Source organism: Leptodactylus fuscus, chromosome 4 (assembly GCF_031893055.1).
Source record: "Leptodactylus fuscus isolate aLepFus1 chromosome 4, aLepFus1.hap2, whole genome shotgun sequence".
Lineage (NCBI taxonomy): Eukaryota > Metazoa > Chordata > Amphibia > Anura > Leptodactylidae > Leptodactylus > Leptodactylus fuscus.
In genome coordinates, this window is record NC_134268.1 from 7,573,818 (window position 1) to 7,645,906 (window position 72,089).

Here is a 72,089-nt window from a genome sequence, read left to right on the forward strand (position 1 = left end):
ACAAGAATATAACTACTATAATACTGCTTCTATGTACAAGAATATAACTACTATAATACTGCTCCTATGTACAAGAATATAACTACTATAATACTGCTCCTATGTACAAGAATAGAACTACTATAATACTACCTCCTATGTACAAGAATATAACTACTATAATACTACTCCTATGTACAAGAATATAACTACTATAATACTGCTCCTATGTACAAGAATATAACTACTATAATACTACCTCCTATGTACAAGAAAATAACTACTATAATACTGCTCCAATGTACAAGAATATAACTACTATAATACTACTATGTACAAGAATATAACTACTATAATACTACTATGTACAAGAATATAACTACTATAATACTACTCCTATGTACAAGAATATAACTACTATAATACTACTCCTATGTACAAGAATAGAACTACTATAATACTACCTCCTATGTACAAGAATATAACTACTATAATACTGCTCCTATGTACAAGAATATAACTACTATAATACTGCTCCTATGTACAAGAATATAACTACTATAATACTGCTCCTATGTACAAGAATATAACTACTATAATACTGCTCCTATGTACAAGAATATAACTACTATAATACTACTGCTATGTACAAGAATATAACTACTATAATACTACTCCTATGTACAAGAATATAACTACTATAATACTACTCCTATGTACAAGAATATAACTACTATAATACTGCTCCTATGTACAAGAATAGAACTACTATAATACTACTCCTATGTACAAGAATATAACTACTATAATACAGCTCCTATGTACAAGAATATAACTACTATAATACTACTGCTATGTACAAGAATATAACTACTATAATACTGCTATGTACAAGAATATAACTACTATAATACTACTGCTATGTACAAGAATATAACTACTATAATACTGCTCCTATGTACAAGAATATAACTACTATAATACTACTGCTATGTACAAGAATATAACTACTATAATACTGCTATGTACAAGAATATAACTACTATAATACTACTGCTATGTACAAGAATATAACTACTATAATACTGCTCCTATGTACAAGAATATAACTACTATAATACTACTCCTATGTACAAGAATATAACTACTATAATACTGCTCCTATGTACAAGAATATAACTACTATAATACTACTGCTATGTACAAGAATATAACTACTATAATACTACTCCTATGTACAAGAATATAACTACTATAATACTACTGCTATGTACAAGAATATAACTACTATAATACTGCTATGTACAAGAATATAACTACTATAATACTACTGCTATGTACAAGAATATAACTACTATAATACTGCTCCTATGTACAAGAATATAACTACTATAATACTACTCCTATGTACAAGAATATAACTACTATAATACTGCTCCTATGTACAAGAATATAACTACCGTATTTTACGGACTATAAGGCGCACTGGACTATAAGCCGCATTGCCCATGAGCGCCTTATAGTCCGTCTCGTTTCATATATAAGGCGCACCGGACTATAAGCCGCAGTCCGGTGCGCATTATATCTTATTGAAAGCGGCGGCAGGCAGACTTTGACAGCGGCCGCTTAACCCCCCGCGTGCCAGCCGCTTCTATTGGAAGTGCTCGGCAGGCGAGGAGGGGCTCTATCAGCAAAATCATGCTGATAGAGCCCAACCGTAAACGTTAGGTTAAACTACCCCCCCCCCCCTTTTAAAATAAAAGCCTGAAACAGAATGTGAAACTTACCGAGCGGTGTAGGGTGGGCGGGCATTCTGGCCTCCTCTTCCTCCGATGTTCCGTCCTCCTCCGGCGCTCGCAAGCTGATAATGGCCAGGGCACATGCGCAGTAGAAGCATTATGATATTGCGCATGCGCCCCGGCCATTATCAGCGAGCGCCGGAGGAGAAGGACAGAACATCGGAGGCAGAGGAGGCCTGAATGCCCGCCCGCCCGCCCTGCACCGCTGGGTAAGTTTCACGTTCTGTTTCAGGCCGGCGTGACAGCAGGGCTGCCGGACACTTCCCATTCATTTCTATGGGAGCCGACATGCGAGCGCTCCCCATAGAAATGAATGGACTGCTTTTTTCCATTCATTTCTATAGGGAGCGCTCGCATGCCGGCTCCCATAGAAATGAATGGGAAGTGTCTGTCCATTCATTTCTATGGGGAGCGCTCGCATGCCTGCTCCCATAGAAATGAATAGGAAGTGTCCGGCAGCTCTGCTGTAACGCCGGCGTGTACGGCTGTGATACACGCCGGCGTTCGGTAGTGTGAATGCACCCTTACGGTGCCTTTTATGTATGTATGGAAGCGGCACGCAGTCTTTGCCGCCGCTTCCATCCATATATAAGCCGCACCGGACTATAAGCCGCACTTACGATTTCTGAGGAAATCGTAGGTTTTTATGTGCGCCTTATAGTCCGGAAAATACGGTACTATAATACTACTGCTCCTATGTACAAGAATATAACTACTATAATACTACTGCTATGTAAAAGAATATAACTACTATAATACTGCTCCTATGTACAAGAATATAACTACTATAATACTGCCCCCTATGTACAAGAATATAACCACTATAATACTACCTCCTATGTACAAGAATATAACTACTATAATACTGCCCCCTATGTACAAGAATATAACCACTATAATACTACTTCGATGTACAAGAATATAACTACTATAATACTACTGCTATGTAAAAGAATATAACTACTATAATACTGCTCCTATGTACAAGAATATAACTACTATAATACTACTCCTATGTACAAGAATATAACTACTATAATACTGCCCCCTATGTACAAGAATATAACCACTATAATACTACCTCCTATGTACAAGAATATAACTACTATAATACTGCCCCCTATGTACAAGAATATAACCACTATAATACTACTTCGATGTACAAGAATATAACTACTATAATACTGCTCCTATGTACAAGAATATAACTACTATAATACTGCTCCTATGTACAAGAATATAACTACTATAATACTGCCCCCTATGTACAAGAATATAACCACTATAATACTACTTCGATGTACAAGAATATAACTACTATAATACTACTGCTATGTACAAGAATATAACTACTATAATACTACTCCTATGTACAAGAATATAACTACTATAATACTACTGCTATGTACAAGAATATAACTACTATAATACTACTCCTATATACAAGAATATAACTACTATAATACTGCTCCTATGTACAAGAATATAACTACTATAATACTACTCCTATATACAAGAATATAACTACTATAATACTACTCCTATGTACAAGAATATAACTACTATAATACTACTCCTATGTACAAGAATATAACTACTATAATACTACTCCTATGTACAAGAATAGAACTACTATAATACTACCTCCTATGTACAAGAATATAACTACTATAATACTACTCCTATGTACAAGAATATAACTACTATAATACTACTCCTATGTACAAGAATATAACTACTATAATACTACTCCTATGTACAAGAATATAACTACTATAATACTACTCCTATGTACAAGAATAGAACTACTATAATACTACCTCCTATGTACAAGAATATAACTACTATAATACTACTCCTATGTACAAGAATATAACTACTATAATACTACTCCTATGTACAAGAATATAACTACTATAATACTACTCCTATGTACAAGAATATAACTACTATAATACTACTCCTATGTACAAGAATATAACTACTATAATACTACTCCTATGTACAAGAATACAACTACTATAATACTACTCCTATGTACAAGAATAGAACGACTATAATACTACTCCTATGTACAAGAATATAACTACTATAATACTGCTCCTATGTACAAGAATATAACTACTATAATACTGCTCCTATATACAAGAATATAACTACTATAATACTACCTCCTATGTACAAGAATATAACTACTATAATACTACTCCTATGTACAAGAATATAACTACTATAATACTGCTCCTATGTACAAGAATATAACTACTATAATACTACTCCTATGTACAAGAATATAACTACTATAATACTACTCCTATGTACAAGAATATAACTACTATAATACTACTCCTATGTACAAGAATATAACTACTATAATACTCCTCCTATGTACAAGAATATAACTACTATAATACTACTATGTCTCAAAAACATTGAGAAAGCAGAAAACTAAGAGCACTCCACAGTACAGGGTGTTTGGGCGTTGCGGTGAGCGCTTTGTGTTTGATCATGTCCCAGGCCCGTTCTTTCATTGTTCTCCGGCCCAGCAGTTCCCCAGAATGTAGTAAACTATAAATGTGATAGTGGAAAATGTTCCAGACTCCTAACAATGACTTTTATGCTGCGACTGTAGTCAGTGGCCCCCAGCTGGGAATACTGAATCAAAAATATCTCCCTGTATCTGACGTCAGGGGTTTGTCAGGAACAGGAAGCTGTTAATCTATACTTCCTGTGTGTGCCGTAAACACATATGAACAACAAAAGGCGCGTGTCCCCTCTGCCTCCCCGGGAATTAGAACTGTCATTAATACTGGTGCGGATCCAAAAATTGTCCAGATTTTCTCCTTTATTGTAGATATAATAAACAACAGGCACAGAGTCAGTTTAATGCTACACATCTGATCTTTTGCCCAATTTGCTACTCAGTCCTTTCCTATTCAACAGAACATGCCAATGCCGAGCACATCCTCTATGCTATGTATGGCACCGATGTTTGTGTGCAGTCCAGAGGCTGCAGCGATCACCTGAATACCTGAACTTGAATGTCCAAGTGTCAGGCCCACGCCGCACCTCTAATGAGGCGAGGTGAGGCGAACGCCTTGGGCGGCATTGTGGAGGGGGTAGCAGCACGGGCTATGGGGTTTTTTTACTCTTTTTTTTTTTTCTCTATACTAACGCAGGAGAAGGGCTGCTGTTAAAACGACCCGAATGGCCCCTCTCCTGCACTGACCTCTGCGTCTCAGCACAGATGGCGTCATCACATCACCTACGCTGAGACGCAGACGTCTTAGTGCCGGGAGAAGAGGAGGCGGTAGCGAGAGCAGTGGCGGGATCAGTAAGTAACTTTTTTTTTGTTTCATGATAGGCTGCTACCTGCTGGAGTATTCCCAACAACTCGCGGCCTATTTACCAACCTCCCCGAACCTGCTCACTGCCGCCCCCACTTCCCCTTGTAATATAGGCTGTGGCAGGTGGTAGTGAATAGGCCCGGGCCCAGGCTGCGAACCACTACCGCTATTATTATACTCTGAAGTCTTTTCACACCCCCGAGTATAATAATGGGAGCCCCAAGGGAGGTGAGGGAACATAATAAGTAGTGCTACTCACCTCTCCGGGATCTGATGTTACTCCTAGCAGGCCTCGGGCCTATATGGTAATGTGTCAGACATCACGTGGTCAGGGATATTACCATTTAGGCCCGAAGCCTGTGCTAGTAGTAATAGCCTGTTACCGCTAGCACAGGCTTTTATGCCCCACAGTCTATTGTGCCACTGTGGGGCATAATATAGGCTGCAGGGGCCGCTGTGGGATACATATATAGGGGTCGGGTGCATGGAGAAGTGAGGAGTCAAAGATGTCTGTGTTGCAAATTTTACAGAGTCAAGTCACAGCTGGAAGACGTGGTCATGGCGGCCCAAAGGGAAGAGACGGGAAATGTGGGAAGACGTCTCCTGTGAGTACAAAATATTACTGCATTGTATTTATTGTAATATTACCGCTAGCAACCCAAACCCCCCTGCTGTCTGAGGCGGACAATCAAAAGATGTATAACACCCTCCCACCCTCGCCCCGGACTCAATACTGAGAGCGCATCTATATTACCATCTTGGGAAAACTCCTCTACTGACGGCCGAGCCCACTGACTCCATCTTGGGGAGATAATAAACCGGTGGCTGCGGCCTACTCCCTGGTGTCAGGCGGTGGAAGGCAAAGCTGACGGCTGATTGATCTGAGTATGTGTTCGGCTTGGGACCTGTGCACACAACCGTGCGGTTATTCATGGACCTAATATCCGTGTCATGTCTAGAAGTGTCTGTACAAGGACATCGGTGATTCTCATGGCGGTGACTTATAGCCGTCGTTTGGCCATTATAGAGCCCATGACTTTCTATGGGTCTATTCACACGCCGCTCTCTGTTTCCACACACAGTATCTGAAAGTTTTTACGACAGCCGTGAAAAATGGACATTTAAGAAAGAACCCAGATGTGTGAATAGACGCATTACATATGATGTGTGGTCAAAACAGGTGTCTGCTTTCTGCAGTTGTGTGAATAAGCCCCTTAGACTTGTGGGGTTTACACCGTCAGGTATTTTTGGAGATAATTGGGGACATTTTGGGCAGTTTTTTTTAATATGTGGACTTTTGTGGCAAAAAATATCCAAAACATCCATGTGCCTAAGTGGTGCGAGGAAGAGGATCAGGACTTGTAGTCAGCGCCTTCTCCATACCGCCATCTCCATACTGCCATCTCCATACTGCCATCTCCATACCGCCATCTCCATACTGCCATCTCCATACCGCCATCCGTCATGTCAGAGTCCAGTGCGAGGACAGAAGGAGACAGAGGAATTACTTTCCTTACAGAGAAGTTTTCCGCTGAGTGGACTCAAGTCTGCTGTGAATAGAAATATCGGAAAGAGAAGTCAGATGTCACCATGGAGAGGAGATCTTAGGAAGGGCGGAAAGACGCCTGGAAGAAGATGTCCCATCCAAGATCCCTCATATTCCATCATCATCCTTGTGGAGAGGTTTAGTGTTATCCCAGGATATCTGTTGTCTGTACACGGAACTGAACTACCAACCTATATACACATCACTATATACACACAGCTGTACATCACTATATACACACAGCTGTACATCACTATATACACACAGCTATACATCACTATATACACACAGCTGTACATCATTATATACACACAGCTATACATCACTATATACACACAGCTGTACATCACTATATACACACAGCTGTACATCATTATATACACACAGCTGTACATCATTATATACACACAGCTATACATCACTATATACACACAGCTGTACATCACTATATACACACAGCTATACATCATTATATACACACAGCTGTACATCATTATATACACACAGCTGTACATCACTATATACACACAGCTATACATCATTATATACACACAGCTATACATCACTATATACACACAGCTATACATCACTATATACACACAGCTGTACATCACTATATACACACAGCTATACATCATTATATACACACAGCTATACATCACTATATACACACAGCTGTACATCACTATATACACACAGCTATACATCATTATATACACACAGCTGTACATCATTATATACACACAGCTATACATCACTATATACACACAGCTACACATCACTATATACACACAGCTATACATCACTATATACACACAGCTGTACATCATTATATACACACAGCTATACATCACTATATACACACAGCTATACATCATTATATACACACAGCTATACATCACTATATACACACAGCTATACATCACTATATACACACAGCTATACATCACTATATACACACAGCTGTACATCACTATATACACACAGCTGTACATCACTATATACACACAGCTGTACATCACTATATACACACAGCTGTACATCACTATATACACACAGCTATACATCATTATATACACACAGCTATACATCACTATATACACACAGCTATACATCACTATATACACACAGCTATACATCACTATATACACACAGCTATACATCATTATATACACACAGCTATACATCACTATATACACACAGCTGTACATCATTATATACACACAGCTGTACATCATTATATACACACAGCTGTACATCACTATATACACACAGCTATACATCACTATATACACACAGCTATACATCACTATATACACACAGCTATACATCACTATATACACACAGCTATACATCACTATATACACACAGCTATACATCACTATATACACACAGCTATACATCACTATATACACACAGCTATACATCACTATATACACACAGCTATACATCACTATATACACACAGCTATACATCACTATATACACACAGCTATACATCATTATATACACACAGCTATACATCACTATATACACACAGCTATACATCACTATATACACACAGCTATACATCACTATATACACACAGCTATACATCATATCACTATATACACACAGCTACACATCACTATATACACACAGCTATACATCATTATATACACACAGCTATACATCATATCACTATATACACACAGCTATACATCACTATATACACACAGCTATACATCACTATATACACAGCTATACATCACTATATACACACAGCTATACATCTCTATATACACACAGCTATACATCTCTATATACACACAGCTATACATCACTATATACACACAGCTACACATCACTATATACACACAGCTATACATCACTATATACACACAGCTATACATCTCTATATACACACAGCTATACATCACTATATACACACAGCTATACATCTCTATATACACACAGCTATACATCTCTATATACACACAGCTATACATCACTATATACACACAGCTACACATCACTATATACACACAGCTACACATCACTATATACACACAGCTATACATCACTATATACACACAGCTATACATCATTATATACACACAGCCATACATCATATCACTATATACACACAGCTACACATCACTATATACACACAGCTATACATCATTATATACACACAGCTGTACATCACTATATACACACAGCTATACATCACTATATACACACAGCTACACATCACTATATACACACAGCTATACATCACTATATACACACAGCTATACATCATTATATACACACAGCTATACATCATATCACTATATACACACAGCTATACATCACTATATACACACAGCTACACATCACTATATACACACAGCTATACATCACTATATACACACAGCTGTACATCATTATATACACACAGCTATACATCACTATATACACACAGCTATACATCACTATATACACACAGCTATACATCTCTATATACACACAGATATACATCACTATATACACACAGCTATACATCATTATATACACACAGCTATACATCACTATATACACACAGCTATACATCACTATATACACACAGCTATACATCACTATATACACACAGCTATACATCACTATATACACACAGCTATACATCACTATATACACACAGCTATACATCACTATATACACACAGCTATACATCACTATATACACACAGCTATACATCACTATATACACACAGCTATACATCACTATATACACACAGCTACACATCACTATATACACACAGCTATACATCACTATATACACACAGCTATACATCACTATATACACACAGCTATACATCACTATATACACACAGCTATACATCACTATATACACACAGCTATACATCACTATATACACACAGCTATACATCACTATATACACACAGCTATACATCACTATATACACACAGCTATACATCACTATATACACACAGCTATACATCATTATATACACACAGCTATACATCACTATATACACACAGCTATACATCACTATATACACACAGCTATACATCATTATATACACACAGCTATACATCACTATATACACACAGCTACACATCACTATATACACACAGCTATACATCATATCACTATATACACACAGCTACACATCACTATATACACACAGCTATACATCATTATATACACACAGCTATACATCACTATATACACACAGCTATACATCACTATATACACACAGCTATACATCACTATATACACACAGCTATACATCATTATATACACACAGCTATACATCACTATATACACACAGCTATACATCACTATATACACACAGCTATACATCACTATATACACAGCTATACATCACTATATACACACAGCTATACATCACTATATACACACAGCTATACATCATTATATACACACAGCTACACATCACTATATACACACAGCTATACATCACTATATACACACAGCTACACATCACTATATACACACAGCTATACATCACTATATACACACAGCTATACATCACTATATACACACAGCTATACATCACTATATACACACAGCTACACATCACTATATACACACAGCTACACATCTCTATATACACACAGCTACACATCACTATATACACACAGCTACACATCACTATATACACACAGCTACACATCACTATATACACACAGCTACACATCACTATATACACACAGCTATACATCACTATATACACACAGCTACACATCACTATATACACACAGCTATACATCACTATATACACACAGCTACACATCACTATATACGCACAGCTATACATCACTATATACGCACAGCTATACATCACTATATACGCACAGCTATACATCACTATATACGCACAGCTATACATCACTATATACGCACAGCTATACATCACTATATACACACAGCTATACATCACTATATACACACAGCTACACATCACTATATACACACAGCTACACATCACTATATACACACAGCTATACATCACTATATACACACAGCTATACACACAGCTATACATCACTATATACACACAGCTATACATCACTATATACACAGCTATACATCACTATATACACACAGCTATACATCACTATATACACACAGCTATACATCACTATATACACACAGCTATACATCATTATATACACACAGCTGTACATCACTATATACACACAGCTATACATCACTATATACACACAGCTATACATCACTATATACACACAGCTATACATCACTATATACACACAGCTGTACATCACTATATACACACAGCTATGCATCATTATATACACACAGCTATACACACAGCTACACATCACTATATACACACAGCTATACATCATTATATACACACAGCTATACATCACTATATACACACAGCTATACATCACTATATACACACAGCTATACATCACTATATACACACAGCTATACATCATTATATACACACACAGCTATACATCATTATATACACACAGCTGTACATCATTATATACACACAGCTATACATCATATCACTATATACACACAGCTATACATCTCTATATACACACAGCTATACATCACTATATACACACAGCTATACATCATTATATACACACAGCTATACATCATATCACTATATACACACAGCTATACATCACTATATACACACAGCTATACATCATATCACTATATACACACAGCTATACATCACTATATACACACAGCTATACATCACTATATACACACAGCTATACATCACTATATACACACAGCTATACATCACTATATACACAGCTATACATCACTATATACACACAGCTATACATCACTATATACACACAGCTACACATCACTATATACACAGCTATACATCATATCACTATATACACACAGCTATACATCACTATATACACACAGCTATACATCACTATATACACACAGCTATACATCACTATATACACACAGCTATACATCACTATATACACACAGCTATACATCACTATATACACACAGCTATACATCACTATATACACACAGCTATACATCATATCACTATATACACACAGCTATACATCACTATATACACACAGCTATACATCACTATATACACACAGCTACACATCACTATATACACAGCTATACATCACTATATACACAGCTATACATCACTATATACACAGCTATACATCACTATATACACACAGCTATACATCACTATATACACACAGCTATACATCACTATATACACACAGCTATACATCACTATATACACACAGCTGTACATCACTATATACACACAGCTATGCATCATTATATACACACAGCTATACACACAGCTATACATCTCTATATACACACAGCTATACATCACTATATACACACAGCTATACATCATTATATACACACAGCTGTACATCACTATATACACACAGCTATACATCATTATATACACACAGCTATACATCATTATATACACACAGCTATACATCACTATATACACACAGCTATACATCACTATATACACACAGCTGTACATCATTATATACGCACAGCTATACATCACTATATACACACAGCTACACATCACTATATACACACAGCTACACATCACTATATACACACAGCTATACATCATTATATACACACAGCTATACATCACTATATACACACAGCTATACATCACTATATACACACAGCTATACATCACTATATACACACAGCTATACATCACTATATACACACAGCTATACATCACTATATACACACAGCTATACATCACTATATACACACAGCTACACATCACTATATACACACAGCTATACATCATTATATACACACAGCTGTACATCACTATATACACACAGCTATACATCATTATATACACACAGCTGTACATCATTATATACACACAGCTATACATCATATCACTATATACACACAGCTATACATCTCTATATACACACAGCTATACATCACTATATACACACAGCTATACATCATTATATACACACAGCTATACATCATATCACTATATACACACAGCTATACATCACTATATACACACAGCTATACATCATATCACTATATACACACAGCTATACATCACTATATACACACAGCTATACATCACTATATACACACAGCTATACATCACTATATACACACAGCTATACATCACTATATACACAGCTATACATCACTATATACACACAGCTATACATCACTATATACACACAGCTACACATCACTATATACACAGCTATACATCATATCACTATATACACACAGCTATACATCACTATATACACACAGCTATACATCACTATATACACACAGCTATACATCACTATATACACACAGCTATACATCATTATATACACACAGCTATACATCACTATATACACACAGCTATACATCACTATATACACACAGCTATACATCACTATATACACACAGCTATACATCATATCACTATATACACACAGCTATACATCACTATATACACACAGCTATACATCACTATATACACACAGCTACACATCACTATATACACAGCTATACATCACTATATACACAGCTATACATCACTATATACACAGCTATACATCACTATATACACAGCTATACATCACTATATACACACAGCTATACATCACTATATACACACAGCTATACATCACTATATACACACAGCTATACATCACTATATACACACAGCTGTACATCACTATATACACACAGCTATGCATCATTATATACACACAGCTATACACACAGCTATACATCTCTATATACACACAGCTATACATCACTATATACACACAGCTATACATCATTATATACACACAGCTGTACATCACTATATACACACAGCTGTACATCACTATATACACACAGCTGTACATCACTATATACACACAGCTATACATCATTATATACACACAGCTATACATCATTATATACACACAGCTATACATCACTATATACACACAGCTATACATCATTATATACACACAGCTGTACATCATTATATACACACAGCTATACATCATATCACTATATACACACAGCTATACATCACTATATACACACAGCTGTACATCACTATATACACACAGCTATACATCACTATATACACAGCTATACATCACTATATACACACAGCTATACATCACTATATACACACAGCTATACATCATTATATACACACAGCTATACATCACTATATACACACAGCTATACATCATATCACTATATACACACAGCTATACATCACTATATACACACAGCTGTACATCACTATATACACACAGCTATACATCACTATATACACACAGCTGTACATCATTATATACGCACAGCTATACATCACTATATACACACAGCTACACATCACTATATACACACAGCTACACATCACTATATACACACAGCTATACATCATTATATACACACAGCTATACATCACTATATACACACAGCTATACATCACTATATACACACAGCTATACATCACTATATACACACAGCTATACATCACTATATACACACAGCTATACATCACTATATACACACAGCTATACATCACTATATACACACAGCTACACATCACTATATACACACAGCTATACATCATTATATACACACAGCTGTACATCACTATATACACACAGCTATACATCATTATATACACACAGCTGTACATCATTATATACACACAGCTATACATCATATCACTATATACACACAGCTATACATCTCTATATACACACAGCTATACATCACTATATACACACAGCTATACATCATTATATACACACAGCTATACATCATATCACTATATACACACAGCTATACATCACTATATACACACAGCTATACATCATATCACTATATACACACAGCTATACATCACTATATACACACAGCTATACATCACTATATACACACAGCTATACATCACTATATACACACAGCTATACATCACTATATACACAGCTATACATCACTATATACACACAGCTATACATCACTATATACACACAGCTACACATCACTATATACACAGCTATACATCATATCACTATATACACACAGCTATACATCACTATATACACACAGCTATACATCACTATATACACACAGCTATACATCACTATATACACACAGCTATACATCATTATATACACACAGCTATACATCACTATATACACACAGCTATACATCACTATATACACACAGCTATACATCACTATATACACACAGCTATACATCATATCACTATATACACACAGCTATACATCACTATATACACACAGCTATACATCACTATATACACACAGCTACACATCACTATATACACAGCTATACATCACTATATACACAGCTATACATCACTATATACACAGCTATACATCACTATATACACAGCTATACATCACTATATACACACAGCTATACATCACTATATACACACAGCTATACATCACTATATACACACAGCTATACATCACTATATACACACAGCTGTACATCACTATATACACACAGCTATGCATCATTATATACACACAGCTATACACACAGCTATACATCTCTATATACACACAGCTATACATCACTATATACACACAGCTATACATCATTATATACACACAGCTGTACATCACTATATACACACAGCTGTACATCACTATATACACACAGCTGTACATCACTATATACACACAGCTATACATCATTATATACACACAGCTATACATCATTATATACACACAGCTATACATCACTATATACACACAGCTATACATCATTATATACACACAGCTGTACATCATTATATACACACAGCTATACATCATATCACTATATACACACAGCTATACATCACTATATACACACAGCTGTACATCACTATATACACACAGCTATACATCACTATATACACAGCTATACATCACTATATACACACAGCTATACATCACTATATACACACAGCTATACATCATTATATACACACAGCTATACATCACTATATACACACAGCTATACATCATATCACTATATACACACAGCTATACATCACTATATACACACAGCTGTACATCACTATATACACACAGCTATACATCACTATATACACAGCTATACATCACTATATACACACAGCTATACATCACTATATACACACAGCTATACATCACTATATACACACAGCTGTACATCACTATATACACACAGCTATACATCACTATATACACACAGCTATACATCACTATATACACACAGCTATACATCACTATATACACACAGCTATACATCACTATATACACACAGCTATACATCATTATATACACACAGCTATATATCACTATATACACAGCTATACATCACTATATACACACAGCTATACATCACTATATACACAGCTATACATCACTATATACACACAGCTATACATCACTATATACACACAGCTATACATCACTATATACACACAGCTATACATCATTATATACACACAGCTATACATCACTATATACACACAGCTATACATCACTATATACACTCACCGGCCACTTTATTAGGTACACCTGTCCAACTGCTCGTTAACACTTAATTTCTAATCAGCCAATCACATGGCGGCAACTCAGTGCATTTCGGCATGTAGACATGGTCAAGACAATCTCCTGCAGTTCAAACCGAGCATCAGTATGGGGGGGAAGAAAGGTGATTTGAGTGCCTTTGAACGTGGCATGGTTGTTGGTGCCAGAAGGGCTGGTCTGAGTATTTCAGAAACTGCTGATCTACTGGGATTTTCACGCACAACCATCTCTAGGGTTTACAGAGAATGGTCCGAAAAAGAAAAAACATCCAGTGAGCGGCAGTTCTGTGGGGGGGCGGAAATGCGTTGTTGATGCCAGAGGTCAGAGGAGAATGGCCAGACTGGTTCCAGCTGATAGAAAGGCAACAGTGACTCAAATAGCCACCCGTTACAACCAAGGTAGCCAGAAGAGCATCTCTGAACGCCGCACAGTACGTCCAACTTTGAGGCTACAGATGGGCTACAGCAGCAGAAGACCACACCGGCTGCCACTCCTTTCAGCTAAGAACAGGAAACTGAGGCTACAATTTGCACAAGCTCATCGAAATTGGACAACTGAAGATTGGAAAAACGTTGCCTGGTCTGATGAGTCTCGATTTCTGCTGCGACATTCGGATGGTAGGGTCAGAATTTGGCGTCAACAACATGAAAGCATGGATCCATCCTGCCTTGTATCGGTAACGGTTCAGGCTGGTGGTGGTGGTGTCATGGTGTGGGGAATATTTTCTTGGCACTCTTTGGGCCCCTTGGTACCAATTGAGCATCGTTGCAACGCCAAAGCCTACCTGAGTATTGTTGCTGACCATGTCCATCCCTTTATGACCACAATGTCCCCAACATCTGATGGCTACTTTCAGCAGGATAATGCAATGCCATGTCATAAAGCTGGAATCATCTCAGACTGGTTTCTTGAACATGACAATGAGTTCACTGTACTCCAATGGCCTCCACAGTCACCAGATCTCAATCCAATAGAGGAGCATCTTTGGGATGTGGTGGAACGGGAGATTCGCATCATGGATGTGCAGCCGACAAATCTGCGACTGCAACTGTGTGATGCCATCATGTCAATATGGACCAACATCTCTGAGGAATGCTTCCAGCACCTTGTTGTATCTATGCCACGAAGAATTGAGGCAGTTCTGAAGGCAAAAGGGGGTCCAACCCGTTACTAGCATGGTGTACCTAATAAAGTGGCCGGTGAGTGTACACAGCTATACATCACTATATACACACAGCTACACATCACTATATACACACAGCTATACATCACTATATACACAGCTATACATCACTATATACACACAGCTGTACATCACTATATACACAGCTATACATCACTACCTACACCTAGTTGCATAGTGATACGTATACAGCACTATCTGTACATCCTATACTGTATATATACTCCAGTATCAATCACTCAGTATGGGCGGGGGAGGACTCACAGGTTTCACTCTCTGGGCAGCAGGGAAAGATATAGATTTATCAGGAAAATAGACCAACACATAACATGCAGTGATCTGTAGAGGGCGCTATAATGTATGCAAACAATAAATATGGGTAAAAAAATATGCAAATCTATTCTCCAGGATGTAATTAGGAAACAGTGCACTCTGTATGCCGCCCTCTAGAGGGCAGCATCCTTAACATCACGCATGACTGAGTTAATAAGTCTAATATCATGATGCGGATTTAATTGCCAAATTTGTATTTCTATTCCAAAAGGAACAGATTCCACATCATGATATTAGACATTAACTGAGTCATGCGTGATGTTAAGGATGCTGCCCTCTAGAGGGCGGCATACAGAGTGCACTGTTCTCCTAATTACATACTGGAGAATAGATTTGCATATTTTTTACCCAGAATCCCTAGCGGAGCGGGAATGACTTGTAAGTCTCCGTACTGCCTATGTGGGCACATACTCTCCCTAATGTGTACGATTATCCCCTGACAACAAAACTGCTGTAGTCACTGTCTATATAGATGTGAGGTTCTTAGTGCACTCATTGATCAGATTGTGAGAGCCCATCTATCCCGACAGAGCAACCTTATGCAGATGGGACCCTACACTATCCAATCACACCGCGTGTGGGTCATAGTCCTACAATGTGAACACAGGGCAAGTTTTATCCAGAGCTATGCTGCGTTCTAGGTGAGATGGGCAGAGTGTCAGTCAGGACAGATGGGCAGAGTGTCAGTCAGGACAGATGGGCAGAGTGTCAGTCAGGGCAGATGGGCAGAGTGTCAGTCAGGGCAGATGGGCAGAGTGTCAGTCAGGACAGATGGGCAGAGTGTCAGTCAGGACAGATGGGCAGAGTGTCAGTCAGGACAGATGGGCAGAGTGTCAGTCAGGACAGATGGGCAGAGTGCCAGTCAGGACAGATGGGTAGAGTGTCAGTCAGGACAGATGGGCAGAGTGCCAGTCAGGACAGATGGGCAGAGTGTCAGTCAGGACAGATGGGCAGAGTGCCAGTCAGGACAGATGGGCAGAGTGTCAGTCAGGACAGATGGGCAGAGTGCCAGTCAGGACAGATGGGCAGAGTGCCAGTCAGGACAGATGGGCAGAGTGTCAGTCAGGACAGATGGGCAGAGTGCCAGTCAGGACAGATGGGCAGAGTGCCAGTCAGGACAGATGGGCAGAGTGTCAGTCAGGACAGATGGGCAGAGTGTCAGTCAGGACAGATGGGCAGAGTGTCAGTCAGGGCAGATGGGCAGAGTGCCAGTCAGGGCAGATGGGCAGAGTGTCAGTCAGGACAGATGGGCAGAGTGCCAGTCAGGGCAGATGGGCAGAGTGTCAGTCAGGACAGATGGGCAGAGTGTCAGTCAGGGCAGATGAGCAGAGTGCTAGTCAGGACAGATGGGCAGTTTGGCAGTCAGGGCAGCTATGCAGAGTACCAGTCAGAGCAGATGGGCTACATTGGTTTGTGCTATGAACCTAACCTGTATATATTTTCCGTTTGCTGTAGTTTACTTGTCAGCTTTGCTGTGCAGACTGAGTCTTCTCCACATCGAGGGCCACATTTTAGTGAACAGAGTGGAAGCCCCATTAGTTCGTCCTCATAATTCTTTGCATCCTTCCATAGGTACTATGGAGTCCAGTGCAGTTGGAATATTTTCCCTAATCCCCACCATTCCTGAGTAATCGGCGCTGTCATTTCCATCCCTAATATGCTAAATAGGGCTCTTTACTGGTGGGCAGTCCTAGACTATCATGTCCGGAGCCGCCCACCTGACAGCTTGGAACCTATTTAGAATATCGGGGCTGAAACTAACAGCATTGATTGCTCAGGAATGGTGGGGACTAGAGAAAAAATTCCAACTGTGCCGGAATCAATGCAGGGACTACTATTGAAGGATGGAAGGAGCTGGAGATGCCTGAGAGGATGAAGCTTAAAAGAAAGCACTAAAAGGTGAATCCCCCGACCCCGCACCAGGCGTAACACAGACTAGTTATGTCAGGAATGTTTCCTCAAGATCCTTGTGAGTAAAAGCAAATCTCAATGATTGTGTAAGACTCTCAGATGAGGTTTTATACGATCTCTAAGTTTATAGAACTCCTTGAAAAAAACAAATAAAATGTAATAATAGGATGTCCCTGGATGGGTCCCTACAGGGGGGGGCTCTGCGGTCTCCGTCCTCTCCCCTCTCTCCATCCTGTCCTCCACTTCAGCCTCTTCCTTCAGATTCTCCCAGTTGTTTCCTCTCTCCCCGCACATCTGTGTCAGCCATTGTTTGTCAGGACTCCACACTCCGGGATCTTACGAGGCGGCAGGCCATTGTCTCCTCTCATTTGGCCCAAATTCTGATTTTCTGCCAAACTTCGTCTTATTTTTTTCTTGAGGAAAAGGGAGGAGAAGAAGCGTCGGTGATATTGTGACTGAAGACAAGTATGAGAAGGACTCGGAGAGGATTCCGAGCTGCGTATCTAAGCCCAGGAGATGGTTGTACGGCAGGTAAGTCCACCTTGATGTAGGGACCTCCAGTAATGTCACTGCTGGACCCCAACCATGACCATGCGGTGCGGAGGGTCAGATAGATGTGATGAGTGTCCCGGACATCACTCAGCTGATCAGCCAGGTTTGGTTTCCCAGTTTGTCCATCTGAAATTTTTTCACCAAATTATCGATAGTGGATTGTGCTGAGATTATGGAGAGAACTTTCCTCCTCTCTCTCTCTCTCTCTCTCTCTCTCTCTCTCTCTATCTCTTTATTCCTGACTGTTCTCTCCTCTTTTTCTCCTTTCCTTTCTCCCTTCTCTCTCATCCTCTCGCCCTTCACTGTACTGTATTGTAGAGTTTTCTCTCTTCCACTTTTTCATTTTGTGTCTTACTCCTTAAAACCTTCAGTTTGTTTTTCTGTTTTCTTCTTTCTTTTTTTCTCTTTCTTTCTCTCCCTATGTCTATCCCTGACACTTTCTTACTCTTTCTTTTTTCCTGCCTTCCTTTCCTTCTCTTCCTATGTCTACTCCCTTCTTTCTTTCTTTCTTTCTTTCTTTCTTTCTTTCTTTCTTTCTTTCTTTCTTTCTTTCTTTCTTTTTTTTTCTCTTTCTTTCTTTCTTTTTTTTTTCTCTTTCTTTCTTTCTCTCTCTCTCTCTCTCTCTTTATCTCTTTCTTTCTTTCTCTCTTTCTCTCTCTCTCTCTCTCTCTCTTTCTTTCTTTCTTTTTTCTTTTTCTTTCTTTCTTTCTTTCTTTCTTTCTTTCTTTCTCTCTCTCTCTTTATCTCTTTCTTTCTTTCTTTCTTTCTTTCTCTCTCTCTCTCTCTCTATCTTTCTTTCTCTCTCTCTCTTTCTCTTTCTTTCTTTCTTTCTTTCTCTCTCTCTTTCTCTCTCTCTTTCTTTCTTTCTTTCTTTTTCTTTCTTTCTTTTTCTTTCTTTATTTCTTTCTCTCTCTCTCGCTCTTTCTCTCTTTCTCTTTTCTTTCTTTCTTTCTTTCTTTCTTTCTTTCTTTCTTTCTTTCTTTCTTTCTTTCTTTCTTTCTTTCTCTCTCTCTTCTCTCTCTCTCTTTCTTTCTTTCTTTCTTTCTTTCTTCTTCTCTCTCTTTCTCTCTCTCTCCCTATGTCTATCCCCGTCTTACTCTCTCTTTCTTGTTTCCTTTCCTGGTGTTGGTGTAGTTTGCCCTTCATTCTGCTGGTTCTCTGCAGTCTCCAATATACGTAAACTATCGCTGCAGACATCACGGCTATGTGCTACATTGTGTCAGCCTTGTGTCCAGGCTGTTTAGCTCACAGAGCATTGTCTACACTGAATACAATTGTAACAAACCCTCAGCAGAGAACAGGACTGGCCATGTACAGAGATACTATATCTGAATGTGATCCGGAATGTTCTCAGGCACTGACAGCAAGCAGAGATCTGGAAAATGGTGATTTAGGCCGTGGCCCCACGGGACAGAAACGTCGTGATTTCCCGTCGCAACGGGAAAGATTGCAGCATTTTACATTAAGGGCAAAATGGATGGAATTCATGCAAATCCCATGCCCACTTTGCGGTAATAACTGCAGTGCAGACATGCCGCGACTTCCAAAATCGTAGCATGTCAATTATACCTGCGGAAATGCTGATTCCTCATAGATATAATTGTAGCAGAAGGTCCGCGAAGGAAAACTCTGCAAACGTTCTGTCTAAAGCGCTGCGAGAACAACAGCAACGAGTTGCTTCCGCGGGTTTTCCCGCAGCGCCTCTTTTGCTGCGGCACGCCCTGTGGGGTCTTAGTCTAAAATGGGTTTTATAATAAACTCTATTAGAAAGTCGCAGAACTCTTCATTTATTTCCATTTGGCTAATAATCTGCAATGGTCCTTTCGACTGTATGGTTATGTAATCCCATGTTTTATTTTTAAACAGTAAAAGTTATGTTTTATTAATTTTTGGTTGCTGGATAAATTTTTTGGTTCTGAATTTATTTCCATGCTTCATTTATCACACTTTTGTTTTTTAAAATAATTAACATTTTTAATTAATTATTAATTTTTTTATTCTTTTATTATTTCTATATTTTTTTTATTTTAAATCGTTTAATTGATGACATTATTTAGTGTATTATTAGCCGTTAAGCTTTCTGTGACCTCCAGGGCTGATCAGACTTTTATGGCGAAATTTCTTAAGAAAACAAGTTAATAATTACAATCCGAGTTCTCTCATTATTTGCTTTCTCACAATCTCAAGACCTTCTGAGTTACACAAGACTCCCTATCTATCTGCACTTCTGCAACATATATTATATTATAGTGCTGATCCATTACCATAACTTGCCTGTCAGTGTACACTGCAGCTGTCATTCTATTCACAGACTAGTCCATAGACAGTAAGTTTTCTTTTCTACAAATGTGATAATATATCCAATACTGATGGTAAAGCAGAAGAATCACCATCATCATCATCATCACCGTCTTCTCTGGGACATGGAGCACAGCCGGGTCCCGCAGGACAGAACGTCCTGTATTCGTCGCCTCCTACGGGAATACACAAATAATTATTGGCACATGATGGAACATTCTTCGGCCTCCCCGGAGATTTCTTCTGTTCCTGGATATTCAGATAAATATTTAGAATTAATTCACAATAGATCTGGATATTCTTATCAGCGAACATGGAGACACTGGGGGGCAGAACATGTCATAAAACTTTACAATGGGAACTTTCCTCTAGTGGGGCCCAAATATGCACTACTGAGCCTGGGGGATGGGGATAGCGGGGGTGAGGAGGGGGCGCCGGGCTGTTTTATATATCTTAACTATCTTGGACTTTTTGTACTTTTTAAAATGTAAAGTTTCCCTACAAACTCCTCAGATTAGGATTTGATCCTGGTTTTGGTTAAAAAAGATATTGCATTGAAAAACTGCATTGTGTGTTTAGTACTAAAGACTTCTATCTCCAGGGTGATATGCTGGTGACAGTAACCTATCTATCTGCAGGGCTGGGGTGATATGCTGGTTCTGGTGACAGTAACCTATCTATCTGCAGGGCTGGGGTGATATGCTGGTTCTGGTGACAGTAACCTATCTATCTGCAGGACTGGGGTGATATGCTGGGTCTGGTGACAGTAACCTATCTATCTGCAGTGCTGGGGTGATATGCCGGGTCTGGTGACACTAACCTATCTATCTGCAGGGCTGGGGTGATATGCTGGTTCTGGTGACAGTAACCTATCTATCTGCAGGGCTGGGGTGATATGCTGGGTCTGGTGACAGTAACCTATCTATCTGCAGGACTGGGGTGATATGCTGGTTCTGGTGACAGTAACCTATCTATCTGCACGGTTGGGGTGATATGCTGGTTCTGGTGACAGTAACCTATCTATCTGCAGGGCTGGGGTGATATGCTGGTTCTGGTGACAGTAACCTATCTATCTGCAGGGCTGGGGTGATATGCTGGTTCTGGTGACAGTAACCTATCTATCTGCAGGGTTGGGGTGATATGCTGGTTCTGGTGACAGTAACCTATCTATCTGCAGGGCTGGGGTGATATGCTGGTGTCTGGTGACAGTAACCTATCTATCTGCAGGGCTGGGGTGATATGCTGGTTCTGGTGACAGTAACCTATCTATCTGCAGGGCTGGGGTGATATGCTGGTTCTGGTGACACTAACCTATCTATCTGCAGGGCAGAGGTGATATGCTGGTTCTGGTGACAGTAACCTATCTATCTGCAGGGTTGGGGTGATATGCTGGGTCTGGTGACAGTAACCTATCTATCTGCAGGGCTGGGGTGATATGCTGGTTCTGGTGACACTAACCTATCTATCTGCAGGGCAGAGGTGATATGCTGGTTCTGGTGACAGTAACCTATCTATCTGCAGGGTTGGGGTGATATGCTGGGTCTGGTGACAGTAACCTATCTATCTACAGGGCTGGGGTGATATGCTGGGCCTGGTGACAGTAACCTATCTATCTGCAGGGCTGGGGTGATATACTGGGTCTGGTGACAGTAACCTATCTATCTGCAGGGCTGGGGTGATATGCTGGTTCTGGTGACAGTAACCTATCTATCTGCAGGGCTGGGTGATATGCTGGGTCTGGTGACAGTAACCTATCTATCTGCAGGGCTGGGGTGATATACTGGGTCTGGTGACAGTAACCTATCTATCTGCAGTGCTGGGGTGATATGCTGGGTCTGGTGACAGTAACCTATCTATCTGCAGGACTGGGATGATATGCTGGTTCTGGTGACAGTAACCTATCTATCTGCACGGTTGGGGTGATATGCTGGTTCTGCTGACAGTAACCTATCTATCTGCACGGTTGGGGTGATATACTGGTTCTGGTGACAGTAACCTATCTATCTGCAGGGCTGGGGTGATATGCTGGTTCTGGTGACAGTAACCTATCTATCTGCAGGGCTGGGGTGATATGCTGGTTCTGGTGACACTAACCTATCTATCTGCAGGGCTGGGGTGATATGCTGGTTCTGGTGACACTAACCTATCTATCTGCAGGGCTGGGGTGATATGCTGGTTCTGGTGACACTAACCTATCTATCTGCAGGACTGGGGTGATATGCTGGTTCTGGTGACAGTAACCTATCTATCTGCAGGACTGGGGTGATATGCTGTGGTCTGGTGACAGTAACCTATCCATCTGCAGGACTGGGGTGATATGCTGGTTCTGGTGACAGTAACCTATCTATCTGCACGGTTGGGGTGATATGCTGGTTCTGGTGACAGTAACCTATCTATCTGCACGGTTGGGGTGATATGCTGGGTGTGGGGACAGACTCCCTTTAAGTGGGGAAGCACATTTCAGGATTCCTACACTACTATGCAAACTTTCAGACGGGTCGGAGCGAGCCTACGTCTACAGATCTGCGATTAGTTCTCCAAGAAGAATTGACGGAAGGTAAAGGTCACACCAAATATCGATGGGAAAAAAATAACTATGAACTATTAACCCTTCTACTTCTGAAAGCATTTTTACTTTGGAACATTTGCCCACACCTGCCTAAAACTTTTGCACAATTTTGTAATACAACCCACCATCACTGGAAGGGTTAACAGACCGTATTCCTTGTCTTATCTCTGCCTGTAAGACATAGAGAATACTGCAGACGGCTGAGGCGCGGCCCCGCACCAAGTATTGTCCGGGACAGAGGTGGCGACCGCCGGGGACTAATCCCGGAGGAGCCGATCTACAGATACAAGTAACAATGGAGAAGCCACCTGTTCTGCCGCAGATTGCGGAGGGTTTACATGACACAGAATTCACCACAATGAGAGGCGGAGCCGCGACAAATACAGTGAAAATATATATCACTGTCAGCCGCCAGGGCGCCGTACACAGTGCTGCAAGGCTGAGTGTTACAACACGTGGTAGTAGTGATACAACACACAATACTAGTGATATAATACACAATACTAGTGATACAATACACAATACTAGTGATACAATACACAATACTAGTGATACAATACACAATACTAGTGATATAATACACAATACTAGTGATACAATACACAGTACTAGTGATATAATACACAATACTAGTGATACAATACACAGTACTAGTGATATACAATACACAATACTAGTGATACAATACACAATACTAGTGATACAATACACAATACTAGTGATATAATACATAATACTAGTGATATAATACACAATACTAGTGATACAATACACAGTACTAGTGATACAATACACAATACTAGTGATAAAATACACAGTACTAGTGATACAATACACAATACTAGTGATACAATACACAATACTAGTGATATAATACACAATACTAGTGATATAATACACAATACTAGTGATACAATACACAATACTAGTGATATAATACACAATACTAGTGATAAAATACACAGTACTAGTGATATACAATACACAATACTAGTGATACAATACTAGTGATACAATACACAATACTAGTGATATAATACACAATACTAGTGATACAATACACAGTACTAGTGATACAATACACAATACTAGTGATATAATACACAATACTAGTGATACAATACACAGTACTAGTGATACAACACACAATACTAGTCATACAATACACAGTACTAGTGATATAATACACAATACTAGTGATACAATACACAATACTAGTGATATAATACACAATACTAGTGATAAAATACACAGTACTAGTGATACAATACACAATACTAGTGATATAATACACAATACTAGTGATACAATACACAATACTAGTGATATAATACACAATACTAGTGATATAATACACAATACTAGTGATATAATACACAATACTAGTGATATAATACACAATACTAGTGATACAATACACAGTACTAGTGATATACAATACACAATACTAGTGATACAATACACAATACTAGTGATACAATACACAATACTAGTGATATAATCCTATTAATATTATAAATGTGAAAGTTTGTGAGTAGAGATGAGCGAACACTAAAATGTTCGAGGTTCGAAATTCGAATCGAACAGCCGCTCACTGTTCGTGTGTTCGAACGGGTTTCGAACCCCATTATAGTCTATGGGGAACATATACTCGTTAAGGGGGAAACCCAAATCCGTGTCTGGAGGGTCACCAAGTCCACTATGACACCCCAGGAAATGATGCCAACACCTCTGGAATGACACTGGGACAGCAGGGGAAGCATGTCTGGGGGCATCTAACACACCAAAGACCCTCTATTACCCCAACATCACAGCCTAACAACTACACACTTTACACACTCAATACCACCTCTCTGACAGTAGGAAAACACCTTGAAACATGTGTATTTGGCACTTGCAGTGAGGAGAGCTTGTCACCAGCAGTGAATTTGGCCCTTGTAGTAAGTTGAGGTTGGCACCAACATTTGTTTTGAAAATCAGGGTGGATTGAGCCTCTAACCAGCAGAGTTTGGGCAAATTCATGGTGGAGGGAGCCTCTAAACACCCCAGTTTGGGCAAATTCATGGTGGAGGGAGCCTCTAAAAACCCCAATTTGGACCAATTCATGGTGGAGGGAGCCTCTAAAAACCCCAGTTTGGACCAATTCATGGTGGAGGGAGCCTCTAAAAACCCCAGTTTGGACCAATTCATGGTGGAGGGAGCCTCTAAAAAACCCAGTTTGGACCAATTCATGGTGGAGGGAGCCTCTAAAAACCCCAGTTTGGACCAATTCATGCTGGAGGGAGCCTCTAAACAGCCCAGTTTGGGCAAATTCATGGTGGAGGGAGCCTCTAAAAACCCCAATTTGGACCAATTCATGGTGGAGGGAGCCTCTAAAAACCCCAGTTTGGACCAATTCATGGTGGAGGGAGCCTCTAAAAACCCCAATTTGGACCAATTCATGGTGGAGGGAGCCTCTAAAAAACCCAGTTTGGACCAATTCATGGTGGAGGGAGCCTCTAAACAGCCCAGTTTGGGCAAATTCATGGTGGAGGGAGCCTCTAAAAACCCCAGTTTGGACCAATTCATGGTGGAGGGAGCCTCTAAAAACCCCAGTTTGGACCAATTCATGGTGGAGGGAGCCTCTAAAAACCCCAGTTTGGACCAATTCATGGTGGAGGGAGCCTCTAAAAAACCCAGTTTGGACCAATTCATGGTGGAGGGAGCCTCTAACCAGCCCAGTTTGGACCAATTCATGGTGGAGGGAGCCTCTAAAAACCCCAGTTTGGACCAATTCATGGTGGAGGGAGCCTCTAAAAAACCCAGTTTGGACCAATTCATGGTGGAGGGAGCCTCTAAACAGCCCAGTTTGGACCAATTCATGGTGGAGGGAGCCTCTAAACAGCCCAGTTTGGGCAAATTCATGGTGGAGGGAGCCTCTAACCAGCCCAGTTTGGGCAAATTCATGGTGGAGGGAGCCTCTAAAAACCCCCGTTTGGACCAATTCATGGTGGAGGGAGCCTCTAAACAGCCCAGTTTGGGCAAATTCATGGTGGAGGGAGCCTCTAACCAGCCCAGTTTGGACCAATTCATGGTGGAGGGAGCCTCTAAAAACCCCAGTTTGGACCAATTCATGGTGGAGGGAGCCTCTAAAAACCCCAGTTTGGACCAATTCATGGTGGAGGGAGCCTCTAAAAACCCCAGTTTGGACCAATTCATGCTGGAGGGAGCCTCTAAACAGCCCAGTTTGGGCAAATTCATGGTGGAGGGAGCCTCTAACCAGCCCAGTTTGGGCAAATTCATGGTGGAGGGAGCCTCTAAAAACCCCCGTTTGGACCAATTCATGGTGGAGGGAGCCTCTAAACAGCCCAGTTTGGGCAAATTCATGGTGGAGGGAGCCTCTAACCAGCCCAGTTTGGACCAATTCATGGTGGAGGGAGCCTCTAAAAACCCCAGTTTGGACCAATTCATGGTGGAGGGAGCCTCTAAAAACCCCAGTTTGGACCAATTCATGGTGGAGGGAGCCTCTAAAAACCCCAGTTTGGACCAATTCATGCTGGAGGGAGCCTCTAAACAGCCCAGTTTGGGCAAATTCATGGTGGAGGGAGCCTCTAAAAACCCCAGTTTGGACCAATTCATGGTGGAGGGAGCCTCTAAAAACCCCAATTTGGACCAATTCATGGTGGAGGGAGCCTCTAAACAGCCCAGTTTGGGCAAATTCATGGTGGAGGGAGCCTCTAAAAACCCCAGTTTGGACCAATTCATGGTGGAGGGAGCCTCTAAAAACCCCAGTTTGGACCAATTCATGGTGGAGGGAGCCTCTAAAAAACCCAGTTTGGACCAATTCATGGTGGAGGGAGCCTCTAAACAGCCCAGTTTGGGCAAATTCATGGTGGAGGGAGCCTCTAAAAACCCCAGTTTGGACCAATTCATGGTGGAGGGAGCCTCTAAAAACCCCAATTTGGACCAATTCATGGTGGAGGGAGCCTCTAACCAGCCCAGTTTGGACCAATTCATGGTGGAGGGAGCCTCTAAACAGCCCAGTTTGGACCAATTCATGGTGGAGGGAGCCTCTAAAAACCCCAATTTGGACCAATTCATGGTGGAGGGAGCCTCTAACCAGCCCAGTTTGGACCAATTCATGGTGGAGGGAGCCTCTAACCAGCCCAGTTTGGGCAAATTCATGGTGGAGGGAGCCTCTAAAAACCCCAATTTGGACCAATTCATGGTGGAGGGAGCCTCTAAACAGCCCAGTTTTGGCAAATTCATGGTGGAGGGAGCCTCTAAAAACCCCAGTTTGGACCAATTCATGGTGGAGGGAGCCTCTAACCAGCCCAGTTTGGGCAAATTCATGCTGGAGGGAGCCTCTAACCAGCAGAGTTGTGGGAAAGCAGGGTGGAGGGAGCCTCTAACCAGCAGAGTTGGTGGAAATCAGGGTGGAGGGAGCCTCTAACCAGCAGAGTTGGGGGAAATCAGGGTGGAGGGAGCCTAGTATTAGCAGAATTGTGCAACGCTTATGGTGGATGAGTATGAGGATGCGGAGGAATTGGAGAGGTTGAGTACAGACATGGAGTTTCATGTTGGGGTGCTTTACACAGGAGGGCACAAAAATGAAGGCTCTATCCAGTGGTGGTTCATTTTTATCAAAGTGAGCCGGTCGGCACTCTCAGCTGACAGACGGGTGCGCTTGTCAGTGATGATGCCACCGGCTGCACTGAACACCCTCTCAGATAGGACGCTGGCGGCAGGACAGGACAGCACCTCCAAGGCATATAGGGCAAGTTCAAGCCACAGGTCCAACTTCGACACCCAATACGTGTAGGGCGCAGAGGGGTCGGAGAGGACAGGGCTGTGGTCGGAAAGGTATTCCCGCAACATGCGCCTATACTTCTCACGCCTGGTGACACTAGGACCCTCTGTGGCGGCACTTTGGCGAGGGGGTGCCATCAAGGTGTCCCAGACCTTAGACAGTGTGCCCCTCGTTTGTGTGGACCGGTGAGAACTTGGTCGCCTACTGGAGGAACTGCCCTCCCTGCCGCCAACGTCACATGCTGGAAACATCTCCATCATATTCTGCACCAATTGCCTGTGGCAAGCATTGATGCGATTGGCCCTCCCCTCTACCGGAATAAAAGATGAGATGTTGTTTTTATACCGGGGGTCAAGGATAGCAAAGATCCAGTACTGGTTGTCCTCCATGATTTTGACAATACGCTTGTCGGTTGTAAAGCACCCCAACATGAACTCAGCCATGTCTGCCACAGTGTTAGTTGGCATGACTCCTCTGGCCCCACCGGAAAGTTCAATCTCCATTTCCTCCTCATCCTCCATGTCTACCTATCCGCGCTGCAACAATGGGACGATTCGAAGTTGCCCGGAAGCCTCCTGTATCACCATCACATCATCGGACAACTCTTCTTCCTCCTCCTCCTCCTCCTCCTCCTCCTCCATTAAACGCAGTGAAGCGGACAGATGTGTGGACCTACTCTCCAGCTGTGACGGATCGGATGCTATCCCTGACTCCTCTGTGTGATCTGAGTTATCCCTGATGTCAATCAGGGATTCTCTCAGAACACACAAGAGCGGGATTGTAAGGCTCACCATCGCATCCTCAGAGCTCACCCTCCTTGTGGACTCCTCAAAGACCCGTAGGATGTCACAAAGGTCTCTCATCCATGGCCACTCATGGATGTGAAACTGAGGCAGCTGACTTTGTGGCACCCTAGGGTTTTGTAGCTGGTATTCCATCAAAGGTCTCTGCTGCTCAACCACTCTATTCAACATCTGAAACGTTGAGTTCCAGCGTGTGGGGACGTCGCACAAAAGCCGGTGTTGTGGCACATGCAGGCGTTGCTGGAGAGATTTTAAGCTAGCAGCGGCTACTGTCGACTTGCGAAAGTGGGCGCACATGCGCCGCACTTTCACCAGTAGCTCTGGAACATTGGGGTAGCTCTTTAGGAAACGTTGCACCACTAGGTTGAAGACGTGGGCCAGGCATGGAACATGTTGGAGTCCGGCAAGCTCCAGAGCTGCTACCAGGTTCCGGCCGTTATCACAAACGACCATGCCTGGGCCCAGGTGCAGCGGCTCAAACCATATTGCCGTCTCATCGAGGAGGGCATCCCTCACCTCGGAGGCAGTGTGCTGTCTGTCCCCCAAGCTGATCAGCTTCAGCACAGCCTGCTGACGTCTACCAACGCCAGTGCTGCAACGTTTCCAACTCGTAGCTGGGGTCAATCTAACAGCGGAGGAGGAGGCAGTGGCGGAGGAGGAGGCGGTGGCGGAGGAGGAGGCGGTGGCGGAGGAGGAGGCGGTAGAGGAGGAGGAGGAGGGGGGTGTTCTTCTCGTGTCCCTGCCAGGAATGTTAGGCGGGGAGACGAGGTACACCGGGCCAGTTTGGGAAGCAGTCCCAGCCTCAACTACATTCACCCAGTGTGCCGTCAGTGAAATGTAGCGTCCCTGTCCGCATGCACTTGTCCACGCGTCGGTGGTCAAGTGGACCTTTGTGCAAAGCGCGGAACTAAGGGCCCGCCTGATGTTGAGTGACACGTGCTGGTGCAAGGCGGGGACGGCACACCGGGAGAAGTAGTGACGGCTAGGGATGGCATAGCGAGGTGCCGCAGTTGCCATCAGGTCCAGGAAGGCGGGAGTTTCAACAAGCCGGAACGCCAACATCTCCTGGGCCAGCAGTTTAGCGATATTGGCGTTCAAGGCTTGCGCGTGTGGGTGGTTAGCAGTGTATTTCTGCCGCCGCTCCAATGTCTGAGAGATGGTGGGTTGTTGTAAAGAAGCGCCTGATGGTGCCTTTGATGGTGCAGGAGAAGGAGATAAGACAGGAACAGGGGAGGATGAGGGAGAAGTCAACAAAGTGGCGGAGGCAGATGAAGTGGTGTCCTGGCTCGTCCTCTGGAGTGCATCGCCAGCACAGTCAGCAGTGGCAGTGGCAGAGGCAGAGGCAGTGGCAGAGGCAGTGGCAGTGGCGTGAACGGCAGTCGGCCTTTGTCCTGCCGTTGCTGCCTGCCACTGATTCCAGTGCTTGGATTCCAAATGACGGCGCATTGAAGTGGTGGACAGGTTGCTCTTCTCAGAGCCCCTAATCAATTTCGAGAGGCAAATTGTGCAGACAACACTATATCTGTCCTTGGCGCATTCCTTGAAAAAACTCCACACCTTCGAGAAACGTGCCCTCGAGGTGGGAGTTTTTCGGGGCTGGGTACGAACTGGAACATCTTGGGAGATTCCGGGTGTGGCCTGGCTTCGCCTAAGCTGCTGACCTCTGCCTCTGCCTCTAGCTACCCTTTTTGGTGCTGCACTTGCCTCAACATCCACACTACTTTCCCCGCTTGACATCCCCCCTGTCCAGGTCGGGTCAGTGTCCTCATCATCCACCACTTCCTCTTCCAACTCCTGTCTCATCTCCTCCTCCTGCACAATGCGCCGGTCAACTGGATGCCCTGACGGCAACTGCGTCACATCATCATCGATGAAGGTGGGTTGCTGGTCATCCACCACCAAATCGAACGGAGATGGAGGAGACTCTAGTGTTTGAGCATCTGGACACAGATGCTCCTCTGTTAGGTTCGTGGAATCGTGACGTGGAGAGGCAGGTTGAGGGACAATGAAAGGAGCGGAGAACAGCTCTGGGGAGCAGGAACAGTTGGGGTTATTGTTCTGTGAAGCTTCGGAATTTTGGGAGGAAGGAAGACAAGACTGTTGGGTAATAGGAGGAGAGGAGGCAGAGTCTGACTGGCTGCTGGACAATGTGCTGTAAGCGTTCTCTGACAGCCATTGCAAGACCTGTTCCTGGTTCTCGGGCCTACTAAGGTTTGTACCCTGCAGTTTAGTTAATGTGGCAAGCAACCCTGGCACTGTGGAGTGGCGCAATGCTTGCTGCCCCACAGGAGTAGGCACGGGACGCCCTGTGGCTTCACTGCTACCTTGCTCCCCAGAACCATTCCCCCGACCTCGCCCACGGCCTCGTCCACGTCCCTTTCCGGGAGCCTTGCGCATTTTGAATTCCCAGTTAGAAATTGGCACTGTATACCAGTAGTAAAAATTGTGGGTGCACGTAACCCCAATATATTCTTTGAATTCCCAGTCAGACACTGGCACTATATGGCAGTAGCAAGAAATGAGGGTATTTATAACCCCAATATATTCTTTGAATTCCCAGTCAGACAATGGCACTATATGGCATTAGCAAAAATAGTGGGTGTATATAGCCCCAATTCTATTGCTAGGGGACTTGCAGGGTATTTCTGGGTTGAAGGTGGGGGGGCACACCGTTGGAACGGGTATCGGGGTATATATCGGGTATACGGGAATACACTGTCAGTGTATTCCATTCAGGATCCTGGGAAAGCTGGGTTGCGGCGATTGAGCCCGTCAGTGCCACGTTACACTGACAAGCTTCTCCCTGGAATTTAGCTCTTATAAGAGCTGTTGGTTGTCTTCTCCTTCCTATCCTAGCCTGTCCCTGCCTACCCAGAATCTAACCCCTAGCTAGCTGGACGGAAACCTCCGTCCTCGGTGAATTGCAAGCTCAGAATGACGCGAACCTGGGCGGCGCTGTTCTTTTAAATTAGAGGTCACATGTTTTCGGCAGCCAATGGGTTTTGCCTACTTTTCTCAACGTCACCGGTGTCGTAGTTCCTGTCCCACCTACCCTGCGCTGTTATTGGAGCAAAAAAGGCGCCAGGGAAGGTGGGAGGGGAATCGAGTAATGGCGCACTTTACCACGCGGTGTTCGATTCGATTCGAACATGCCGAACAGCCTAATATCCGATCGAACATGAGTTCGATAGAACACTGTTCGCTCATCTCTATTTGTGAGTTTGTCTAATAAATGCAAAAAAAAAAGTTTAAAAAAAGTAAAATAAATATAAAAAAAAAAAATAAAAAGGATAAAAAATTCAAATCACCCCCCTTTCCCTAGAACACATATAAAAGTAGTTAAAAACTGTGAAACACATACATGTTAGGTATCCGCGCGTCCTAAATCGCCCGCTCTACAAAGCTATACAAATATTTTTCCTGTTCGGTAAACGCCGTAGCAGGAAAAATGGTCAAAAGTGCCAAACCGCCATTTTTTCACTGTTTTGATTCTGCTAAAAATTTGAATAAAAAGTGATCAAAGCAATAACATTTCCCGAAAATGGTAGAACTACAAAGTACACCCGGTCCCGCAAAAAAAAAGACGCCCTATACATCCCCGTACACACACGTATAAAAAAGTTACGGCTGTCGGAATATGGCGACTTTTCAAAAAATAATTTTTTAACACAGTTTTGGATTTTTTTTAAGGGGTCAAAATGTAAATAAAACTATATAAATTTGGTATCCCCGGAATCGTAACGAAACACAGAATACAGGGGACATGTCATTTTGGTTGCACAGTGAACGCCGTAAAACCAAAGCCCGTAAGAAAGTCGCAGAAATGCATTTTTTCTTCAAATCCACCCCATTCAGAATTATTTCCCTGCTTCCCAGTACATTATATAGAATAAATAATGGCGGCATCAGGAAGAAAAATTTGTCCCAGGAAAAATTAAGACCTCACATGGCTCTGGGAGCGGAGAAATAAAAAAGTTATGGGGTTTAGAAGGAGGGGAGTCAAAAACGAAAATCAAAAAATGCCATCGCCGGGAAAGGGTTAACTTCAAATACTTCTGTCCCAAAGTCACTATGTAAAGTTTCTCACAACACCGTATATATAGCAGCTCAAATACAAAGTAACTGCAACACAAAAGTCTCACGTATTCTCTGAATTACAGCAAAAACAAGATACAAAGTTACATTTCATATCCCAGACCTTATACACAGTACGAAAACCTTACCCGCGCCTGTATATACCCACTGCTACAATCACCGCAGACCAAGTCGCGGGTACCAGCTAGTACATAATACTAGTGATATAATACACAATACTAGTGATACAATACACAGTACTAGTGATACAATACACAATACTAGTGATAAAATACACAGTACTAGTGATATACAATACACAATACTAGTGATACAATACACAATACTAGTGATATAATACACAATACTAGTGATATAATACACAATACTAGTGATACAATACACAATACTAGTGATATAATACACAATACTAGTGATAAAATACACAGTACTAGTGATATACAATACACAATACTAGTGATACAATACTAGTGATACAATACACAATACTAGTGATATAATACACAATACTAGTGATATAATACACAATACTAGTGATATAATACACAATACTAGTGATACAATACACAGTACTAGTGATATAATACACAATACTAGTGATACAATACACAATACTAGTGATATAATACACAATACTAGTGATACAATACACAATACTAGTGATATAATACACAGTACTAGTGATACAATACACAATACTAGTGATATAATACACAATACTAGTGATATAATACACAGTACTAGTGATACAATACACAATACTAGTGATATAATACACAATACTAGTGATATAATACACAATACTAGTGATATATTACACAATACTAGTGATATAATACACAGTACTAGTGATACAATACACAATACTAGTGATATAATACACAATACTAGTGATACAATACACAGTCTTCTCACTAGGCCTCCCATGTGCAGGTTCTGGGCTCGGGCTCTGGGATGGGTTTAGGAGATGTCGGATTATTTTTGTTACATTGTAACGGATTGTGTTGTATTTCAGGACAATGAATGATCCCGGCCGCTCCCCCTGGTAGAGAAGCCCCAGGACATTATATCACCTGCTGATAACAGAGAACAATGACCCAGCGAGCAGACGTGACGCTGCCCATGCTGCTCCTCGCCTCCATGACAGCGTACGGTATGATATATAACACCATGTGGCACATGGTGTCACTACTAGGGGTCACTGACTGTCCCATGTGATAGCCCCAGAGGTGAATTATAGAAAGGCAGCCGACTGGGCTATCTGTCCTTGCATGATGGGCCTCCCCTAGGAACCCCCCCCATTGGCAGATCAAATATCCCCTCATGTGTTTGCCATTGAGCGTGTCTTGTGCCTGTGCACACTCGTGCAGTTACTTGTTATTCTGCATTGTACATTTCACCTACATCTCAGGCGCACATGTGCAGGATTTCCGCCTTCCTTGTGTCTCTTCTGAGGCTTCTTCTGGCAGCGTTGCTTTCCTGTAGTGCGGTCCCGGAGTTATATTGTGTATCGGCGCACATATATCACCGCCATCAAGTGCTTCATGTCCTCACGTCTGGCAGAGAATACAAATATCAAGGGCTTTAAACTGTAGGAATGAAATCCAAACCGAGGCCAAACACTTGTGGGACGACTTCCTGATCTTCATAAGAGGAAATAGAGAATCATAAAATGTAACCATATTGTAACAGTGCCATACAATAGCCACATACCAGCGCCATATAGTGCTCACATAGCTCCATATTATAGCAAAACAGTGACACGTGTCATCCAAATACAGTGCGAGATAATATTCCTGTATATGCCGCAGTGTCCAAATAACACTGCTATATAGTGTACAAATAACAGTATCATACAGTACCCAAAAATACCATATAGTGCTCTCAAAAGAGTACCGTCATACACTACATACTACAGATCAATAAAGTACTCACATCGTGTCATACAAGAGCAAAAATACAGCACGATGATACTCCAGATACAACACAATACGATGTCTATATATACGCTACATAGTATCCAAGTAACGCTGCCATATAGTGCCCAAAAGTGCCATAAAGTGCCAAACAACCAAGTGACAGTGTCATACAGGATTAAAATAACAGCGCCATATAGCAGGATATCAGGACTATACAGTGCCGCAATAGTAATATGATACAGCGCCATAAAGTATCCTAATAGATAGCGCCATATAGTGCCCAAATAAGAGTACTACACATTCCAATATAACAGTGTTATACAGTGTCCATATAATACTGCTCTCACATGCCTACAGTGCCATATACTACCTGATGGGCAGTTACATACAGTGCCCAGGTTACAGTGTATTACCGTGCCTATATAATGCTACCATATATCCTTCCTCTAGTGATGACCCCCGGGTGATCTCACTATATACTGTATGGGGGGTGATCCATGTTTGCCCCTTGGCACAGTATGGCTTCACCCCGGGTTTACAGTCTCATGACATTTTGTTCTTTCTTGCTTTAGGCTTTCTGCTGGTTTGGGCGCAGACTGACCCCATAGAGCTGACCACGAATGAGGACCCCAAAAGTCCGAAGGCACTCGGGGGCTTCAGTGTCCTCACTGGGGAGAACGTCTCTATAGAGCTGGAGCCCTGGTACAGCACCAGTATAGTGCCCGCTGTCACCACCCATGTGCGAGATACCACAGCAGATATGGGCAGCACCCCGACTACTTACACCAGCCTGTGGAGCCCCACCATACACCTCCCGACTGCCGCCCCTGACCAAGGAGGTGCAACCACAGTGACCAGAGGGGCAGAGGGGTCAACTGCTAGAACTGACCCCAGCATGACCCCTGTAACCAGTCCGGGAAATGCCAACATCATCCCCAGGTCACTAAAGAGATCCGCGAACTACACAGGTGAGACATCGCACTAGCGGGCAGTGTTACATGGGACTGCCGGTGACATCTACTGCATTACCTGTATATAGAGCGTTATCACTGTGTTATCTGTGGTGTTACATAGGACTGCCGGTGACATCTACTACATTACATAGGACTGCCGGTGACATCTACTACATTACCTGTACTCAGAGAGTTATCACTGTGTTATCTGTGGTGTTACATAGGACTGCCGGTGACATCTACTACATTACCTGTACTCAGAGAGTTATCACTGTGTTATCTGTGGTGTTACATAGGACTGCCGGTGACATCTACTACATTACCTGTATATAGAGAGATATCACTGTGTTATCTGTGGTGTTACATAGGACTGCCGGTGACATCTACTACATTACCTGTATATAGAGAGTTACCACTGTGTTATCTGTGGTGTTACATAGGACTGCCGGTGACATCTACTATATTACATAGGACTGCCGGTGACATCTACTACATTTCCTGTATATAGAGAGTTATCACTGTGTTATCTGTGTGTTACATAGGACTGCCGGTGACATCTACTACATTACCTGTATATAGAGAGTTATCACTGTGTTATCTGTGGTGTTACATAGGACTGCCGGTGACATCTACTACATTACCTGTATATAGAGAGTTATCACTGTGTTATCTGTAGTGTTACATAGGACTGCCGGTGACATCTACTACATTACCTGTATATAGAGAGTTATCACTGTGTTATCTGTGGTGTTACATAGGACTGCCGGTGACATCTACTACATTACCTGTATATAGAGAGTTATCACTGTGTTATCTGTGGTGTTACATAGGACTGCCGGTGACATCTACTACATTACCTGTATATAGAGAGTTATCACTGTGTTATCTGTGGTGTTACATAGGACTGCCGGGGACATCTACTACATTACCTGTATATAGAGAGTTATCACTGTGTTATCTGTGGTGTTACATAGGACTGCCGGTGACATCTACTACATTACCTGCATATAGAGAGTTATCACTGTGTTATCTGTGGTGTTACATAGGACTGCCGGTGACATCTACTACATTACCTGTATATAGAGAGTTATCACTGTGTTATCTGTGGTGTTACATAGGACTGCCGGTGACATCTACTACATTACCTGTATATAGAGAGTTATCACTGTGTTATCTGTGGTGTTACATAGGACTGCCGGTGACATCTACTACATTACCTGTATATAGAGCGTTATCACTGTGTTATCTGTGGTGTTACATAGGACTGCCGGTGACATCTACTATATTACATAGGACTGCCGGTGACATCTACTACATTTCCTGTATATAGAGAGTTATCACTGTGTTATCTGTGGTGTTACATAGGACTGCCGGTGACATCTACTACATTACCTGTATATAGAGAGTTATCACTGTGTTATCTGTGGTGTTACATAGGACTGCCGGTGACATCTACTACATTACCTGTATATAGAGAGTTATCACTGTGTTATCTGTGGTGTTACATAGGACTGCCGGTGACATCTACTACATTACCTGTATATAGAGAGTTATCACTGTGTTATCTGTGGTGTTACATAGGACTGCCGGGGACATCTACTACATTACCTGTATATAGAGAGATATCACTGTGTTATCTGTGGCGTTACATAGGACTGCCGGTGACATCTACATAATCTATTATAATATTGTAACATTGAGTACTGTCCCACAGATCGTGTTTCATTAAAGGTGAAGATTCGGAGCAGCGCTCCTAAAGATGAAGTAACAAAACTGTTTTTGCAAAAGGTAATGTTATAATTCGTATCCTTCTTTATATCACAGTAATCACATCTATAGTAATATTAATATTACTATGCTGTGTCTGGTGACAGTAACCTATCTATCTGCAGGGCTGGGGTGATATGCTGGTTCTGGTGACAGTAACCTATCTATCTGCAGGACTGGGGTGATATGCTGGTTCTGGTGGCAGTAACCTATCTATCTGCAGGACTGGGGTGATATGCTGGTTCTGGTGACACTAACCTATCTATCTGCAGGGCTGGGGTGATATGCTGGTTCTGGTGACAGTAACCTATCTATCTGCAGGGCTGGGGTGATATGCTGGTTCTGGTGACAGTAACCTATCTATCTGCAGGGCTGGGGTGATATGCTGGTTCTGGTGACAGTAACCTATCTATCTGCAGGGTTGGGGTGATATGCTGGTTCTGGTGACAGTAACCTATCTATCTGCAGGGCTGGGGTGATATGCTGGTGTCTGGTGACAGTAACCTATCTATCTGCAGGGCTGGGGTGATATGCTGGTTCTGGTGACAGTAACCTATCTATCTGCAGGGCTGGGGTGATATGCTGGTTCTGGTGACACTAACCTATCTATCTGCAGGGCAGAGGTGATATGCTGGTTCTGGTGACAGTAACCTATCTATCTGCAGGGTTGGGGTGATATGCTGGGTCTGGTGACAGTAACCTATCTATCTGCAGGGCTGGGGTGATATGCTGGTTCTGGTGACACTAACCTATCTATCTGCAGGACTGGGGTGATATGCTGGTTCTGGTGACAGTAACCTATCTATCTGCAGGGCTGGGGTGATATGCTGGTTCTGGTGACAGTAACCTATCTATCTGCAGGGCTGGGGTGATATGCTGGTTCTGGTGACAGTAACCTATCTATCTGCAGGACTGGGGTGATATGCTGGTTCTGGTGGCAGTAACCTATCTATCTGCAGGACTGGGGTGATATGCTGGTTCTGGTGACACTAACCTATCTATCTGCAGGGCTGGGGTGATATGCTGGTTCTGGTGACAGTAACCTATCTATCTGCAGGGCTGGGGTGATATGCTGGTTCTGGTGACAGTAACCTATCTATCTGCAGGGCTGGGGTGATATGCTGGTTCTGGTGACAGTAACCTATCTATCTGCAGGGTTGGGGTGATATGCTGGTTCTGGTGACAGTAACCTATCTATCTGCAGGGCTGGGGTGATATGCTGGTGTCTGGTGACAGTAACCTATCTATCTGCAGGGCTGGGGTGATATGCTGGTTCTGGTGACAGTAACCTATCTATCTGCAGGGCTGGGGTGATATGCTGGTTCTGGTGACACTAACCTATCTATCTGCAGGGCAGAGGTGATATGCTGGTTCTGGTGACAGTAACCTATCTATCTGCAGGGTTGGGGTGATATGCTGGGTCTGGTGACAGTAACCTATCTATCTGCAGGGCTGGGGTGATATGCTGGTTCTGGTGACACTAACCTATCTATCTGCAGGACTGGGGTGATATGCTGGTTCTGGTGACAGTAACCTATCTATCTGCAGGGCTGGGGTGATATGCTGGTTCTGGTGACAGTAACCTATCTATCTGCAGGGCTGGGGTGATATGCTGGTTCTGGTGACAGTAACCTATCTATCTGCAGGGCTGGGGTGATATGCTGGTTCTGGTGGCAGTAACCTATCTATCTGCAGGGCTGGGGTGATATGCTGCTTCTGGTGACAGTAACCTATCTATCTGCAGGGCTGGGGTGATATGCTGGTTCTGGTGACAGTAACCTATCTATCTGCAGGACTGGGGTGATATGCTGGTTCTGGTGGCAGTAACCTATCTATCTGCAGGACTGGGGTGATATGCTGGTTCTGGTGACACTAACCTATCTATCTGCAGGGCTGGGGTGATATGCTGGTTCTGGTGACACTAACCTATCTATCTGCAGGGCTGGGGTGATATGCTGGTTCTGGTGACAGTAACATATCTATCTGCAGGGCTGCAGTGATATGCTGGTTCTGGTGACAGTAACCTATCTATCTGCAGGGCTGGGGTGATATGCTGGTTCTGGTGACAGTAACCTATCTATCTGCAGGGCTGGGGTGATATGCTGGTTCTGGTGGCAGTAACCTATCTATCTGCAGGGCTGGGGTGATATGCTGCTTCTGGTGACAGTAACCTATCTATCTGCAGGGCTGGGGTGATATGCTGGTTCTGGTGACAGTAACCTATCTATCTGCAGGACTGGGGTGATATGCTGGTTCTGGTGGCAGTAACCTATCTATCTGCAGGACTGGGGTGATATGCTGGTTCTGGTGACAGTAACCTATCTATCTGCAGGGCTGGGGTGATATGCTGGTTCTGGTGACAGTAACCTATCTATCTGCAGGGCTGGGGTGATATGCTGGTTCTGGTGGCAGTAACCTATCTATCTGCAGGGCTGGGGTGATATGCTGGTTCTGGTGACAGTAACCTATCTATCTGCAGGGCTGGGGTGATATGCTGGGTCTGGTGACAGTAACCTATCTATCTGCAGGACTGGGGTGATATGCTGGTTCTGGTGGCAGTAACCTATCTATCTGCAGGACTGGGGTGATATGCTGGTTCTGGTGACAGTAACCTATCTATCTGCAGGGCTGGGGTGATATGCTGGTTCTGGTGGCAGTAACCTATCTATCTGCAGGGCGGGGGTGATATGCTGGTTTTGGTGACAGTAACCTATCTATCTGCAGGGCTGGGGTGATATGCTGGGTCTGGTGACAGTAACCTATCTATCTGCAGGGCGGGGGTGATATGCTGGTACTGGTGACAGTAACCTATCTATCTGCAGGGCTGGGGTGATATGCTGGTTCTGGTGGCAGTAACCTATCTATCTGCAGGGCGGGGGTGATATGCTGGTTCTGGTGGCAGTAACCTATCTATCTGCAGGGCTGTGGTGATATGCTGGTTCTGGTGGCAGTAACCTATCTATCTGCAGGGCTGTGGTGATATGCTGGTTCTGGTGACAGTAACCTATCTATCTGCAGGGCTGTGGTGATATGCTGGTTCTGGTGACAGTAACCTATCTATCTGCAGGACTGGGGTGATATGCTGGTTCTGGTGGCAGTAACCTATCTATCTGCAGGACTGGGGTGATATGCTGGTTCTGGTGACAGTAACCTATCTATCTGCAGGGCTGGGGTGATATGCTGGTTCTGGTGACAGTAACCTATCTATCTGCAGGGCTGGGGTGATATGCTGGTTCTGGTGGCAGTAACCTATCTATCTGCAGGGCTGGGGTGATATGCTGGTTCTGGTGACAGTAACCTATCTATCTGCAGGGCTGGGGTGATATGCTGGGTCTGGTGACAGTAACCTATCTATCTGCAGGACTGGGGTGATATGCTGGTTCTGGTGGCAGTAACCTATCTATCTGCAGGACTGGGGTGATATGCTGGTTCTGGTGACAGTAACCTATCTATCTGCAGGGCTGGGGTGATATGCTGGTTCTGGTGGCAGTAACCTATCTATCTGCAGGGCGGGGGTGATATGCTGGTTTTGGTGACAGTAACCTATCTATCTGCAGGGCTGGGGTGATATGCTGGGTCTGGTGACAGTAACCTATCTATCTGCAGGGCGGGGGTGATATGCTGGTACTGGTGACAGTAACCTATCTATCTGCAGGGCTGGGGTGATATGCTGGTTCTGGTGGCAGTAACCTATCTATCTGCAGGGCGGGGGTGATATGCTGGTTCTGGTGGCAGTAACCTATCTATCTGCAGGGCTGTGGTGATATGCTGGTTCTGGTGGCAGTAACCTATCTATCTGCAGGGCTGTGGTGATATGCTGGTTCTGGTGACAGTAACCTATCTATCTGCAGGGCTGTGGTGATATGCTGGTTCTGGTGACAGTAACCTATCTATCTGCAGGGCTGGGGTGATATGCTGGGTCTGGTGACAGTAACCTATCTATCTGCAGGGCTGGGGTGATATGCTGGGTCTGGTGACAGTAACCTATCTATCTGCAGGGCTGGGGTGATATGCTGGTACTGGTGACAGTAACCTATCTATCTGCAGGGCTTGGTGATATGCTGGTTCTGGTGACAGTAACCTATCTATCTGCAGGGCTGGGGTGATATGCTGGTTCTGGTGACAGTAACCTATCTATCTGCAGGGCGCGGGTCATGTCTTAGTCTGGGGGCAATGACTTTAAAGCTTACACAGGGGCAGAGCTAATGTGGGTGCGAAAATAGAAGAGGTGAAGTAACTGTGACAGATCCTTTCCAGCCCCTGACTGACATTGGTCTTACATTGTGTTCTCTCGTTTCTCTGATTTGGGATCTATAATGGGATCGGTCTTGGTGTTCGGTTCCTTCAGCACACTCATCGTCTTCTCTTACGTTACATGTTTGTCTTTTCTTCTAGGTCTGTGACTTTCTTGCCACTTTGCAGCCTAAGGACCTGGCTGTGACTCTGGGGCCGGAGAAGGTGCCGATGCAGTGTCCGAATCCTGGAGTAAAACCTGCGCTGATGATGTCACCGTAGAGGAAGACGCCGCTGCCATTGCAGGAAATCCTATGGTTAAATCTTCCAGGTCGGGACCAGAAACCCCCGATCACCATGAACTCTATGGCGGCTACCCACCTGGAACTGAGTGGTCGCTCACCTACCGACCTCATCTTTATAACATCACTCCTCCTGCTCCAGGGGCCACGGAGCCCACGAACCTGATGTAATACAGTAACTTATGTGTCCAAAACACTTATCGATAAGATTGTGGGAAGCCACCTCGTGGACCATCATATATTGGAGGACCCAGAGGCAGTGGTCACATGTAGGCCCTCTGACCAAGGGAGTAACAAGACTGGGCCCCACGGCAAACTTTTGACTTTGGCCCCTTAAACTCCCACTGCCCCCGATGGCATAGCTCCCCCTTTCCTGGCCTTCACACAGTATAACATCCCATTTACACACAATATAATGTCCCACAGTGGCCCCTGTACACAGTATTATCCCCCATAGTGACCCCTGCACACAGTATTATGTCCCATAGTGGCCCCTGCACACAGTATTATCCCCCATAGTGGCCCCTGCACACACTATTATGCCCAATAGTGGTCCCTGCACACAGTATTATGCCCCATAGTGGCCCCTGCACACAGTATTATCCCCCATAGTGGCCCCTGCACACAGTATTATGTCCCATAGTGGCCCCTGCACACAGTATTATACCCCATAGTGGCCCCTGCACACAGTATTATGTCCCATAGTGGCCCCTGCACACAGTATTATACCCCATAGTGGCCCCTGCACACAGTATTATGCCCCATAGTGGCCCCTGCACACAGTATTATGTCCCATAGTGGCCCCTGCACACAGTATTATACCCCATAGTGGCCCCTGCACACAGTATTATCCCCCATAGTGGCCCCTGCACACAGTATTATCCCCCATAGTGACCCCTGCACACAGTATTATCTCCCATAGTGGCCCCTGCACATAGTATTATCCCCCATAGTGGCCCCTGCACACAGTATTATGTCCCATAGTGGCCCCTGCACACAGTATTATACCCCATAGTGGCCCCTGCACACAGTATTATCCCCCATAGTGGCCCCTGCACACAGTATTATGTCCCATAGTGACCCCTGCACATAGTATTATGCCCCATAGTGGCCCCTGCACACAGTATTATCCCCCATAGTGGCCCCTGCACACACTATTATGCCCCATAGTGGCCCCTGCACACAGTATTATCCCCCATAGTGTCCCCTGCACACAGTATTATGCCCCATAGTGTCCCCTGCACACAGTATTATGCCCCATAGTGGCCCCTGCACACAGTATTATCCCCCATAGTGGCCCCTGCACACACTATTATGCCCAATACTGGTCCCTGCACACAGTATTATGCCCCATAGTGGCCCCTGCACACAGTATTATCCCCCATAGTGGCCCCTGCACACAGTATTATGTCCCATAGTGGCCCCTGCACACAGTATTATACCCCATAGTGGCCCCTGCACACAGTATTATGTCCCATAGTGGCCCCTGCACACAGTATTATACCCCATAGTGGCCCCTGCACACAGTATTATACCCCATAGTGGCCCCTGCACACAGTATTATCCCCCATAGTGGCCCCTGCACACAGTATTATCTCCCATAGTGACCCCTGCACACAGTATTATCTCCCATAGTGGCCCCTGCACATAGTATTATCCCCCATAGTGGCCCCTGCACACAGTATTATGTCCCATAGTGGCCCCTGCACACAGTATTATACCCCATAGTGGCCCCTGCACACAGTATTATCCCCCATAGTGGCCCCTGCACACAGTATTATGTCCCATAGTGACCCCTGCACATAGTATTATGCCCCATAGTGGCCCCTGCACACAGTATTATCCCCCATAGTGGCCCCTGCACACACTATTATGCCCAATAGTGGCCCCTGCACACAGTATTATGCCCCATAGTGTCCCCTGCACACAGTATTATGCCCCATAGTGGCCCCTGCACACAGTATTATCCCCCATAGTGGCCCCTGCACACACTATTATGCCCAATACTGGTCCCTGCACACAGTATTATGCCCCATAGTGGCCCCTGCACACAGTATTATACCCCATAGTGGCCCCTGCACACAGTATTATGTCCCATAGTGGCCCCTGCACACAGTATTATACCCCATAGTGGCCCCTGCACACAGTATTATGTCCCATAGTGGCCCCTGCACACAGTATTATACCCCATAGTGGCCCCTGCACACAGTATTATACCCCATAGTGGCCCCTGCACACAGTATTATGTCCTATAGTGGCCCCTGCACACAGTATTATACCCCATAGTGGCCCCTGCACACAGTATTATGTCCCATAGTGTCCCCTGCACACAGTATTATGTCCCATAGTGGCCCCTGCACACAGTATTATGTCCCATAGTGGCCCCTGCACACAGTATTATCCCCCATAGTGTCCCCTGCACACAGTATTATGTCCCATAGTGGCCCCTGCACACAGTATTATCCCCCATAGTGTCCCCTGCACACAGTATTATCTCCCATAGTGGCCCCTGCACACAGTATTATGTCCCATAGTGGCCCCTGCACACAGTATTATCCCCCATAGTGGCCCCTGCACACAGTATTATGTCCCATAGTGGCCCCTGCACACAGTATTATCTCCCATAGTGGCCCCTGCACACAGTATTATCCCCCATAGTGGCCCCTGCACACAGTATTATCCCCCATAGTGGCCCCTGCACACAGTATTATGTCCCATAGTGGCCCCTGCACACAGTATTATGTCCCATAGTGGCCCCTGTACACAGTATTATCCCCCATAGTGGCCCCTGCACACACTATTATGTCACATAGTGGCCCCTGCACACAGTATTATCCCCCATAGTGACCCCTGCACACAGTATTATGTCCCATAGTGTCCCCTGCACACAGTATTATGTCCCATAGTGGCCCCTGCACACAGTATTATGTCCCATAGTGGCCCCTGCACATAGTATTATACCCCATAGTGGCCCCTGCACACAGTATTATGTCCCATAGTGGTACTTGCACACAGTATTATGTCCCATAGTGACCCCTGCACATAGTATTATGCCCCATAGTGGCCCCTGCACACAGTATTATGCCCCATAGTGGCCCCTGCACACAGTATTATGCCCCATAGTGGCCCCTGCACACAGTATTATGTCCCATAGTGACCCCTGCACACAGTATTATGTCCCATAGTGGCCCCTGCACACAGTATTATCCCCCATAGTGGCCCCTGCACACAGTATTATGTCCCATAGTGGCCCCTGCACACAGTATTATGCCCAATAGTGGTCCCTGCACACAGTATTATGTCCCATAGTGGCCCCTGCACACAGTATTATCCCCCATAGTGGCCCCTGCACACAGTATTATGTCCCATAGTGGTCCCTGCACACAGTATTATCCCCCATAGTGGCCCCTGCACACAGTATTATGTCCCATAGTGACCCCTGCACACAGTATTATGTCCCATAGTGGTCCCTGCACATAGTATTATGCCCCATAGTGGCCCCTGCACACAGTATTATGTCCCATAGTGACCCCTGCACACAGTATTATGTCCCATAGTGGTCCCTGCACACAGTATTATCCCCCATAGTGGCCCCTGTACACAGTATTATGCCCCATAGTGGCCCCTGCACACAGTATTATGTCCCATAGTGACCCCTGCACACAGTATTATGTCCCATAGTGGCCCCTGCACACAGTATTATCCCCCATAGTGGCCCCTGCACACAGTATTATGTCCCATAGTGGCCCCTGCACACAGTATTATGCCCAATAGTGGTCCCTGCACACAGTATTATGTCCCATAGTGGCCCCTGCACACAGTATTATGTCCCATAGTGGCCCCTGCACACAGTATTATGTCCCATAGTGGCCCCTGCACACAGTATTATGCCCAATAGTGGTCCCTGCACACAGTATTATGTCCCATAGTGGCCCCTGCACACAGTATTATGTCCCATAGTGGTCCCTGCACACAGTATTATCCCCCATAGTGGCCCCTGCACACAGTATTATGTCCCATAGTGACCCCTGCACACAGTATTATGTCCCATAGTGGTCCCTGCACATAGTATTATGCCCCATAGTGGCCCCTGCACACAGTATTATGTCCCATAGTGGCCCCTGCACACAGTATTATGTCCCATAGTGACCTCTGCACATAGTATTATGTCCCATAGTGGCCCCTGCACACAGTATTATGTCCCATAGTGGCCCCTGCACACAGTATTATGTCCCATAGTGGTCCCTGCACACAGTATTATCCCCCATAGTGGCCCCTGCACACAGTATTATGTCCCATAGTGGCCCCCGCACACAGTATTATCCCCCATAGTGGCCCCTGCACACAGTTTTATGTCCCATAGTGACCCCTGCACACAGTATTATGTCCCATAGTGGCCCCTGAACACATTATTATGCCCCTTAGTGGCCCCAGTACACAGTATTATGCCCTTTAGTTGCCCCTGCACACAGTATTATGTCCCATAGTGGCCCCTGCACACAGTATTATCCCCCATAGTGGACCCTGCACACAGTATTATGTCCCATAGTGGCTCCTGCACACAGTATTATGTCCCATAGTGTCCCCTGCACACAGTATTATGTCCCATAGTGGCCCCTGCACACAGTATTATGTCCCATAGTGGCTCCTGCACACAGTATTATGTCCCATAGTGTCCCCTGCACACAGTATTATGTCCCATAGTGGCCCCTGCACACAGTATTATACCCCATAGTGTCCCCTGCACACAGTATTATGTCCTATAGGATTATTTGTTGGGATTCGCCCAATAAATACTCTTGCTGTAGGCCCGCGGCCTTACTTTCGTTCCCCACTCCAGCTCACGGCCACCTTCATCCCTCCAGGGGGCCCCAGTAATGTGATATGGGATGCACAGGGTGCCCTGGAGGGCAGAAGGGTAAGGCCATGAGCAGGAGCGGGGACTAGTAAGCCAATATGGCCTATTACCTGATGCGATTCCTCTTTCTATGAAAGGTGTTGGCCAAGGAGTTTCATGTTACTGAGTTCCTCCGAGGGTATTACACATTACACAGAGGAGTTCTGCGCTGGTTTCGACACTGGATTATATAATTGAAACCGGTATCCGTCCATGGGTCGCTCTGCCTCGCCACCACTAGTTATCGTCGCTATGGCGGCTTTATTGTAGTCCCGGGGACCTGACGATGGTTCCAATGACATGAGCCAGTGTCGAAACCCTTGGCTACAACTTATAAACCCCCCACAGGAAGTAACTAAAATTAAAGTCCCCGGAGATCCCCTTTAATTTATGGAAATGAGTTTTCCAAACCGAAGCGGCGGGTGCGTTCCGTCACATGGTATTATCTGTATTCCGGACATTGCTGTATCTTGGTATATCTACGACTGTTTGCGTCCCGCTGTTTCCTTCCTGTCTGGGCGACCACCACTACAGTGCATGGCGCTATGTATAGGATGTGGTCACAGAATGGTCGCTGTACAGTATATCGCCTCTGCTTCCTGCACAGACTTGTCATGCTCAAAGCCAGCAAGAGATGAGGAATAAGACTGACTGTAATGTATGTGTGGTCTGGGGGCGATGGGGAGGGGGGACGTGGGAGAAAAGAGGTAAAGGGGTTTCTAGGACTTATGTATTGATGATTTGTCCTTTGACCCCCAGGACCCCACTGATCAGCAGATTGAAGAGGTTGCAGTGTTCGGGTGAGTGCTGCAGTCTTTTTACTGCATAGCGCCACACTTTGTATAGTGGTCGTGTTTGGTATTGCAGCCACCCACATTCACTTGCACTGCTACTGTACTCACTCGCACCTCGGCCTCGTCCACCAGCTGATCTGTGTTGGTCCCGGGTGTCAGACCCCACCGGTCACATAAGGATAGGTATCAATATATACATTGTGGACATCCCCTTTAAGGTACAAGATGAAGGGTAAACGTCACCCAGAAGGCAACAACTTGTATACGGAAGATGGGAGCGGCCCGTCGTTCTGTTAACCCCTTCGTGTTTTGTATTTGTAGTATTTTCTGGTTTGATGCTTTGCTTTTTGTTTTTTATGGATATTCTTATTTTTCGTACAGATGCAAATTTGATATATTTTTGATGACTGTAATAAATATATACTGTAGAGTTGTGTTCAAAGTGTCTATAAAATACTGCCATATAACACCCACATAACAGTGCCGCACAGTACCACAATGAATACAGAAGAGGGACATATAGTGAACAGCATTTAGTGATCTGCTTTACGGCACAGTCATGGCCATAGGCAGCAATAGACTGGAGTCGGCTTATGGCCTGTGCAGGGAGGAGGAGACAAGCTGTGACATCATCTATCGTCAGTAGTGATGTAATGATGGTTCAGTGGTGTTATCTATAGAGGTGTTATCTTCTACTGTACCTGTCTGTAGTGTAAAGTACTCACTGCTGCTGCAAACGCCAAGTGTCAGACTATTACTAAGCCCCGGGAAACCAGATTTACGACTTCTTTATAGATAGTGACATGGAAAATTAAAAATAAAATCAATATAAATTCTTATAAAATATGTTTAACACAAAATCTTGGTTTACAAAACCTGAGTTTTTTTCTGGTGAGCCATTCCCTTTAAGCTGAGTGGGTGCGTCTCGGGGCTCGGCCATGACGTTGCTGCAGTCAGGTGTGACACGGCCGCTCCTTGCTGAGCCTCAGACATCGCACACTGCAACGCCAGTGACCACATCACAACTTTAATCAGGGACATTCATGTGAACAATGGCGAGTATTAGGGAGAGCGGCGCGTCCTGTTCTCAGCGGGCAGAGCTGCTGGGAGTTGTAGTGCTGAGGATTGTTCGACCTTCTGTTAGTCAAGTTAGTCTAAGCCTAACACATCACTATATACTCCCCGTATACGGCAGCTCGGGTTACATTTGTGTAATATCAGGACATTTCTATATCTGCTTAATGGTGGCCAAATATTACAATACTAGCACTACTACTACAAGTACTAATACCAATCCTACTGCTACTACCACTACTACAAGTATTACTACCCTCACTGCTATTACTACAGATCCTACTACTACTACTACAAGTACTACTACCTATCTTACTGCTACTACCACCTCTACTACTACTACAAGTACTACTACTACTACTACTACTACTACTACTACTACTAAAAGTACTACAACCTATCCTACTGCTACTACTACCACTACTTCTACAAATGCTACTGCCAATCCTACTGCTACTACCACTACTACTACTACCACCACTACTACTATTACTACTACTACTACTACAAGTACTACTGCCAATCCTACTACTACTACTACCAACACCACCACTACCATTACAAGTACTACTACCCTCACTGCTATTACTACAGATCCTACTACTACTGCTAGTACTACTACTAATCATCCTACTACCACCACTACTACAACTACAAGAGATATTACTCCTTCTGCTACTTCTATCACTCTTATTAGTAGTAGCAAAACATCATATCCAACTATTACCAGTACTATTACTATTATCACTACTACTATTACTACTTCTATCATCGACACTATTACTGCTACTACTATTAAGACTGGTATTACTACTTCTGCCATCATTACTAATAGTGCCAATCCTACTGCTACTACCACCACTACTACCACTAATACTACAAGTACTACTACCAATCATACTGCTACTACCATCACCACCACTACCATTACTAGTACTACTACCATTACTATTATCACTGCTACTACTACCATCCCCACTATTACTACTAGTACCATTGCTATGATCACTACTATTACTATTATCACTATGACTTCAATAACTACTGCTATCATCGCTACTAATATTATTACTACTAGTATCACTACCATTGCTATTATCACTGCTACTACTATCATCCCCACTATTACTACTAGTACCATTACTATCATCACTACTAATATTATTACTACTAGTATCACTACTATTACTGTCATCCCTTCTACAACTTCTAGCACCATTACTATGATCACTATTACTACTGTTTCTATCATCACTACTAATATTAGTACTAGCACCACTAATCTTATCACTACTACTACTTTTACTACTACGTCAAATCCAGTATTACCATCAATACCATTACTATTACTATTATTACTATTTCTATTACTAATATCATCATTATTAATATTACTATTACTATCACCATTACTACAACTATGATCACTACTAATAATACCATTACTATTATTACTACTGCTCTGATCACTGCTACAATCACTACTACTGCTTCTACTATTTATTGCTACTACAAACCTAGAGGATTGAAGGCACAATCCAGTCCATCTAGTAAGCCCTTATATTATTACATTTTCTCTTAGGATAACCATGTATTTATCTCAGGCATGCTTATTACTACTACTATACTACCATTACTACTACTAACATTACTACAATACCAAGATTATTATTATTATTATTACTACTACTATTGTCACTACTATCATTACTACCAGTATACTAAAATTACTACCACTATTGATACTATTATCATTACTACTACTAGTACTACTGCTATTACTACTGTCACTATAAATATAACTACTATCAATGCTATCACTACTACTGTCACTACTATTACTATTATCACTATTATTACCACTCCTATTGATCCTACTGCGATTATTACTCATCTCTGTGTGATGTCATGTATATCTCTTCTGTATACCATGTATATGCCTGGGTCACATACAGCCGTACTCAGTGATTTCCTATGTGAATCCTCTCCACGTGTTCTTCCTGGGGGGGCGCTCCTGTGTCACAGTCCAGTGATTGTCTATAGAAGCTTTGTCTGTTTATCACTGTTACATGCGTGAGAGAATGTCACCTGTCACCTGAGACAATGTCCGGTCCCTTCGCTCACACTAAGTGATATGGGAAGATTTTCAGACACTGGTTATTTACTGACTTACTGACATGGGTCCTGGAATTCAGTGGAAAGTTCTCTGGATACTTGGATCTACGCTGGTGTATGGTATGTTCTCTTTATTCTATAGATATTCAGTAAAACTTACCAAATATTCAGTAATGAGGGGAAAACATATCTGCTTTATATTTATTCACAACTCTGAAATGGAGAACAAGATATTATATATATACTTTCTCCTTAATGAACTGGAAATAACTCAGGATCAGTATAGGGTGCTATATCTGTCCTACTTATCCTGTATTATACTCCAGAGCTGCGCTCACTATTCTGCTGGTGCAGTCACTGTGTACATACATTACATTACTTATCCTGTATTATACTCCAGAGCTGCGCTCACTATTCTGCTGGAGCAGTCACTGTGTACATACATTACATTACTTATCCTGTATTATACTCCAGAGCTGCGCTCACTATTCTGCTGGTGCAGTCACTGTGTACATACATTACATTACTTATCCTGTATTATACCCCAGAGCTGCGCTCACTATTCTGCTGGTGCAGTCACTGTGTACATACATTACATTACTTATCCTGTATTATACCCCAGAGCTGCACTCACTATTCTGCTGGTGCAGTCACTGTGTACATACATTACATTACTTATCCTGTATTATACCCCAGAGCTGCACTCACTATTCTGCTGGTGCAGTCACTGTGTACATACATTACATTACTTATCCTGTATTATACTCCAGAGCTGCGCTCACTATTCTGCTGGTGCAGTCACTGTGTACATACATTACATTACTTATCCTGTATTATACTCCAGAGCTGCGCTCACTATTCTGCTGGTACAGTCACTGTGTACATACATTACATTACTTATCCTGTATTATACCCCAGAGCTGCACTCACTATTCTGCTGGTGCAGTCACTGTGTACATACATTACATTACTTATCCTGTATTATACTCCAGAGCTGCGCTCACTATTCTGCTGGTACAGTCACTGTGTACATACATTACATTACTTATCCTGTATTATACTCCAGAGCTGCGCTCACTATTCTGCTGGTGCAGTCACTGTGTACATACATTACATTACTTATCCTGTATTATACTCCAGAGCTGCGCTCACTATTCTGCTGGCGCAGTCACTGTGTACATACATTACATTACTTATCCTGTATTATACTCCAGAGCTGCGCTCACTATTCTGCTGGCGCAGTCACTGTGTACATACATTACATTACTTATCCTGTATTATACTCCAGAGCTGCGCTCACTATTCTGCTGGTACAGTCACTGTGTACATACATTACTTATCCTGTATTATACTCCAGAGCTGCGCTCACTATTCTGCTGGCGCAGTCACTGTGTACATACATTACATTACTTATCCTGTATTATACTCCAGAGCTGCACTCACTATTCTGCTGGAGCAGTCACTGTGTACATACATTACATTACTTATCCTGTATTATACTCCAGAGCTGCGCTCACTATTCTGCTGGCGCAGTCACTGTGTACATACATTACATTACTTATCCTGTATTATACTCCAGAGCTACGCTCACTATTCTGCTGGTACAGTCACTGTGTACATACATTACATTACTTATCCTATATTATACTCCAGAGCTGCGCTCACTATTCTGCTGGTGCAGTCACTGTGTACATACATTACATTACTTATCCTGTATTATACCCCAGAGCTGCGCTCACTATTCTGCTGGTGCAGTCACTGTGTACATACATTACATTACTTATCCTGTATTATACTCCAGAGCTGCGCTCACTATTCTGCTGGTACAGTCACTGTGTACATACATTACATTACTTATCCTGTATTATACTCCAGAGCTGCGCTCACTATTCTGTTGGTGCAGTCACTGTGTACATACATTACATTACTTATCCTCTATTATACTCCAGAGCTGCGCTCACTATTCTGTTGGTACAGTCACTGTGTACATACATTACATTACTTATCCTGTATTATACTCCAGAGCTGCGCTCACTATTCTGCTGGTGCAGTCACTGTGTACATACATTACATTACTTATCCTGTATTATACTCCAGAGCTGCGCTCACTATTCTGCTGGTACAGTCACTGTGTACATACATTACATTACTTATCCTCTATTATACTCCAGAGCTGCGCTCACTATTCTGTTGGTACAGTCACTGTGTACATACATTACATTACTTATCCTGTATTATACTCCAGAGCTGCGCTCACTATTCTGCTGGTACAGTCACTGTGTACATACATTACATTACTTATCCTGTATTATACTCCAGAGCTGCGCTCACTATTCTGCTGGTGCAGTCACTGTGTACATACATTACTTATCCTGTATTATACTCCAGAGCTGCACTCACTATTCTGCTGGTGCAGTCACTGTGTACATACATTACATTACTTATCCTGTATTATACTCCAGAGCTGTGCTCACTATTCTGCTGGTGCAGTCACTGTGTACATACATTACTTATCCTGTATTATACTCCAGAGCTGCGCTCACTATTCTGCTGGTGCAGTCACTGTGTACATACATTACATTACTTATCCTGTATTATACCCCAGAGCTGCGCTCACTATTCTGCTGGTGCAGTCACTGTGTACATACATTGCATTACTTATCCTGTATTATACTCCAGAGCTGCGCTCACTATTCTGCTGGTACAGTCACTGTGTACATACATTACATTACTTATCCTGTATTATACTCCAGAGCTGCGCTCACTATTCTGCTGGTACAGTCACTGTGTACATACATTACATTACTTATCCTGTATTATACTCCAGAGCTGCGTTCACTATTCTGCTGGTACAGTCACTGTGTACATACATTACATTACTTATCCTGTATTATACTCCAGAGCTGCGCTCACTATTCTGTTGGTGCAGTCACTGTGTACATACATTACATTACTTATCCTCTATTATACTCCAGAGCTGCGCTCACTATTCTGTTGGTACAGTCACTGTGTACATACATTACATTACTTATCCTGTATTATACTCCAGAGCTGCGCTCACTATTCTGCTGGTGCAGTCACTGTGTACATACATTACTTATCCTGTATTATACTCCAGAGCTGCACTCACTATTCTGCTGGTGCAGTCACTGTGTACATACATTACTTATCCTGTATTATACTCCAGAGCTGCGCTCACTATTCTGCTGGTGCAGTCACTGTGTACATACATTACATTACTTATCCTGTATTATACCCCAGAGCTGCGCTCACTATTCTGCTGGTGCAGTCACTGTGTACATACATTGCATTACTTATCCTGTATTATACTCCAGAGCTGCGCTCACTATTCTGCTGGTACAGTCACTGTGTACATACATTACATTACTTATCCTGTATTATACTCCAGAGCTGCGCTCACTATTCTGCTGGTACAGTCACTGTGTACATACATTACATTACTTATCCTGTATTATACCCCAGAGCTGCGCTCACTATTACTGCCAGCTCTCTTGACTAGCAAGGACGAGCCTGCGGCAAATCAACGCTGGTTCTGCAGCAGGCTCGTCCTTACTAGTCAGGAGAGCTGGCAGCTTGCTGTTACGAGGGAGCTTACTTTTTATCAGCGCAACTGCAAGCACTCTACAGTTAAAGCGCACGGACCCCATAGACTATAATGGTATCCATGTGCTTTAACTGCACAGCGCTCCTCCTAAACACTCTCCTCCTGTTACTCGTGGACTTGGTGACTTTAGTCGTATAGTGGTTTCCCCTGAAATTAGCATTTTTTCCCATAGACTATAATGGGATTCGATATTCGATCAAGTAGTCATGTACTGAGGCTCTACTGGAAACGAATATAGAATCTTGAATATTTCACTGTTCGCTCATCTCTAGTATTTAACAAATAAAAGTCATCTCGTGCCCAAAGAAAACCTTAAGAAAAGATTCTTCACTTCAGCTACGTAAACACTATGTTAAACAATCCGCGCGGATGACACTGCTGTATTGTATAACAGTCTCTCCCTCGTCTGGCTGGGTTGTTGCTGCCGTCAGGCTCACACCGCGCAGATATTCTCACTCCTATCTATCATTCTATCACTAATCTGCTTGTAATTGATTACATCTGACTAAACTGTGTTCTGCTTCTCCTACTCCTATCAGTCTAACATAAACATATTCTGCTTTTGTTTCTTGCAGTTTTTGTTCCATTATTGGCTCAGCCTTCTCTCAGCTCAGTGACCACCTCGTCTGAATCTGCCACCGCCCCATCCTTGGGTACTTCCTATACAGAACAGGCACTTATTGGGACTAGAGAAGACAATGTAACCATAGTGACTAATACTGATATCCCTCTATCTGACCCCAATGCTTCAACAGTGATTCATGGCGCAGACACTGGTTATACAAGTGCATCATACAAAGCCATCAGCACAGATACCACAAGTCACTCCAGTGACAAAAGTTATTCCGGACTCTACTCTACCGCCCCTATGACAAGTAACACGATGGACTCTACTGCTACTATTACTGACACCATGGAGTCTACTGCTACTATTACTGACACCATGAGCTCTACTGCTACTATTACTGACACCATGAGCTCTACTGCTACTATTACTGACAACATGGAGTCTACTGCTACTATTACTGACACCATGGAGTCTACTGCTACTATTACTGACACCATGAGCTCTACTGCTACTATTACTGACACCATGAGCTCTACTGCTACTATTACTGACACCATGGAGTCTACTGCTACTATTACTGACACCATGAGCTCTACTACCCATATAACAAGTCATACGATGGACTCTATTGATACTATAAATGACACTGTGGTTTCTACAGCTACTATGACAAAGGACCCCATGGACACTCCTGCCCATATAACAAGTGATACAATCTATTTAACTGATACTAATGACATAATAAGCTCTACTACCACTGAAACAGATGATTTAATAATCTCTACTACCACTGAGATAGCTGAAATAATAAGCTCTACAACCACTGAGACAGATGGCGTAATAAGTTCTACTACCACTGAGACAGATAATGTAATAATCTCTACTACCGCTGAGACAGATGATGTAATAAGCTCTAGTACGACTGAGACAGGTGATGTAATAAGCTCTACTACCACTGAGACAGCTGATGCAATAAGCTCTAGTATGACTGAGACACATGATGTAATAATCTCTACTACCACTGAGACAGATGACGTAATAAGCTCTACTACCACTAAGACAGATAATGTAATAAGCTCTACTACCACTGAGACAGATGACGTAATAAGCTCTACTACCACTGAGACAGCTGATGCAATAAACTCTAGTATGACTGAGACAGGTGACGTAATAAGCTCTACTACCGCTGAGACAGCTGATGCAATAAGCTCTACTACCACTGAGACAGATGATGTAATAATCTCTACTACCACTGAGACAGATGACATAATAAGCTCTACTACCACTGAGACAGCTGACGTAATAAGCTCTACTACTACTGAGACAGATGACGTAATAAGCTCTACTACCACTGCGACAGATGATGTAATAAGCTCTATTACCACTGAGACAGATGACGTAATAAGCTCTACTACCACTGAGACAGATGACGTAATAAATTCTATTACCACTGAGACAGATGATGTAATAAGCTCTATTACCACTGAGACAGCTGACATAATAAGCTCTACTACCACTGAGACAGATGACGTAATAAGCTCTACTACCACTGAGACAGATGATGTAATAAGCTCTATTACCACTGAGATGTATGACATAATAAGCTCTACTACCACTGAGACAGATGATGCAATAAGCTCTACTACCACTGAGACAGATGATGTAATAATCTCTACTACCACTGAGACAGATGATGCAATAAGCTCTACTACCACTGAAACAGATGATGTAATAATCTCTACTACCACTGAGACAGATGATGTAATAAGCTCTACTACCTCTGAGACAGCTGATGCAATAAGCTCTATTACCACTGAGACAGATGACGTAATAAGCTCTACTACCACTAAGACAGATAATGTAATAAGCTCTATTACCACTGAGACAGATGACGTAATAAGCTCTACTACCACTGAGACAGATGACGTAATAAGCTCTACTACCACTAAGACAGATAATGTAATAAGCTCTATTACCACTGAGACAGATGACATAATAAACTCTACTACCAATGAGACAGGTGACGTAAAAAGCTCTACTACCCCTGAGACAGATGATGTAATAAGCTCTACTACCCCTGAGATAGATGATGTAATAATCTCTATTACCACTGAGACAGATGATTTAATAAGCTCTACTACCACTGAGACAGATGACGTAAAAATCTCTACTATCACTGAGACAGATGGTGTAATAAGCTCTATTACCACTGAGACAGATGGCATAATAATCTCTACTACCACTGAGACAAATGATGCAATAAGCTCTACTACCAATGAGACAGGTGACGTAATAAGCTCTACTACCCCTGAGACAGATGACGTAATAAGCTCTATTACCGCTGAGACACATGATGCAATAAGCTCTATTACCCCTGAGATGGATGACATAATAAGCCATGCTGACACAAAGGATTCTGGGGCGACTCCTCCACCGACTATTCTAAATGACTTTGGTACCACTCTCAAAAGGGACACAAATGCCACCAGTATTCCAGATTATTCCCCCAATTTTAATAGCAGTGAAATGACTGACTCACCTAACACTACTATGTCAAATAACCCGCACTACTCTATCACAGCACCCAATGATAGTCACACAGTTGACTCTGTTACCATTTTTCCACGTAACTATATTGACTCCAGTACTATTGGCACTGGTGCTGCTGTACCAAGTGGTGCCATTGATCCCCTTCCCACTGTGGACAGTAGAACAGTAGATCTTTCTAGAAGTAACCAGACTTTTGACCTTTCCAACTATAACACTGATGTGCCAGGACATAGCAGTAATACAACCTATTATACACCAAATACAGTGACAATATCACAACTATCAAAAGCGACACAAAACCCATTGTGGGACCTGATACAACTGCTGGTACAACTGGCACTCAATAATAGTTTAGCACTCTCACAGTCTAACAATGGAGGTACCACTGGGGCATCTACAGCAGTATCTATGACTTACACCAATGGTACAAATAGCACAGGAACCTTCATGACCACTGCCTCTACTTCTCAGGCTTCTGTGACACCTTCTACTGTATCTGGAGTGAAGACCATAATGTCTTCTGCTGTAACAGACATATCTGACTCCATATTGGACAAAACAAGGGCACTAGCTTCAACAAATGGACTCAGACCAACATCTGGTGCCATAGAAGGAACTGATATCAGCCCAACATCTGGTGCCATAGCAGGAACCGATATCATCCCAACATCTGGTGCCATAGCAGGAACTGGTATCATCCCAACATCTGGTGCCAAAGCAGGAACTGATATTAGTTCAACATCTGGTGCCATAGCAGGAACGGATATCAGCCCAACATCTGGTGCCATAGCAGGAACCGATATTAGTTCAACATCTGGTGCCATAGCAGGAACCGATATCGTCCCAACATCTGGTACCATAGCAGGAACTGATATCATCCCAACATCTGGTGCCATAGCTGGAACTGATATCATCCCAACATCTGGTGCCATAGCAGGCACCGATATTAGTTCAACATCTGGTGCCATAGCAGGAACCGATATCATCCCAACTTCTGGTACCATAGCAGGAACTGATATCATCCCAACATATGGTGCTATAGCTGGAACTGATGTTTTCCCAACTTCTGGTACCATAGCTGGAACTGATATCATCCCAACATCTGGTGGCACAGCAGGAACTAATATCAGCTTAAAATCTGGTGACTCAGTAGGAACTGATATGAGCTCAACATCTAGTGTCATAGCAGAAACCAATACCAGCCCAAGATTTGCTGCTACAACCAGAATTAATACTAGCCCAACATATGTTACCACAACAGTCACTGATGTCAGCTCAACATCTAGTGACACACTAGGAACCAACACCATCCCAATATCTGGTGCCAAACAAGAAACCGATACTAGCTCAACATCTGGTGCCAAACAAGAAACCGATACCAGCCCAACATCTGGTGCCAAACAAGAAACCGATACCAGCCCAAAATCTGGTGCCAAACAAGAAACCGATACAAGCCCAACATCTGGTGCCAAACAAGAAACCAATACCAACCCAACATCTGGTGCTAAACAAGAAACTGGTACCAGACCAACATCTGGTGCCAAACAAGAAACCGATAGCAGCCCAACATCTGGTGCCAAACAAGAAACCGATACCAGACCAACATCTGGTGCCAAACAAGAAATCGATACCAGCCCAACATCTGGTGCCAAACAAGAAACCGATACCAGCCCAACATCTGGTGCCAAGCAAGAAACTGATACCAGCCCAACATCTGGTGCCAAGCAAGAAACCGGTACAAGCCCAACATCTGGTGCCAAACAAGAAACCGATACCAGACCAACATCTGGTGCCAAACAAGAAACCGATACCAGCCCAACATCTGGTGCCAAACAAGAAACCGATACCAGCCCAACATCTGGTGCCAAACAAGAAACTGGTACAAGCCCAACATCTGGTGCCAAACAAGAAACCGATACCAGCCCAACATCTGGTACCACAGCAGGAACCAATATCAGCCCAACTTTTGGTGCCAAAACAGGCACTCATAACAGCCCAACATCTGGTGCTACAGTAGAAACCTATACCAGTCCAACCTTTGGTACCTCTATCGAGTCTAACATGGGTGATCCACCACCTACTTTTATAGTGTCGACCAATCTCGGTTCAGCATCTGTTATCGTAAATGAAGCCTCTGATCCACCTAACACCTCAGAAACCATAACCAGAATACCTTCTGCTACCACAGGTAACACCACAACCAGTATCACAGCTGAAATAAAAAGCATAGTACAAACTACTGAAACACGTACTAATGCACCATTTGCACCATTTGACATTACAATTGAAACCAGAACTGGTGGACTATTAGGCACTATAGCTGAATCTAGAATCAGTACATCATCTAGTGTTATGGCTGAATTTGGAACCAATGCTACCACGATTGATATCAATGAACTTGTACCAACATCTACAAGAGATGGAATCAATATTACTGGTGATAGACATGAAACCAGGACTGTTATGGCAGCAGCTATGACCACTGAAACCCAAAGCTCAGTCCCCCTTCTTACTGCTGTTGAAACCATTCTGCAGTTTTCTACACCACCTGATACCATAGTAGATGTTTTATCTGCTACATTGAAAAACAGCAGTGTACCATTTGCCACTGCAGGAGAAACAGAAATCATTGGTCCATCGAACTTCACATATGACACCGCGTCTAGACAGCTATCCTCTACCACAGATGAAACCACACTCAGCACACCATCTACTGCTTCAACTAAAACTAGAGCTGGTGGGCAGAACGATACCACAGCTGAAAGCAGTAACAGTGTACAGATTGTGACGACTGCCAAAATACAAACCAGTGGAGAACCAAACACCACAGCTGAGATCAGAGCCAGTCTGCCATCTACTACCACAGCCGAGATCAGAACAAGTCTACCATCTACTACCACAACTGAGACTGGAACAAGCCTATTATCTACTACCACAGCTGAGAACAAACCAAGTCTACCATCTCCTACCACAGCTGAGACCAAAACAAGACTACCATCTACTACCACAGCTGAGACCAAAACCAGTCTACCATCTACTACCACAGCTGAGATTGGGACAAGTCTACAATATACTACCACAGCTGAGATCAGAACAAGCCCACCAACTCCTACTACAGCTGAGACCAAAACAAGTCTACCATCTACCACCACAGCTGAGACCAAAACAAGCCTACCATCTCCTACCACAACTGAGATCAGAACAAGTCTACCATCTACTAACACAGCTGAGACTGGGACAAGTCTACCATATACTACCACAGCTGAGAATAAACCAAGTCTACCATCTACTACCACAGCTGAGATCAAAACAAGTCTACCATCTACCACAGCTGAGATCAAAACAAGTCTACCATCTCCTACCACAGCTGAGACCAAAACAAGTCTACCATCTCCTACCACAGCTGAGACTATAACAAGTCTACCATCTACTACCACAGCTGAGAACATAACAAGTCTACCATCTACTACCACAGCTGAGAACATAACAAGTCTACCATCTACTATCACAGCTGAGAGCAAAACAAATCTACCATCTACTACCACAGCTGAGAACATAACAAGTCTACCATCTACTACCACAGCTGAGAACATAACACGTCTACCATCTACTACCACAGCTGTGACCAAAACAAGTCTACCATCTACTACCACAGCTGAGACCAAAACAAGTCTACCATCTACTACCACAGCTGAGACCAAAACAAGTCTACCATCTACTACCACAGCTGAGACCAAAACAAGTCTACCTTTTTCTACCACAGCAGAGACCAAAACAAGGCTACCATCTACTACCACAGCTGAGACCAAAACAAGCCTACCATCTACTACCACAGCTGAGATCAAAACAAGTCTACCATCTACTACCACAGCTGAGACCAAACCAAGCCTACCATCTACTACCACAGCTGAGACCAAAACAAGTCTACCATCTACTACCACAGCTGAGATCAAAACAAGTCTACCATCTACTACCACAACTGAGACCAAAACAAGCCTACCATCTACTACCACAGCTGAGATCAAAACAAGTCTACCATCTACCACAGCTGAGATCAAAACAAGTCTACCATCTACTACCACAGCTGAGATCAAAACAAGTCTACCATCTACTACCACAGCTGAGATCAAAACAAGTCTACCATCTACTACCACAGCTGAGATCAAAACAAGTCTACCATCTACTATCACAGCTGAGACCAAAACAAGTCTACCATCTACTACCACAGCTGAGATCAAAACAAGTCTACCATCTACTACCACAACTGAGACCAAAACAAGCCTACCATCTACTACCACAGCTGAGATCAAAACAAGTCTACCATCTACCACAGCTGAGATCAAAACAAGTCTACCATCTACTACCACAGCTGAGATCAAAACAAGTCTACCATCTACTACCACAGCTGAGATCAAAACAAGTCTACCATCTACTACCACAGCTGAGATCAAAACAAGTCTACCATCTACTATCACAGCTGAGACCAAAACAAGTCTACCATCTACTACCACAGCTGAGACTAAAACAAGCCTACCATCTACTACCACAGCTGAGACCAAAACAAGTCTACCATCTACTGCCACAGCTGAGACTAAAACAAGCCTACCATCTACTACCACAGCTGAGATCAAAACAAGTCTACCATCTACCACAGCTGAGACCAAAACAAGTCTACTATATTCTACTACAGCTGAGACCAAAACAAGTCTATCATCTACTACCACAGCTGAGACCAAAACAAGTCTACCATCTACTACCACAGCTGAGACCAAAACAAGTCTACCATCTACTGCCACAGCTGAGACCAAAACAAGTCTACCATCTACTGCCACAGCTGAGACCAAAACAAGTCTACCATCTACTACCACAGCTGAGACCAAAACAAGTCTACCATCTACTACCACAGCTGAGACCAAAACAAGCCTACCATCTACTACCACAGCTGAGACCAAAACAAGTCTACCATCTACTACCACAGCTGAGACCAAAACAAGTCTACCATCTACTACCACAGCTGAGACCAAAACAAGTCTACCTTCTCCTATCACAGCTGAGACCAAATCAAGTCTACCATCTACTACCACAGCTGAGACTAAAACAAGCCTACCATCTACTACCACAGCTGAGACCAAAACAAGTCTACCATCTACTACCACAGCTGAGACCAAAACAAGTCTACCATCTCCTATCACAGCTGAGACCAAAATAAGTCTACCATCTACTACCACAGCTGAGACCAAAACAAGTCTACCATCTACTACCACAGCTGAGACCAAAACAAGTCTACCATCTACTACCACAGCTGAGACCAAAACAAGTCTACCATCTACTACCACAGCTGAGACCAAAACAAGTCTACCATCTACCACCACAGCTGAGAACAAAACAAGCCTACTATCTACTACCACAGCTGAGACCAAAACAAGTCTACCATCTACTACCACAGCTGAGACCAAAACAAGTCTACCATCTCCTATCACAGCGGAGACCAAAACAAGTCTACCATCTACTACCACAGCTGAGACTAAAACTAACCTACCATCTACTACCAAAATTGAGACTAAAGCAAGTCTACTATCTACTACCATAGCTGAGACTAAAACAAGTCTACCATCTACTACCACAGCTGAGACCAAAACAAGTCTACCATCTACTACCACAGCTGAGACCAAAACAAGTCTACCATCTACTACCACAGCTGAGACCAAAACAAGTCTACCATCTACTACCACAGCTGAGACCAAAACAAGTCTACCATCTACTACCACAGCTGAGACCAAAACAAGTCTACCATCTACCACCACAGCTGAGACCAAAACAAGTCTTCCATCTACTACCACAGCTGAGACCAAAACAAGTCTACCATCTACTACCACAGCTGAGACCAAAACAAGTCTACCATCTACTACCACAGCTGAGACCAAAACAATCCTATCCTCTAGTACCACAACTGAGACCAAAACCAATGTCACACCTGAGTCTGGAGCTAAAGCTACCAATACTCCATCTAGCATGGTCAATACTCCTGCAAGTATGGTAACCAACCAAACCACTAGCTTTACTAGTCAAACTTACAACATTAGTTTTAGCACCAGCTCTACAAATAGAGACAATGTCAGTATCTTGATGACTAATGGGACTCAACCTACCACCACCCCAATTACACCTCCAGTGGCCACCAAGCCGATAAACTCTTCCAGCTTGATGACCCTTTCAGCTGAAACCTCAACTAGTAAAAGTCCAACAACAAAAACTGCTAATGGAGAATCCACCAGCTCCAATGTCAACACTCCAAGCAAAGAAGGTGCCAATATTTTAGCTGGCCAGCCACCATCTTTACTTCAAGTACAACCTTTAACCAGTGGTAAGAAGCTCTGTATCTAATCTGGAGTCATATTGCTATTGGTATTGTAACATTATTATTGTTATATGTCCATGAATGTTACTTGTTTTAGAGTTTTGGGAGATCTGAAAGTCAGAGCACGTCCTTCTGTGCCACGGCCCTGTTGGTCTGAGAGTTATGAAGACCTCCCTTCCATGGGTGTCCTTGATGGATTTTTACATGTTCTTTGGAATTCTAATGCTCTTGTTCTTATTTTAGGGAGGATGATGTTAAAAGTTCAAGCTTCAAGGTCTGGGCAAGGCAGCACTGAAGACACAATGAATGCTCTTATCCTGAAGGTAATGTGGCTTCTTCTTTGTACAAGCTTATGGGTATGGCCACCATGTTGTATCCCCATAATTAGTGTCCACTCCATGCCATGTGGATCTCCAAGCCCAGTGCCCAAGTGTCCAATCTATATTCTCCACTCCCCACCCAGTGAAGCTCCATGTCCAGTGGATTTTAATGTCCAATATCTAAGTCATGCTCAGTCAACCTCCATGCTCGTAGTCCACTCCATGCCAAGGTGATCTCCTTACCCAGTGTCCATTCTTTGCCCAGTGTCCACTTTCCATATCACAAAAGGGCTGGAGGAATAATTTACTTGGTACCAACATTTCCATGGTCATGGTTGACACCTCGTGCCTTTCACTGATCCTTGCTGACATCATGTAATCTCCATCGTTGGCTAGGGCTACCTATACGTCAAACATTAGTAGTCCGGCATGTAGATTGTCTATGTGGTCGCCTTGTGACGTGACCTCCTACCACTGTGACAAAACGAGTCTTTTTATGTAAGTGTGAAACATTTGTGCAGCCAAATTGCAGCCACAAAATGGTAGCGTGAAAGCAAATTGCAGGCAAATGACGCAAATGTTTTTGGCCACGCAATGTGCCAGAGGTTTGTTGTCATGTAACGTGTCTTCTTGTAGTCCTAGCCTTACAAATGCACCCGCTGGCTTAAAGGAACACCTCGTCCTTGAAGCTACAATACCAATAGAAACCACATGATGTCAGTATTGATCAGGGAAAGGAAGAACAAGTTGCGACCCATGAAATCGTAACCTCAGGACGAGGAGATCATCGACACTCAGATATGTTTGGCATCGCTTATCTTACATAAGACTTGACTCGATCTCAAGTCGGGCTCTCCTGACTTTGAAATGGGTGGATCCATCCACAAGAATGTGAGGTTTAGGACTTGTCATACATATGACCATCAGACCAGCTCTTGTAGTAGTTGGTACGTCCATGTTAATGACTAGTTATGAATAGGGTTGAGCCGATCTTGACTCTTCAGGATCGATTTTGAAATCCGATCATTTTTCATTCGAACCCGATCTCGATCCCAATTCCGATCCCAATGCAAGTCAATGGGATTTTTTTTACTAATCGGAGATCAGATTTTAAAAACAATCCTATTCACTATACAGCATGGAATCTAACAATTGAACGCTTTAATTGTTAGAATCCACGCTGTGTAGTGATTTTTTTTTAATCCTCTGGCTACTTAGTCCCCCCTGGTGTCCACTTACCTGCAGAGATGGCTGCTCCGGTGCCCGGTGTTCTCGTTCTTCTTCGCCTCGCTGCCCCCTCCTCTCAGGTTAGGAGAGTGTGGGCGGGTACTGGGAGGGCAGACGTCTCCCACACTCTCCTAAGCCACAAGCCCCGCCTTCTTCCTAGCTCTTTAAACACTAACCTGGGAGGCGGGGGCAGCAAGGCAAAGAAAAACGAGAACACCGGGCACCGGACCAGCCATCTCTGCAGGTAAGTAGCTACTAGAGATGATAGCTAGTCTCCCATTAGAATGAATGGATGCAGCCGGCGCGCAGGGGGTTAAGGTTGTGTGTCGGCTGCTTCCATTCATTCCTATGGAACCGCAGCGGAGCCTTCACACTGAGTATACCCTCCGCTCAGAATGAGTGGAGCATATACTCAGTGTGAAGGCTAACATTCTTACCTTTTCCCCACAATGCTTGGCCAGTAGCAAAGCATTGTGGGAAATAATCACCGATCTCGATCCCACCTAAAAAGATTGTGTTTGGAATTCTGATCGCGATCGTGAAATTTTCTTGATTGCCGATCGGAATCTGATCTTTTCCGCACACAATCGCTCAACCCTAGTTATGAAGAACACGGAGACTAGTGCGCAGTTTGACCCCTCCATGCCCATAAGCTTGGGGTATATTAGGTTAAGTCTCCTCTGTCTCATTGATGTCTCCTGTTCATCTTTTGCCACCAGACCTGCTCCATCCTCAGTCTGAAGTTAAATGTCACAAATATTGATCTGACCTGGGGCCAAAACCGGACAACCGTGAACTGCCAATATCTTCTATCAGTTTAATAAAGAGGACGACTTGAGAAGCTGCTACAGGACCTTCTTCCGTCTGCTATACTGTATACTGCCTCGGACTCTGCACAGACCTGCTTTGCTGTAGGTCCATCTCACTGGATGTCATCAATGTCTAAGGTGTCCCACAATATTAGACAACATAAAGCGTAATGTACACTGGTCACGGGAAGTTCTATCTGCTATATAAGACATCCAGAGCTGCAGTCACTATTCTGCTGTACATCATGTCTTATACTGCAGTCACCTCCAGAGCTGCACTCACTATTCTGCTGTTACATCAGGTCTTATACTCCAGTCACCTCTAGAGCTGCAGTCACTATTCTGCTGTTACATTATGTCTTATACTCCAGTCACCTCCAGAGCTGCACTCACTATTCTGCTGTTACATCAGGTCTTATACTCCAGTCACCTCTAGAGCTGCAGTCACTATTCTGATGTTACATTATGTCTTATACTCCAGTCACCTCCAGAGCTGCACTCACTATTCTGCTGTTACATCAGGTCTTATACTCCTGTCACCTCTAGAGCTGCACTCACTATTCTGCTGTTACATCATGTCTTATACTCCTGTCATAGTCAGCTCTGCTGCATCTGAGATCGGACCAGAATGGAGACTGCTGTGGACTGATCTTAGACTCCGCCTCCTCACAGACCAGCCTCCGGCAGAACCAGCATTGATTGGCCGAATGCTGTACTCTGTATGGTATTCGGCCAATCAACGCTGGTCAATGCGTTCCCATGGGAAAAAGTCAGCTAGTACATACTGCAAGCTGACAGGGATCCCGACCAGATAGAGCCCCAAAGAGCTGGGTGAGTGACATTCCCCCCTAAATAAAGGTAATCCCTAGCTAACCCTGCCTGTACATCTGTCCCTGTCTCACAGTCTCATATGAACCTGATATTAAATCCACCATTCGTATAAATTGGAGGTCACATGATTTCGGCAGCCAATTACTTTTTACTATTTTTTACGATGCCTCCATTGTCGTAGTTCCTGTCCCGCCTCCCCTGCGCTGTTATTGGTGCAAAAAAATGGACCCTGTTGGTTTGGAATCTTCTCCTGCGAGGGCCTTATTTTGGTCTCCATGTCCTCTATGTAATGTATACCCCTGCACCTATAGGGGCGAGGCTCTGGACATCACGCTACCCTTGCCTGCAGATGTGGCAGGTCTGTATAAGATGTCTGGCTTCACCAAGTCTCCATCCTTACAGATCAGCAGGCCGAGATGTCATTCTCATTTGTTGCTAGATATTCTGCAGCACAATGTGGCGGTTTTTATTTCCAGCCTGCAGTTGCACCCTGTGACCAGTAGATGGGGATGTTGCACCGCCGATCTTGCCACCCTTTGGAAATCTGGGATTCGAGCCTTCCCATTAAACTGTTTATCTAAAATTCGCACACCTCCAGCGCCTCTCGAATGTATTTGGCAGCCTTTTTGTCGTTCTGCTAATTGCTGTACATTCTCTGTTGTATTACATTCTGTGTGGGCTCGCTGCAGAGGTGTGCTTTATACATTCACTCCATTTTTTCCTGCAAAAAATTTAGTTTTTTTTTTTCCAAAAAAAAAAAAAATTTCTCCTGCACAGGTTAACCCTTTGAGCCACGGTTGCTGCCGTTTCATCGCCATACAGGTCGGTGACTGCAGCGGTTTTTTTTCTGCCGCCAGCTCGAGATTCCTTCAGTCGGAGCAGATTTTTTTATTTTTTTTTCTCGTATGACGGAAACGCCTGTTGCTAATTTTGGAAGAGATAATGTTCGGCTTTGAGCAATTGGCAGATAATGCACAATGCGAATTCTGGGGATGAGATAAGGCCGGCGGCGCAGGCAGGACCGACGGTGATAATGGGGGTCGCGGATCGATAGGGAAGCGCTCGCTGACGTCGCAACGCTGCTGACAATGACACGGTAGTAAAATCTCTGGCGGCTCGTCAGTAACTTAGAACCAGTTAGAACCAGTTAGAACCAGTGATGGTGGGGCCCCAAAGACCGCATGTACCCTGCAGGTTCTTGTCGATTTCCTCCAGGATCCCCACTGTCTGCTCTAGGACTATTCCAATGTTTGTGTGTAGAGTGCAAGCTCCTAGGGACAGGGACCCATCTGTACTGCGCTATGGCGTATGATGTCACTACACAACATGGAATACTATAAAGCGTCACCAAATCTTTAAGATCACATGTCACAAGTTTTTTTTTATTATTAAGGAAATTTGATTATTTATTATGAAAATGTGTTTTATCCTGCAATTTTCACTCTGGCCACTAAGCCTAATAATCAACTGACACTTTCCAAATCTGTAGGGGATTTCTTTGCAGCAGTCGCATCATTTACAGCACAGATATGATGATTAGTAGATAACATATCTATAGATAACACTACTGAGCCATCATTATATCATTACTGACTGCTACTACTTACCCCAGGAGGGTTCCTGTAATGTTCCTAGTGGGACAAGGTGACTACGGTGATGAAGCAGTTAATAATAGCCATTGGTGGAAATACCGGATATTTCTGTAGCTCTAGGGTAACTGAAGGGTTAAAGAGTTGCCCAAGACTGGACAAAAATAAAGATATAAAGGCAACCCCTCTGCGGCCACCACTAGGGGGAGCTCATTGCATACAGAAGTAATTCTACCACTGCCATTAGCAGTGAGCTCCCCCTAGTGGAGACTACACAAAACCACAGCTTCTAACTCATGTCCCACAAGGAGATCCAGGTAGATCCTGAGGCCCCTGGAGATAGTGTAGGACCCGGACATAGTGTATGTGCCCCACGGGCCGGTGTAGCGGTGATACATGAGCCACTGTGCGATTCCATACGGTGTTGTACAACTTTCTTAATAACACACCGCTATACATTGTACGGTTGTTGCCTGATAAATAACAGACAGTTTTGCTTCCATAATATCCCTTTAAGTGTCTGACGGCATTGAATAACCTGAGCGCGGGCGGCGCAGCTATCAGTCTCTGTAGTTGTAGCGATGACAATAGAATATATCAGATCAATACACAAAATATACATCGTAATCACAATCATACCGCAGAGTGCGAAACTGTTCCCATGACAACGACTGCTACTTCCGGCAAAGGCTTTCAAAACTTCTTAGTGTAGGTTGTGTTGGGGGTCAGTTGTGTAATTTGTCTGACACTACTATTCTGGTAAAAGGGCGGAGGGGCAGGAGAGACTCAGCGTGACGGTATGAAGAGAACAATAGGGCGGGAATAGTAATATCTGCTTCATGGATGTGAAGATCAGAATAAGATTGTCATATATGGCAGAACATAACATTATAGTAGTTATATTCTTGTACATAGGAGCAGTATTATAGTAGTTATATTCTTGTACATAGGAGGAAGTATTATAGTAGTTATATTCTTGTACATAGGAGTAGTATTATAGTAGTTATATTCTTGTACATAGGAGTAGTATTATAGTAGTTATATTCTTGTACATAGGAGCAGTATTATAGTAGTTATATTCTTGTACATAGGAGGTAGTATTATAGTAGTTATATTCTTGTACATAGGAGTAGTATTATAGTAGTTATATTCTTGTACATAGGAGTAGTATTATAGTAGTTATATTCTTGTACATAGGAGCAGTATTATAGTAGTTATATTCTTGTACATAGGAGGTAGTATTATAGTAGTTATATTCTTGTACATAGGAGTAGTATTATAGTAGTTATATTCTTGTATATAGGAGGTAGTATTATAGTAGTTATATTCC

At 43.3% G+C, this 72,089-nt stretch overlaps 1 protein-coding gene across 1 annotated transcript; it reads left to right on the forward strand.

Annotated features, from left to right (window-relative positions):
- Positions 1–19,942: 19,942 nt before the first annotated feature.
- On the forward strand, positions 19,943–44,652 carry LOC142201234 (uncharacterized). The gene is made up of 5 exons (XM_075272060.1): positions 19,943–20,253; positions 35,844–35,981; positions 37,320–37,715; positions 39,415–39,488; positions 43,863–44,652. Exons 2-5 carry the CDS (start codon positions 35,921–35,923, stop codon positions 43,980–43,982), a joined length of 651 nt encoding a protein of 216 aa, XP_075128161.1. The 5' UTR covers positions 19,943–20,253; positions 35,844–35,920; the 3' UTR covers positions 43,983–44,652.
- The last annotated feature ends 27,437 nt before the right edge of the window (positions 44,653–72,089 follow it).

What these genes read in the sequence shown, in the direction of transcription:
- LOC142201234 (XM_075272060.1), top strand. Translation starts at nt 35,921, where the DNA reads ATGACCCAGCGAGCAGACGTGACGCTGCCCATGCTGCTCCTCGCCTCC. An exon ending in GAGATCCGCGAACTACACAG is followed by an intron (nt 37,716 to 39,414) that starts GTGAGACATCGC and finishes ACTGTCCCACAG; the next exon opens with ATCGTGTTTCATTAAAGGTG. An exon ending in CAAAACTGTTTTTGCAAAAG is followed by an intron (nt 39,489 to 43,862) that starts GTAATGTTATAA and finishes CTTTTCTTCTAG; the next exon opens with GTCTGTGACTTTCTTGCCAC.